Source organism: Colobus angolensis, unplaced genomic scaffold (genome assembly GCF_000951035.1).
Source record: "Colobus angolensis palliatus isolate OR3802 unplaced genomic scaffold, Cang.pa_1.0 Scaffold342, whole genome shotgun sequence".
Classification (NCBI taxonomy): domain Eukaryota; kingdom Metazoa; phylum Chordata; class Mammalia; order Primates; family Cercopithecidae; genus Colobus; species Colobus angolensis.
The window spans coordinates 3,483,392-3,555,480 of NW_012116733.1; positions in this window are offsets into that span (position 1 = coordinate 3,483,392).

Genomic DNA, 72,089 nt, shown 5'->3' on the forward strand with positions numbered 1-72,089 from the left:
GAGAACTACTCATTTAATCCTTCATTGTTCAAAAACAAAGTAGATAGCATCTGGTGATTAGGCTGAACACATTAATTATACAGTCTTAGCAGATATTGGCCTATTTCTACCTGGTCCCCAACCTCCCCATTCATTGCATTCCAATTCTGTGATAGAATGACAATAATAATAAGGTATGCTAAAGGTGTTCAGAGAAGGAAGTGGTAATAAAAAAAATGGAAGTTTTAGAAAAAGATATATTTTAGCTCATTCTTAAGAAATTCAGAGAGACACACAGTCGGAAGGAGGCCATTCAATGAGAAGGTAATAGAACAATGATTTTCAAGTGGGTACAATGTGGTGTTATTTCATGATAGTGACATAAGACTGATGCTTCAGTTTAGAATATCTGAAGATTTAAAGTGAGACCAGATGATAGAGAGGTTGCCAAGGCAGGCATGTTTTTGGTTTGATCTCAGGTAGATAAGGTAGAAAATCACTCTATTCTTGTAAGCAATGGAATGAAAATAAAAGTTGTGTTTAAACAAGAGTAGCTGTTCTCTATGCCTCCCTTGGAGGCTGAAGATTTATTTATTTTTTAATTATTTATGTATCTCTTTTTTCATAACTGATTTTCTAATTGTTTCAGATACCTACTTTGTTCCGCTGTGTTAATGTCCATAAAAATCTCCAGTATGGATCAGTGGCGTTTCCCTGATGGAACTACTGGAGGTAACATTTATAGATGCCTCCCAGTAGCTTTAGTGATTGTTGCCAAGAAAAAGGCCAGCCATTCCCCCACATCAGCCACAGGCAAGCCAGAAAGGTAAGCTCTGCTGGTCTAAGGAAGATCTAGTTTCTTCAGTCTGCATTACTAGTAAAGCAAAAACTTCTGTGCCAATTCTGAACTGAATTAATTAGTTGAAGACCCATCTTAGGTGAACTTTTCTTTCCTTCCATCTGTGTCATTTTTTTCTCACAATGGTGCATGTGGTGAGACCCTCGGGGAGCAATAAGACACTTGGATAAGCCAGTTGTAGATTAAATATAGACTCCCTGTGGCAACTCTTATCTCCTGCCTTCCCTCCTGCTTGCAAAGATGCAGAGACAGGATTATTGCCACAGCTGCGCTTCCTAGAAGACTAATCAATGCAGCTATAAGAAGGACTGAAATGCAGCAGGATTTTCAATTCTAAGGATAAAATTTGTAAAAAGTGAGGAAGAAAACTGTTCTGAAAGTCATAGTGCTGTTAAATCCTAACACCCGTTAAAGATAGCAAGCATGTCTATAAAAATTGGGCCATTGTCCTATTTTAGGTGCTTATCAACCTGGGATTGGTAAGTCCTGTCTATAGGAAAGAGAAAAACGAAGTCAAGCTCCCAGAGATAAATTATTTACCAGAACCTGGTTTGTTTATGCAAAATTGCATTTGAGGGATGATCATATTTAGAAACCATGGATGTACCACCTCAGATATCAAATTCACCTTTGCTTCTTCATTAACTTCTGGTTAGGTCTTGCTGTCATGGAACCATATAGGACAAATCTTGAATTAGATGAGGAATAAAATCATAAAAGCAACTATCAAAAATGAAAAGGGAAGAGTGAGAAGGACACAGCATAAATCTCTTATCTAGTAGTAACTGGTATTCTGCCCTGTAGAAGGTGGTTGCCACTGTCCGTCTTTAGGGTTTGGAATTCTGATCCTATTTTCTGAAAGCATTCCCACTCCTTGGCAACATGAAATTAGGCCATCTTGGAGTGAGGGGAGTGCCAGAAATTTGGTGATATTATGCACATAGGCAACAAGCTACCCAGTTTGCTCTTCTCGTCCATGCCAGTCAATCAACAGATATTGGGTACCTCCATGTACCAGACACAATGCTGAACAAGCCAGATTTGGCCCTGTCTTCTGGGATGTTACTCTATAATGTACATATCATACACATAATTATAATTACAATCCTTCCAGTCCAAGAGAAGCAGAGGGTGCCACAATCTAAAGCTAGCAGAAATCCTGAACAATTAAGGTTGCTGTTAAGATCCCTATCTGCCAGCTTTTGAAAGGGTTGAGCAGGCAAGTACCAGGTGAATTGGGCCAAAAAGAGATGAACACGGTGTGAACTCTGACAAATGCAAGATGGGTCAGTGTACCTCCCGTGTGGAAATACAAGGAATAAAGCAGACTGGAGTACTTAACTTGGTGAAGGAGTAATTTAAAAACTCCCTATCATCAGTAGTGTTTTTGAAACAGGCCTTTGCTTACTAGAAGATGTACAGGAGGGGATTTGGGGGTCCTCATAGCCCATTCCCCAAACTGCTTTCCCCCCTTTGCACAATTTGTCTTGATGTTCTAAAAGGAAACTATTTCTGCCTTGCTATGATTAGGGTGTGCTGATACAAATGTGCAGCATGCATCTTAGCAAAAGTTTCTGTGAATTTAGGATCCTGTTGGTTTTAATAGAAATATATGCATTTGGGGTTTTTTAATTTAATGAAAGACATTAATGAGAAGTATAATGTTTTATACATTTAGTAAAAGACATTAATGAGGAGGAAGTGATTCATTATGACACTGTTCTGTACCCAGAGAATGCCACGTGAAGGTTGTTCTCTGGGTGACAAAACAAGGTACACAGTTATTTTAATGGCAATATTAAAATAGCACAAGGCAAGAATATTGAACTATTAGAAGATAAGTTGTTTGTTTAAATTTTCACTTGGTGTTTAGAAAATACCAGTTTTTTTTAATTTCCCTCTCTCTTGAGGCAGTGAGTTTTTATCCTTCCCCATGGCCTAGCTATTATTTCTTCCTAAGTCTTAAATCTGGCAATGAATCTACATATCAGTATGAACTAAAGTGATCCTGCTAAGATATTTTAAATCAAATCTGAGAGCCCTAGTAAGAAATCTGGATTTGCATTCTTCATATTTCTGAATCCTTTCTTTGCTGGTTGCTTTGTTTGTATCATACAAGTGTCAAAATTGGAAGAGTCAGAGACTCATTACTGAATCTGAGACCTCTTCTGAATTCCAGTTTACAGATTAAGTAAATAAAACTAACATATATAAAATAGAACAAAATTTACTCCTGGAGACCAATGATCCTTTGTTTATTGTTTTAAAATACTGTTTCTTGGGTCAAATTCATCTTATGCATGCATTAGTATAAAATTTATACTGTAGACTATGCTAAAGACATGAGCAGGATTTGAAACACAGATAATTCTAGCTTATTGACGTAAGAAACATGAACAAAGAATTATTCAGGGCTTACCTTGAAGCTCAACTGAATCAGGTCCTCCATATCTCAAGAAGATTGTCTACATACTTGTATTATTCTTTGTGATACAACATTCTAAAGAGTGTGAATACTAGAAAAGGCAGCCTCCAATGACTTAATTCTGACTTACTGAGACTTATCATGGAGAGAAAGTATTATTTTTTTCTTTAATGCGCGTATAGTGACAAGAATTCCTACAAATTCTTGGAATTTTTATCATTGCAAGTTCTTCAGAGAAACTGAAGGATATCAAGTAGGTGGCCTCTCAACATATATTCTCTTTTAAATACACACATATATATTATATTAAGAAATAATTCACAATACTATAATATTTACCATTTTAAAATATATCATGCAGTTATTTTAATACATTCACAGAGTTATACTACCATCAACACTATATAATTTTCAGAATTTTTTCACTATCTCAGAAAAGAAAACTTGTACACATTATCAGTCACTCCTCATTCTCTTTTCCCCCCAGCCTCTGGCAACCATTAGTCTACCTTCTGTCTCTGTGAATTTACTATCTGGACATTTTATATACATTGAAATACATATATATATGTAACATATGGTCTTTTGTGTCTAGTTTCTTTCATTTAAAATAAGATTTTCAGATTTGTCCATATCGTGGCATGAATCAGTACTTAATTATTTTTATGGCTGTATGATAATTTATTGCATGGGAATGACACGTTTTTCATTATCTTTTTTTTTTCATCATGTTTTTGTCACTTGAGTGACATTATGGTTTTGACATTTGAGTTGTTTTTATTCTTGGCTATTATGAATAATGTGGGTATGAAAATATTCGTACACGTTATTATCTAGCATATATTTTTATTTTCTTGGATATATTCCTAGGAGTGGAACTGCTGGGTCATATGGAAACTCTATATTTAATTTTTTGAGAAACTGCCAAAATGTTTTTTTGAGTAGCTACACAATTTTTCTTCCCCATTAATAGTGTATGAATGTTTTTATTTTTCTATAGCTTATTAAACACTTTACATCCGAGTTTCAAAAAATTTGCCATCGTTTTCCAAAAAATATATTTCTCAATCTGTACCTGATATTTCATCTTTCATCACCCTGCTTTCCAATATAGCAATATACCAACTCTTGCTTTAATCCAGTCTCTCCTGCATTTACCCTTCCTTCCTGTTACCCTACAAATGTGCTAAGGAGGTAAAAAGAGGAGAAAACAGAGGAAATTCTGACCCTTTTCCCAAATTCTCTGGCCTGAAGGATAAAGAAGTGCTTATACGATTTAGTTAATGGAATCACATCCATGTTATCTTATAATATACAAATTTCCAAATAATTATCAAAATCTTTATCTTTCCCATAGCCACTGCTTTAGAAATTGAATTCTAAAAGTCTACCTGAGAAATGTCTCCATCTCTTTCATTCTAGCTTCATTCTTCTTTCTTAGTTGAAACTGTAATCTTTTTCTCCCTTGACTATTGCTACATACTTGTAATTTTCTCTACCATCAGACTTCGATTCTCTCCAATTGTTTTTCTAAGTTTCTTATAGAGTTAACTTCCTGAAGCACTTTCAATAGTTTGTTGTGATTAGCAGGAAAATATCATAGCTCCTTATTTTAGCATACAAGATCTTATATAATCCATCACAAAGTGACTTTTCTACAACCCCAGCGCCCTAGAAATCAGCTTCATGAAACTTATGGATCACAAACGATGTCTCTTCTGTCAGTCTTTCATTGTGTTTCCATAGGAATTAAGAGCATCATTTTCTGGGTTTCCATGTCATTGTGGTCATTTCTCCTCACAGCTACAAAACAACTTATATTGCAATTCATTTCAACTTACCATCTTGTGTTGGATTTTTTTTTTTTTCAATTTGTATAATTGTATTTCCCTCTGACCTATTCGTCAAGGGGAGAAACCACGTTTCATCAATGTTGTATTTCCCAGCCCATAACTCCATGCCAACTCTATGCTAGCACATACTCTATTAGTTGGGGTTCCGCCATACAAAGTATCAGAGGAAGCCTAAAAGTAACCAGCCTTCTCAAAGTGTCAGAGGAAGCCTGTGGGTAACCAGTCTTCACAAGGCTGTTCTAATGTCTAATGCTGGATTCTGAAGATTATGAGCAGCCTGGAACCCTATGAAGATAGCTAGAACCCACCAAAAGGCCTGAAAATTGTGACTACTCTTGCTTCCTACAACCTTCGTGATGAGGGTATCCTGCCGAAACTTTTAGTTACATAGGTAACTTTTAGTTACATAGCTGAACACAAATATACCCGGCCCAGGAGTCAGAGAAAATAAAGGAAAATCCAGAAACAGTGTAGGTCAATTCTCTGTTGGTGTCTATTACTACAGAACTATATTTCCACAAACTAAGCAGCTTAATACACACATACTTAACCAAACATATAATTTGTGTGATTCAGGAGTCTTGACAGTTTACCTAGTTTCTCTGCTTCAGGATTTCACATGCTGCACACTAGGTGTTGTCTAGTTCTGCAGTTTCATCTTGGGCTTGACTGTGGAAGGATTTACATCCTCACTCATGAGATTGCTGGGAGAATTTGGTTTCTTATTGTAGGACAGAGGGCTTCACTTTCTTGCTCATTGCCAACAGACAATGGTTGGCAATGTTCTCTAACCCTAGACAGTACCTTTCATACCTTGTCAATGGGCCACCAACATAGTTGCTTTCTTTATCAAGCCAGCAAGGGAGAGAGGGAGAGATACTCTAGCAAGATGGGCACTATAATTTTATGTAACATAATCTGGTAATCACATACATGTAATCACATCCGTTCTATCACTCTGCCAGAAGCAAATCACAGATCCTGTCCACTCTCAAGGAGGTTACACAAGCTCTTGAACCCCAGGAGGCAGGAATCACTTAAGAGTGTGTCTGGTACAGTGTATCTTCTGGCCCTTAGTGTTCCATGTCTCCCCATATTCAAAATGCATTGACACCCTCGCAGAGTCCCCAAGAGTCTTATCTCATGACAGCATCTGCTTAAATTTCATAATTTTGTGATTTAAATCAGGTCCAGGTCAGGAGGATGTAGTGCCTTGCATGTAGAAAGGCTTAATCCTGGCTTATTATTAGGTTGAACAGATTTTATGGATCAGATGAAGAATTTTCTAAATATCGCTGATGAGGCTTAAAGGTGATTATGAGTATTTCATCTACTTAACTTTGAGCTCCTGGAGGTGAGACCCTTTGTCCTACATGTTGGTATCTTCAGTAATTTACCCAATGACTTGCAGATAGTAGTGATTCATAGAGAACGTTGATCAACTGACCGTACTTAAATAGCTATTTGCTGATCGTAGTCAAAAGACACAGTTGACTTGGAAATTATAGCTGTACTTCATCAGTTCATTTTTTCTTTAATATTCTGATATATTTTCCTTGCTTAGTTGATGTCTGCTATTTACTGAATCTCTTCTCTGAAATTCAAATCCCAACCAAGGTTTAAATGATGAGAAAACATCATGTTCAGTTGATTTCTCAGAAGTGCTATTACATTCTATATTTTGAAATCTATTTTTCTGTAAAGGTTTTTGTGCCTCTTGCTAAAAGAAAGTTTCAAATTAGTGTGATTATATATAAGAAATATCATTTTCAAGGTATGAGTTGTCTTGTCCTGATTAGTTTGCAAGTTAGGACAGTTAAGCCAGGATCTACAGATGAAGTATGTCACATAGGCATGAGCTGCATTCCTCACTTCATTAATCCAAATTATATTTATTGAATGCCAGTTCTGTGCCAAGATTTTTACTGGGCACTAGGAATATGGCTGTAAATGATCAGACAAACCCCCTCCCTATGGAGCTTATGTTGTAATAGAGCAGAGAGACAATACACAAATAAACAAAAGAAGTCATTTCAAATTGTGATGAAGTCTATGAAGGAAAATGAAAATGGGCTAAAAGAGAGAGAGCATGAATAAGAATAAGGAATACTTTTAGAGATGATGATGATGGACGAAGGTCACCTGAGGAAGGAATGGCATTTTTTCTGAAATGGAGCCTCAAGGATGATAGTCACTTAGTAAGCGTGAATGTGCTGGGCATAGACTAGAAGCCCATCAAACAGAAAGAAAAGCATGTGCAAAGACCTTAGAAGAAGGAAAGGAGCTCAGTGTATTCATGGGACCAGGAGAAGACTATTGTAGAGTGGCAGGAGATGTGTGGGAAAGGTAGGCAGGTGCCAGATAAGGATGCCTTATAGGTCATTGGAAGGGTTTCTATTTTTATCTTAAGGTCAAAAGTAGTTAACTTAAGATATTTAGTATGGAACATACCAAACTGAATTGTCGATTTAAAATCAGCTTTGTTGCTCTATGGAGGAATGTCAGAAGAGTATGAGCAGAAGAATGGAGCCCATTGAGGAAGTTGCTCTAAGAGTCCTAGCGAGAGCTGTGGTGACCAAATGAAAATAGAAGGATGGAAATTTATTGTTCTCTATGGACAAAGCCTGCTGATAGGTTAGTGAGGGAAGGCATAAAAGAAAGGGAAGAATGAGACCTTGGTTCCATATTTCTGGCTTTAGCAAATGGCTGCTGGTGGTGATTTTTGCTCTTGCGAAAAAGACTAGTAGGCTAGGCAGTTGGTGGGGTGTCCAGTCCTGGGAAGAGAATCAAAAGTTCCAGTTTGAACATATCACATCCAGAAAGAATATGAGAAATATACAGGGAGATGTCAAAAAAAATTAAATAAGCAACTCTAGACTGGAAATCGTAGGAAAAATTGAGCTACATCTGGTCATTTAGAAGTCAGCAGCATGTAGATAGTACTAAAACATCATAGGAATGAATAAGATTTCTTTGGCTCTCCTTTGTTTAGAACAACATTTCTTGAGTGTCTTCTTGCCATAAAGTCCCCAGAGGATTGGTATTATCTAATAGCTGATGTGTGAAACACATGGCAACTGCTTTTGAAAGTGCTTTGTTATAGAGACAGCTTCTGACCTGAGCACTAACAGGTGCTGCCTAGACTCTGCACCTTAGTGTTTTTGTCCCCATCACCAAGCCTTAACAAGTGCCCCTACCACAGATGTGGAGAGCTCTCAGAACCCCACCATCCACTGACACTGCACCTAAGCTAACTGGGAACCTCCAGGGCTGCTCTACATCCTGAACCAGAGTCCATCACTCCAAGCACAGCTCCACTGGAGCCCGTTCTTAACACCTGATGTGGGCTTGGCTTGTGTCTACTTTTCTGAAATATATGCCCATAGGGATATTTGTTGGTATAAAAAATAGTTCCAGGGTTAAATATTTATTGGCATGATACATTAAATTATTTCAAATACATTTTAAAAGCATAGTACCTTAGTGTATCTTCTCAAATCCTACTTGGGATATAGAGATGCCACCTGACAGGTGGCAAAAAGAACCTCAGTGGAAATTCTTGGTGCCCGCTATGTGAAGAGCTCTGCCCAACCTGTGTGACTAGAAAGAAGAAGTGCCCCAGCCCTCTGAAGGTGAAGACCCAGAAGCTGACTCCTTAGACACTTACAAAGATTTTCTGGCATGTCACAAGTATGAAAGCTTGTGTGTGGGAACTAGTGTAAGCATATGATTCCTCATAATATAGACACCGTGACAGCATATAGCACTTTCCTCTTGGGGGCAAAAAGAGCTCTTTTGGTTTATAGAAATGAGATTTCACAGATATTGAGCCTCCCTTTTAAAAAATATTAAAGTATTATGTCAACCTTTAAAAAAAACTTTCCTGAATTTTTGTATAAAATGACAACCTATAGAAAAATGATAAAATCTGAAGGGGATACTATGGTAAGTTTGAGTGAATTTGGGCTGCATGGGGCTTAGGAAAACTAAATTCACTCTTGTAGTTAGAGTCAAGTTCCCTGGAAAACAGATTTTGAGGCAAAGATTTGTATGTGGGAGATTTACTGGGGCATGCTCTCAGGATTACTACCTGTTAGGAAGTTAGAAATGTAGAATGAGGCAGAGGTGAACTGGGATGTGTGGTGTGACACAGGCCTTGGCAACTGGGATGGCTGTTCAAAGTTTTTCTGAATTGTGGCATGAGGGCCAAGCCTTTGTAACTCCCACATCAACTCGTCATTGCCTATAAAGTGCTCTCTGGGAAATGGATATAAGCTTGGCCAAGGCAGCTCCCTTTGGAAGAAGACGGTTTTTAAGGACAGACTCAGCTGTGACCCATCAGCAGGCAACATGTCAGATAGGAAGGGACTAGAGGCCTCAGCAGTAGGGCAGTGGGCGGGAGGGCGGGTGGGTGGGGGGTCTCTAAGAAGAGAAAGAGCACAGCCACTAAAATTTAAAACAGTAAATACAAAGAAGAAAGATATTAAATATGTAATTTGTGTAAAACTTGCATGTAAAATGTTTTTACCTTTTTACTGAAAAGTTTGAGCTTCTGGGAATGTAACTTTTTATATGAGGTTGTAATTGTTCCATGTAATTGCTTTTCAGTGATGATGTCTTCAAATTATTTATAGTCACCTTTGATGAGGAACTTCATTCAATTGGAGATAAAAATGTCAAATCATTTTTTACAACTATGGAAACAATTTTAAGATTTGAAATTATATTTAAACATTGTGAACTATTTTTCTCATTGGCAAATTGTAGCGTTGATATTTTTAACAAAAATACGAATGAATTTTAAATACAATTGAACTTGTACCATAAAAAGAATTTCAAAAGAATGGTGAAGCTCCAATCTGCAGAATTAGTAGTCACCTGGCACCCGGTTTGGTCACCTCTGAAAGAGCAGGAGTGAAATCTGTAGCTGCCGCTGAAGCAGGGCTCCACGAGATAGAAGACATCTTTAGTGGTGCTCAATGCACTGTGAATCACAAAAACCAGGGCCTGAGAGATGGCTAGACACACATTCTGAGCTCTACTCCATTGAAATCACCTTCCTAGGAGCCAAAAAAAAAGAGTTATTCATTGCAAGAAAGGACCAAGCAAAAGGCCATGCCGGGCCATACACTGCATAGCACTTATAGGCAAAGGGAATTAATGGCATGGTTTAAAAGTAACTGAAAACTGGAAGCAGCGGCTTTTATTGTCCCTGTGTTAAATACTGGGATAAGACACTAAGAAAACTTGGCAAAAAATAAATTAATGATTATTTGTAGTGGTTATGTTACATAAAGTCACTGTAAACACTGAGTAGGTGAATACTGAACACATCGCTCCTAGAAGAAAGGCAGGGTTAGGTTCCTGCAAGCCTGTACACAAACACACACACACACACGTTGGTGATTCGTTAACAGTGAGTTCAGTGCTCGCTTCGGCAGCCCATATACTAAAATTGGAACGATACAGAGAAGATTAGCATGGCCCCTGTGCAAGGATGACACGCAAATTCATGAAGCATTCCATATTTTTATGCAAATCAAAATCACAATGAGATACCATCTCACACCAGTTAGAATGGCAGTCATTAAAAATCAGGAAACAACAGGTGCTGGAGAGGATGTGGAGAAATAGGAACACTTTTACACTGTTGGTGGGACTGTAAACTAGTTCAACCATTGTGGAAAACAGTATGGCGATTCCTCAAGGATCTAGAACTAGAAATGTCATATGACCCAGCCATCCCATTACTGGGTATATACCCAAAGGATTATAAATCATGCTGCTATGAAGACACATGCACACGTATGTTTATTGCAGCACTTTTCACAATAGCAAAGACTTGGAATCAACTCAAATGTCCATCAGTGACAGACTGGATTAAGAAAATGTGGCACATATACACCATGGAATACTATGCAGCCATAAAAAAGTATGAGTTTGTGTCCTTTGTAGGGACATGGATGCAGCTGGAAACCATCATTCTCAGCAAACTTTCGCAAGAACAGAAAACCAAACACTTCATGTTCTCACTCATAGGTGGGAACTGAACAATGAGATCACTTGGACATGGGAAGGGGAACATCACACACTGGGGCCTATTATGGGGAGGTGGGAGGGGGAGGGATGGCACTGGGAGTTATAACTGATGTAAATGACGAGTTGATGGGTGCTGACGAGTTGATGGGTGCAGCACACCAACATGGCACATGTATACATATGTAACAAACTTGCACATTGTGCACATGTACCCTAGAACTTAAAGTATAATAATAATAATAGTAATAATAACAGTGAGTTCATAGCCAACAGCGCTATAACTCATGCTTAAAGGAAGTTTATGTAACACATATTTTTCCCCCTAAGGCACATCACAGCCTTTTGGGGCTTGGGAACACTAGAAAGCATTTTAGCACTATGCCTTGAGCCCATTTTAAACAGAGAAATCACTAACAAAAAAACCCCACAAAAATGCAAAATAACATGGCATTAAATAGACCACAGAGGACAGGTACTTATGGTATAAAAACTGAAACAAGAGGCAGAGTGTTGCTTTGTTCAATCTTATTTGGGAACATGTGCATTAAGCAAATCAACTTTTTCCCACTCTGATACGTCTAGAATGTGATCCCCAATGTCCACGAAAGTGCCACAAATATTGATTTGGGACTTACAAATAAATTTCAGTGACTAGGCAAATCCACCCATGATCAATCTGTGAATAATGAGGATTGACTGTACTTACTCCTGGAAAATAACGTCATGAACCAACTGAAACAGCTTCTTGTGCAGGCTCACTGGAAGATCCTCACCTCACTAGACCCACCAATCTAAAACTATTATGTCATCATCTCTGCCCAGTTCTAGCCAGTCCATCTTGCAAGATCACTCCCCAAATCACTCAGTCAAGGTGCTATTATGACCACTTCCTAAGTTTTTCCGTTTTCAGATACTACTAAGATAGTGTTTTCTCTTAGACTGCAGTAAGTCTAATAAACTTAGCTATCTATGATAAACTGTTTCTTTCTATTGATCTTTTGGTAAGTTTATAGTTAGTACCATTTTCAGGACAATTGTATTCTAGGAATGTGTGTTTGGAGAGAGAAAGAACACAGAGAAGACAACTGAGAAACAGCATTGCCAGTGAGCTAGGAGACGAGTTAAGAGATCACTGTTACAGAAGCTGATAGAAACAAGCGTGTTAAGAGGGGACACACTTCCTATAACAATTTCCACATGAAAAAAATTATTTTAGGGTTCTCTTGCTAAGAAGTTATCACCTGGTGTTAGTCTGTTTTGCATTTCTGTAATATATCAGTTAAGGCTGGGTAATTTATAAAGAAAAGAGACTTATTTCAGCTTGTGGTTCTGCAGGCTGTACATGAAGCATATTTCTGGCACCTGCTTTTGGTGGGGGGCCCGGGAAGCTTACAATAATGGCAGAAGGTGAAGGGGAGCCAGTGTGTCACATGGTGAGAGAGGGAGTTGGAGAGGGAAGTGGGAGGTCCCAGACTCTTTTCAACAACCAGATCTTGCAGTAATGCATTGTCACTAGGAGGGTACCAAGCCACTCATGAGGAATCTGTCCCCATAACCCGAACACCCCCCACCAGGCCCACCTCCAACATGGAGGATCACATTTCAACTCAAGATTTGAGGGGACGCACATACAAACCATGTCACACCCCAAGTAATTTGTTGCTTTGTCCTTTCTGAAAAATGTGAGCAAGATAATCAAATGTTTCTTACTGCTTTTGCTGCCAAAAATCTGAGTCAGACTGCATACCCAGGTGAAGCCTGATAATAACATTAACTTGAGCGGTGGACATGTTGACTCTATGGTCTTTTTCCCTTAGTCATACTTTTGTATATATTTCGAGTTTATTTGCCTGTTTTTGTTTAGTGTAGTTTCAAGGAGCCCTAGGACCACCCACATGTTTGGTGACTCACAAGACTCCAAGGAAATTGCAGTCATCATTGTGTTTTATTACAACAAAAGGGTACACAGAAGGATCAGCAGAGGAAAAGACGCATCAGGCAGAATTGAGGCACAGGCTTCCAAAGTTCTCTCTCACAGAGTTGGGGAGAAGGGATAAGGGTGGTTACACAATGTACTCTCCCTCTAGCAATGAAATACAGCAGCACATGTGCAGTGCTTTTTCCCAGTGTTCTTTAGAGTACAGAGGTTTTATTAGGAGTTGATCCCATCGATCCTCTTTGCCTGTGTCACAAGTCATGATTACCAAAATTTACACTCCCAGAAGGAAAGCAGGTGTTCACCATAAATCACATTGTTTGCAAAAAGAGTTTAGACGAGGTGATATGGTAGCACTTGGTACCTCATGCATACAAGACAGACATCAGTTAGTAATGTAAAAAAAATTCTAAAAGTTAAGTTTCAGATCCCAGACAGGTGCTAGCCACATAAGTAGGTCTTTTTAAAGAGCAAGACAAGCCTATAAAGACTATTTACTGCACAGTTTATGTCTACATTCTTTATGTAAACCGTGGAAAACTGATTTTGAAAAAAGAACATTTAAAAACTCATTAATTGGAACTCTTATCTATATGCTGCCTAATCATTGGTTGGAATTTAATCTCCAGCCTGTTTCTGCTGCACTTACCCGAGGTAACACTTCAATGATCCTTCCTTATAAAGCCTGTGTATGGCTTAAACTTGTATACTTCTGATTCCTGCTACATGAAGTCCCTTCTTAGAATACTCTGCAATTCAATACACACTGTCATTCTATCCAAATGTTCTTGTTTATGAAATTTCTTTTGTCAGGCAGGTCCATGAAGACAGGGAAGAATTCTGCTTAGTTATCTGCTGTATAGCCAAACCCAAGGCATTGGTACATAGTAGGCACTCAATAAACATTTGATGAATGTTTATTAATAAATGAACAGATGTGAGATTTCTTCTGTGTCTTTGAAAATACTATGCGGCTTAAGAGAAAATACTTTCCAGCTTTGAAACATTTTTTTAAATGTTGAAAATCAGAGGTAAAAAGCTTTTTTAATTTGTTTCCTCGTTTGTTCAGCAATTCATAACCTTATGAGATTATCAGATTATTTTGTGGAATCACATACTTAGAAGAAAGAGATATTCACTGGAAAAGATTTTTCTGTTTTTTAGAGCAAACGTAGAAAAGCAAGTTTTACCTATTATTGTTTCATGTTGAATAATTTATTTGATGAGTATTTTTACATGTTAGTTGTGACCAACAGATTAGTCAATGCTCTTTCTTTAATTTTTTTTTTTTTTTGAGAGAGAGAGTCTTGCTGTGTCACCAGGCTGCAGTGCAGTGGCTTGATCACTGCTCACTTCAACCTTGACCTTCCAAGCTCAATTGATCCTCCCACCTCAGCCTCCTCAGTAACTGGGACTACAGGTACATACCACCACACCTGGATAATTTTTGTGTTTTTGTTTTTGTTGTTGTTGTTGTTTTCTGGTAGAGATGAGGTTTTGCCATGTTGCCCAGGCTTGTCTCCAGCTCCTGGCCTTAAGCAATCCTCCTACCTCACCACGCCCAGTCCGTTACTCTGTATTTGAAGGAAGCCTCCAGTAGCCTAGAGGCAAGAAATGTAAAAAAAAAAAAATCCTGAATATGTAGTTTACCATTACTTTAATATAGGTTAAAGCGTAACACAGATAAACCCTAAGGTAGCATTAATAAATGTGCATACAATGACTAAATCCTGAGAAATAACAATTCTGCTTTGTGCAGGGAACAGGCCAATCTGGAATCAAGTCAGTTCCCTTCTTAGGGATTTGTGATACCCCCAGATTAACCACGTACATAGAGCCCAGAATGCATTTGTACAGGAAATAATGTAATACCTTTCATTGTTAGTAATGATTCAGTCCCTAGATCAACCAACAAAAGCCAATTTAGCCAATGATGTACCTTAATTATAAGAACATAATAGCATCAAAAGATGAAGCCAGCATTTATAGCAAGGTTTCCATGGGAGCATACATACAGTGCTACAAGGTCCTAGGTAATCTGGACTGTCATATGTGTTTTGGATATAGAAATAGAAATTACCTTTCTCCATGTCCTTCCATGTGAAATGATAAAAGAAAAATTAATTTAATTTTAAAGTGTTCAGAGGGTTCCCCAAGGCCCAGGCTCCAACTCAGCCTCTCTAGAAGGTAGAACTAGGAAGCTACACTTGAAACATGAAAGTGACTTAAAATCAGACAATTTTTATCTACAGGAGTTGCTAAAAATGAGGGGGAAAATACCTTCCTAATGAAAGAATGAGATTCATACATTAGATATACCCAAACCAAGTCTAAAATACCATTTGGAGAAAGGTCATGGGAAGGTTTTTGTACTAGATGGGACTGGGAAACTCTCACAAGAGTTTTAAAATTATTTAAATCTGCCTGTCACAGTGGCTCACGTTTGCTGTCCCAGCAGTTTGGGAGGGTGAGGCAGACAGATTGCTGCAGCCCAGGAGTTCAAGACCAGCCTGGGCAACATGGCAAAACCCCATTTCTACAAAAAATATATAACTTAGCTGGCTGTCGTGGCATGCACCTGTAGTCCCAGCTGCTCGGGAGGCTGAGGTGTGAGGATTGCTTCAGCCCACGCTGTTGAAGCTGCTGTGAGCCAATTGCACCAATACACTCCAGCCTGGAAAACAGAATGAGATCCTGTCCAAAAAAGAATGAGAGAAAATAGAAAAATACATACATACATACATAAAATTCTCTAAATCTAATCTGAATTGAAAAGTATGGCATATAGGTGTCATTTTTCCTCTCTCTTTTTCTCTCTGAACAGTCATTCACTGGAACAAGCTCTTAGCTCTTTTATTTTCATTTTTCTCCTTTGGTTTAAGACTCAAGACAATTAAAAATACCTGTGGTGGAAAATTGAAATAGTGTTGAGCAATGGAGGCAATGTGCTTAATTACTGTGAGATGGGGGATAGGCAGTAAATGATTCTTATGTCAATTTGAAGACATCAGCACTCACATTGCCCACATGATATGGACTGTGACCTGATCTTGCATTTATTCAATTAAGCCAAGGAGTAAAATTCCACTTTTTTTCCTTCTCACATCTGCCAAATCAGCAACACTTTTTGATTTAGTGCAATAGTTATTACTATCACTAGCCCAAATACTGAGGACTGAGTAAAAGTGGGTGATGCAAAAATCTTACATAAAGAAATTTTTATGAGACAATGGAATAAAACTAGACAGCAAAGGCTCTAATAGCACTAACACTAGGCAAGTCAATTGCATTCTTGAGAGCTTGGTTACCATCCACCAAATAAGTCTGATGTTGTTAAAGTTTTCTTCCCCACCCCCCAGACTTTCTATTCATATCAATAGATTCTACATCTCCTATCATATTGTTGGAGCTTAATTTTTATGAATATTTATCTTCCCCCAAAACTGTTGGATTTTCTACAGCCTTATTTCTTCATATTTTAGTAAATGGGAACTAGGAATTCTGTCAAAAATAGTTGTTGGTAACCTATCATTATCAGTGGGGACCATGGACATATTATAGAACTAACTTGATAATTTTAAGTCTCATGAATTTTAGAATACAAAAGTATTCCCATATCATGAAGCTCAGTAGAATCGCAGAGAATATGTGGTTTCCCCTGACCTCTGCTGTAGTGTGAAAATGGGGAAACCAAGGCCAAGGAAAACCAACCTAGGACTATTTGTCATTGTTAATATTACTCCACAAAGGATTGTAGACAGGGAAAAGAAATTTTAGGAACTAAATAATACAATAATCATCTAGTTGGTCTAATTGTCAATTTGAGGAGAAAGATGACAAGATTTCCTTTTGGAGATAACACATACACTTTATTTTAGAGTAGAATTTTGGACCAAGTGAGAGTAACAGGGCAATCTTTGTGGATGAGGGCATGTGTGTCTTCAAATCTTTCCTGCTTGAGAAGGCTGTAAATGAAGAACTATCCATCAGCCATAAAGACGAAGACCATAAACAAGCCTTACATACTACGTCTGAAAGCAGTGTTCATGCCTACCTCTTCTCTCGAGAGACCTGACATGTGACCTCTGAGGCACCTTCACATTCAAATACACAAGATCTCTGTGATAAACTTAGGAGGGCAGATATCTCTTTAACACACTGATTTCGTTTTCTTTGGATAGATACTCAGTGATGAGATTATTGAATCATATGCTAGTTCTCTTTCTAATTTTTGGGGGAGCTTTCATACTGTTTCTATAAAGACTGTACTAAATTACATTTCTACCAATCGAATATAAGAGTTTTCCTTTCTTCAGCTTCTCCTCAGGATTTGTTATTTTTTGTCATCTTAATGATAGTCATTCTAATTGGGGTCAAGTGATACCTCAAGTTTTGATTTGCAATTCTCTGATGATTAGTCATGTTGAACATTTTTTTAATATATCTATTGGCTATTTGTATGTCTCCTTTTGAAAAATGTCCATTCAGATCTTTGACCCATTTTGATTGTGTTATATGGGGGCTTTTTGCTATTGAATTGTTTGAGTTTCTCATGTATTCTGGATATTAATCCATAGGCAGATGCATAGTTTCTGAATATTTTCTGTCATGTTTATTGTAGCACTGTTCACAATAGCCAAGGTATGTGCTATGATTTGGGTCTGCGTCCTCACCCAAATCTCATGTTCAGTTATAATCTGCAATGGTGGACGTGAGGCCTAGTGGGAGGTGATTGGGTCATGGGGGGCGGATCATGGGGGCAATCATCATTGGATCATTTCTCATGAATGATTTAGCACCATCCTCCTGGTACATCCTCATAATAGTGAATGAGTTCTTCAGAGATCTGGTCATTTAAAAGTATGTAGCACCTCCCACCTCCCTCTCTTGCTTCTGCTTTTGCCATGTGATGTGCCTGCTCCCTGTTTGCATTCAGCCATGATTGTGAGCTTCCTGAGGCCTCCCTGGAAGCTGAGCAGATGTTAGCACCACACTTCCTATAAAGTCTGTGGAACTGTGAGCTAGTTAAACCTCTTTGCTTTATAAATTACCCAGTCTCAATATTTCTTTATAGCAATGCAAGAATGGCCTAATATAATATGGAATGAACATAAGTGTCCATCAATGAATAAATAGATTTGAAAAATGTGCTATGTATACACAGTCAAATACAATTCAGCCATGAAAAGAACAAAATTCTATCATTTGTGACAACATGGACAAATCTAGTGAGTATTATATTAAGTGAAATAGATCAGGTCCAGAAGGACAAATACTGCATGATCTCATGTACTTGTGGAACCTCAAAAGGTTGATCTCATAGAAGTAGACAGTAGAATAGTGATTACCAGAGACTGGAGAGTAAGGGGAGGGGAGTACGGGGAAACGTTTGTCAATGAGTAGAAAGCTACAGTTAAGTAGGAGGAATAAGTTCCCGTGTTCTATTGCACTGTAGGGTGTCTATAGTCAACAATAATATATTGTATACTTCAAAATAGCTAGAAGAAAAGATTTTGAAAATTCTCCCCACAAAAAATGACAAGTGTTTGTGAAAATAGACATACTGATTGCCTGATTTGGTCATTACACAATGTACTGAAACATTACACTGTACCCCATGAATACATACAATTATTATGTATCAATTAAAAACAAAATAAAACTTCAAAAATTAAAAAAAAAAATGGCCAAGTGTGGTGGCTCATGTCTGTAATCCCAACATTTTGGCAGGCTGAGGCAGCAGGATCACTTGAAGCCAGGAGCTCAAGATGAGCCTGGGCAACATAGCAAAATCTCATCTCTACAACATTAAAAATATATATATATTAGCCAGGCTTGGTGGCATGCATCTGTAGTTTTAGCTCCTCAGGAGGCTGAGGCAGGAGGATCACTTGACCCCAGGAGTTTGAGGTTGCAGTCAGCTATGATCCTGCCACTGCACTCCAGCCTGGGCAGCAGAGAGAGACCCTGTCTCAAAAAAAAAAAAAAAAGAAATGTATTCTGGGTGACACGATTAATTTTTAGCAAAACAGGAATTTCTCTGCTCTAAAAGAAACTCTTTCTTTGGGAGTAAAGTTCTCAATAAATATTCTATTAACTTGTACTTGTGCCCAATTTGTGAGTGTTTAGTGCCAGTTTAAACAAACAATTAGAAAAAAATCAAAGGAAAACACCACCCCTAAAAGGAATTTCTGAGCTTATAGTGCCAATAGGACATCTAAAACAGATATGAATGGCTAAATGACAGATATTAATTGCAAATATTCGGCAGCATTTTTAAAAGGCCCCTTGAGTTCAAGTATATCAGCCCTCAGGAAAAGGCAATCATTGCCAATGAACAGGTCTGTGTATCACCAAAGCTTAATGCTTACTTGTGAAGTTAGATGTGGAAGAAGAATCTTTACTCCTCAGCACTTACCTGCAAAATTTGACTACTTTACATTCAGTGTTGCGCCTATTTTAATCAGTTTTCCAGTATGTTTTCCCTCTTTTTGTCTTGTATCTATGTTCTGGATTCTGAGACAGACATAAGTTTATTTAGCCAAATTACTCTGGGTTCTTAATCCCTATCTGGGTGTTTATGTTTGTTTCGTTTTGGTATGGTTCAGTTTGGTTTGGCTTTTCTTCTTTCTGTTTATTTTGCACAGTCATTTGCATCCCACTTCCCAGTTAGACAATCACAGGGAAGCTGGAGAGATCCCATCTGTGCTTTTTCAGGGGGCAAAATCAACCATCTCAGGGACAGGTGGAGCAGGCAGCAGGAAGGTGACCCCAGGCACGCAGCAGGTGGATGGAGCAGTGCAGGAAACCAGCAGGCAGCAGGCAGCATGAAGGGCAGAAAGGCCCAGCCTGCCTATGTCCAGGCAGCAAATCAAGCAGAGGTTAGCAGGTAAGAAGGGTGACAGGAGGGCAGAGCCAGGCATGTGACCAGGGGGAGGGAGAATCAGAAGGCAATTAGCCAGGGGGAGAGGGCAGATGGAGGGCACCCACCAACAATTACCAGGGGAAAGGGTAGCAGGAGGGTAATAATAGGAGGCAGTTCAGAGGGGCGAGAGGACATCAGGCAAGTGACATGCAACAGCAGCAAGAAAACCCGGCTGATTTACCTGGAAAAAAAGCATTGAGCAAAGAACCTCACCACCTCTGGAGCAGCACTAAGCAGTCCGTGGGCCCAGAGGCAACCAAGAGGGGTGACCTCAAGAATGTGTAACCTCTGGGATCTGAGTGTCTGCTACACGTCCCCATCTCTTGAGGTCTTGCAGCAGGAAATATTTGCACTCTGGACATTGTTTTCTTCCCTGAGGGATTTCAGAAAAGTGCTGTAGGGTGATTGTAACAGAGAAAGTGTACACCAACCTTGCTGGTTTAGGCTGCTATAACCAAGCACCCGAGATTGAGTGGTTTAGGAAGAACAGAAATTTGTTTCTCACAGTTATGGAGGCTAGAAATCTCAGATAAGGGGGCCAGCATGGTCAGGCTCTGGTGAGGGACCACATCTGGATTGTAGACTGACATCTTGTATCCTCATAGAAAGGTGAGAAATCTCTCTGGAGTCTCTTTGATGAGGGTATTAATCCCCTTCTTGTGGACTTCACACTAACGACCTAATTACCTACTAAAGGCCTCACCTCCTACTACAACCATTGGGGATTAGGATTGCAACATATGAATTGGGGGAACACAAGTGACTTACCTGGAAAAGAGTATTGAGCAAAGAACCTCACCATCCCTGCAGCAGCACCAAGCAGTCAGCGGGCCCAGAGACAACCAAGAGGGGTGACCCAAAAAATGTGTGGCCTCTGGGGTCTGGGAGCCTGTTACAAGTCAGTTTGGTTTGGCTTTTCTTCTTTCTGTTTATTTTGCACAGTCATTTGCATCCCACTGCGGTGTACACCGCTAATGACCAGGTCTGATTTTTTAAAACGGAGAAAAATGTAACTTAGGTGTTTTTCATGGGCCAAGCTCTGTCAGAAACTTTACCTGCAATATCTTATTAAATCCTACAGCTCTGCTTGAAGGTCACTATCATTTTTTGTTTCTAAGTTGAGAATTGAGGTGAAGAGACATGATGGGAGTGGCCCAAGATCACACAGCTGATAAGTGAAAGCTGTGATTTCAACAAAAGCTTCTCTGACCCTCAGACTCTAACAACAACTTTTATATCTCAGGGGCGTCTCCAATTTGGAAAGCCTTTTTTTTCTTTCCTTTTTCCCGAGACAGGCGCTCATTCTGTCAACCAGGCTGGAGTGCAGTGTCGCGAACTTCACTCACTGCAACCTTCACCTCCTGGGCTCAAGTCATCTCCATAGTAGCTGGGATCATAGACACACCAGCACGCCCGGCTAATTTTGTATTTTTGTATTTTTTGTAGAGATGGGGTTTCACCATGTTGCCCAGGCTGGTCTTGAACTCCTGGGCTCAAGTGATCCGTCCACCTTGCCCTCCCAAATTGCTGAGATTACAGGTGTGAGCCACCGCGCCCTTCCAGAAAGCCTTCTTTTCACAAAAAGAAAGTCTTCTTTAGGAGACAATGCACAAATATAAAGGCTTTGGTGTATGGTGTGTGCTAAACACAAGTTCTTTCAAGAGGACACCTATTACAAAACAGTGTTTCTTCAGTTTAAACAAGTTGCAGGTCCCATAGAAGATGAAAGTCAAAACAAAACAAAAGCTCCCACATTTCCTAAAGCTCCAGCGACTTCAGATTGAGTGGAAGCACTGGACACTGCAGTAAGGGTCTTGGTCTTCAGCAGCCCTGTACGAAAAGAATACTCTTTGAAACATAGTGTTAGTGATCTCTGCATCTCCAGTCTCTCTATTGTGTGCACTCGGTGAGTCTTTGTATCCGTTAGAATATTTGTCCCTTACGATTTATGAAATGCCTGGATCCACACTGGCAGGAGCCCTTAGGATATTTATTTTGCATTATGAGAAGCTCAGAGGTGATCAGGCCACAGCGCCCCTCCCACAGTCCCCGCGGTCTGCTCTCTTCCACAGTGACTTCCGCTTTGGCTCCGCAGCAGGAGGACCACAGAAGCTCCAGGTGTCACATTCAGTCCTGGTCTGTGCTGCAGAGAGAGCAAGGACTGTTGTGTCTGGTGTCCCTGTTTTTAGATTGAAGAGATTCAGAAACCCTTTAACCCAAGCAGATTTCCTCATAAAACCCATTGCTCAAAAATAATGACATACCTTTCCTAGTTAGTTACCTGGAAGGGGAATGGGATTATCAGTATCCACCTTTCCTCTGGCATTGCCGTGAAATGGGTACATACCTGAACATAATGAGGATAGGATTCCTTTACAAATGAGGCAAAAGAGGGATGTTGAATTGACAGCTAAGAGTTTCTGCTCCTGTCCTCAATTAATAATTGTTGAAAACAAATAAATGACTGAATGTGCATGATCGCTGAGCAGGTTTGATTGGGAATAAGAGTAAAAGCACTGGATTTGGAATTGTTTTCTGGCTCATTACTCATCCCACAGTAGCAGTGTGACCTTGAACAAATCACTTCATTTCCTGAGCCTTGGTTTCCTCATTTGTAAAGTGGAGACCTGCCCCATTTAACTCACAGGGTTATTATGAGAATTAAATATATGTGTGTAAATGCTTTGTGTATAACAAAAGGCTATGTAAATGTGAAGCATTACTATTATTAATATTCAGAATTTAATCAACCTGGTTATTGTGTCAGTGAGCAAATATTTATTATTTTCTATGAGCCAAGTGCAATTTAATTGTGAGCTATGGAGACCACAGAGAAATGTAACATGCAGAAAATACATAAACTTACTGGAGAATAAAATGTCACAAGTCTAAGATTATATAATACATCATTAAAAGAACAGCACAAAACAACTTAAATGGTGTCAAGAAAATTGGGTGTACATTTAAAAAACAAATAAAGTCTCTACAGCATATTTAAAACAATAATTCTCAATGGAATAATGACCCAAATAAAGAAATCTCTAAAGGTATTAGACAAAATAGTGGAAAACTTTGAGTCTTAGGGTAGGAAAAGTTTTCCCAATCAAGTTTCAAAATCCTGAGCCATAAAAGAAAAAAAGATTGATGTATTTTAATGCATAAAATTTAAATGCCTTACAGCAAAATATATCATAAGCAAAAATAAAAGACAAGTGACAATCTATGATAAAGTATTGTAAGATTTATAACATAAAGTATTAATATTCATAAAATACGGTTGAAATAAGTTTAAAAGCAATCTAATATAAAGCTGTACAATTCTTTAATAAGAGTCTTAATTTCTAACAGAATTATAAAAATATTGTTTGTCCTTTGACATAGTAAAAAAATTAAAAAATTTTAATGTGATGTCATTTTTGGCCACTAGATTGGCAAAACTATGTAAAGACTGATAACCTGTAGTGCAGTGCATTGTGTAAGGAGATGGACACATAATTCTATGTGAGTGAAGTGTAAACATTTTTAACTATTTAGAAAGGCAATTTGTCAGTGACTAACACAAACTTAAATGCTCACAATCTTTGAATAAGCAAATCACATTTTAAGGTTTTACTCAGCATGGAAGATTCCCAATGTGAACAAGAATGTGTATAGTTCCAATTCATTTAGTTGTGGAAACCTCAAAATAATATAAATACTTATTGAGAGAGTATTGGTCTGAATTGGGAGAAAAGATATATTATTTAATGCTATAATTAGTAAGATTGTCAGGCGCGGTGGCTCACACCTGTAATTCCAACACTTTGGGAGGTCAAAGTGGGTGAATCACCTGAGGTCAGGAGTTCGAGACCAGCCTGACCAACATGGTGAAACCCTGTCTTTTTACTAAAATACAAAAATTAGCCTGGTGTGGTGTTGGGCACATGTAATCTCAGCTACTGACGGAGGCTGAGGCAAGAGAACTGCTTGAACTCCAGGAGGAGGAGTTTTCAGTAAGCCAAGAGCGTGCCATTGTACTCCAGCCTGGGCAACAAGAACGAAACTCTGTCTCAAAAATACATACATACATACATAAATAAGGTAGATTTCTATGTAATAATATGAAAAGACGTTCAAGATTTATGAGGAGGTGATAGAAGAAAAATGAAGATCTGTAAGTGATCTATGATTCTTTTATTTCTCTTTCTTTCTCCTTCCTTCCTTCCTTTTTTTTTTTTTTTCTTTTGACAGACTTTTGCTCTAGTTGCCCAGGCTGGAGTGCGATGGCGTGATCTTGACTCACTGCAACCTCTGCCTCTCGGGTTCAAGCGATTCTCCTGCCTCTCAGCCTCCTGAGTAGCCAGGATTACAGGCACGTGCCACCATGCCTGGCTAATTTTGTATTTCTAGTGGAGACAGAGTTTCTCCATGTTGGTCAGGCTGGTCTCCAACTCCCATCCTCAGGTGATCCACCCACCTCGACTTCTCAGTGTGAACATTTATTTACCTTTACACACACAGTTGAAGAAAGGATTCTAGAGTCCAGACTGAGAAGTATGTTTGTAATATTCCAAGAAAAATTGAGGGTGTCTCTAAAGAGAAGAAATATACATTCTACATTTCGGTTTAAGTATCTTTCAGATCTTACCTGCTTTTTGGACATGGACATGAGCCGATTCCATGTCTTCTGAAGTAGAATTTGTTACTCCAAAATTACTCATTATTTTCACGTTTTCTGATGTTCAGTTTCCAGACTTTGCTCTCCTAGACCCCTTCTTTTAGACTACAACATTTCAAGAAGGTGAGAAACTGTAAGTCTGCACTCTTCCATATAGTAGCCAGATGTGGCTAGTGGGCTTCTAAAATGTGACTAGTGGAAACTCAGATATTCTGTAAGTATAAAATACATACCAAATTTCAAAGGCCTGGTCTGAAGGAAATAATTTAAAATATCTCATTAATAATTATATACTGGCTAAATGTGGAAATGATATTTTTTGATATATTGGGCTAAATAAAATACATAATGAAATTAATTTTATCCATTTATTTTTCTATTTGGTTTTTAATGTGGCTACTAGTAAATTTAAAATAACATGACTCACACATATAGTCCCAACACTTTGGGATGCCAAGGTGGGAGGATCACTTGAGCCCAGAAGTTTGAGGCTGCAGTGAGCTATGATTGCACTACTGCAATTCAGCTTGGGAGATAGAGTCAGAAATTGCCTCTGAAAAAAACAATAAAAATAAAAAATATAATTACACATGTGGCTACAAGTGGCTTATATTGTATTTCTTTTAGACAGTGCTGCTTTAGGCTCTGAAAAATTTGTTTTATTTTCAAGATCTGAGAATGTACCAGTGTCTGAAGACTTGCTCCATACTCTTCTTCAGACCACAGTTTCCCCCTCTACAGTATCTACCATTTAAAGACAAAGATCCAAGCAATAAAGAGAATAATCTTAGGATCTATGAGTTCAGACATTGAGAATAAGCATAAGCCCATAATAAATCAGAGGTTTAGATGCTGAGTGATTGAGTTATATCATCGCCATTAGCAAATGACAAAGTAGGAGCAGACAAGAAATTGAGAATGAAGACAAGCTGTTAGCTTTTAAACAAGATGAATTTGGAAAAGTGGATATGCCCAGCAAGCATTTGGATTAAGAAAATCAAAATGCAGATAAAAGTTTCCAATGGTGATTTAGGATGGAGAATCATTCACAGTTAGTATATGTTGGAAAACCATCTAATGGAATTACCAGGTGTGGTGGCTCACGCCTGCAATCCCAGCACTTTGGGAGGCCGAAGCAGGCAGATCACGAGGTCAAGTGATTGAGACCATCCTGGCCAACGTGGTGAAAACCTGTCTCTAGTAAAAATACAAAAATTAGCCAGGTGTAGTGGCGCACTCCTGCAGTCCCAGATACTTAGGAGGCTGAGGGAGGGGAATTGCTTGAACCTGAGAGGCGGAGGTTGCAGTTAGCAGAGATTGCGCCACTACACTCAAGCCTAGTGACAGAGTGAGACACTGTCTCAAAGAAAAAAAAAATATATATATATATATACATATAAAATAAAACTAAGATGAAATACAGACATCCTCAGGTGAAGAAAGACTCGAGTAATTCATGGCTAGCAGGCATGACTTAAAGAAAAAACTAACGGAAACCCTGTAGGCTGAAGGAATGCAACACTAGACAGTAACTCTAACTCTAATTCAGGAGGAAATGTGCAGGAAGCCATAGACAGTAAACAGAATAATCTACATTATGTAATTTAATAAAAATACATTACTTTAAAAATTCCTTTTATTAAAAAAATTATTGTGTAAACATAATTATAATATTATAGTATTGGGCTTATAACATGTTTGGTGAAATAATAGCACAAAGTAAAGAGAAGAAGAAAAGGGTATGTAAGTAAATAAAGATATCATATTTTACTGGAATTAAGTTGGTACTATTCTTAAATGGATTATGATTAGATGAGATGTGTATTGTAATTATTGGAGCAATCACTAAGAAATAATATTAACACAAACAACAGAGGAATTAAAATGATAGATTAGAAAAAACATTTATATATCACAAAATATAATAGTAAAGGAGAAACAGAGGAATATTTTTAAAACGAGGCTGGTTGAAGTGGCTCACACCTGTAATCTCAGCACTTTGGGAGGTCAAAGTAGGAGGAACGCATGAGCCCAGGAGTTCAAAACCAGCCTGAGCAACACAGTGAGACCCCCATCTCTACAAAAAAATAGAAATTTAGCAAGCCATCATGATAAACACCTGTAGCCCTAGCTACTCATGAAGTTAAGGCAAGAGGATTTCTTGAGCCTCTGAGGTCAAGGCTACAGTGAGCTATGATCACACCACTGCACTCCAGCCTTAAAGACAGAGCGAGACTCTATAGCAATCACTCAATCAATCAATCAATCAAAGAAAGAAAATAGAAAAACGACAGGCATAAATCCAACTGTGGCAATACTTAATAGATGAAAAGCAAATAAACCAAGTACAACACGTAAAAGGAAAGGATTGTCAGATTTGATAGAAACAAGACTCAAATATACACTGTCTGTAATAGACACACATTATATTCAAATACATAAATAAAAAGCAAAATGATGTAAAAAAGGTAAAGCATGAAATCAGTAACTCTATGACAGCTGAAGTAGCTATATTAACATTATATAAAATAGACTTTAATGCAAGAAACACCGTCAGAGAAGAAAAGCCATATTTCATAATGATAAAACATGTCAATTAATCAGAAAGATGTAACCGTTAACAATATGCATACATTTAATTATAATGCCGCAAAATACCTGAAGCAAAAATGGACAGAATTGAAAAAAGAAATAGACAATTCAAAAATAATACTTTGAAATTCAAACAATTGACTATCCATAATGACTAGACAGAAGATTAGTAGGTATATAGAAGACTTGAGTAACACTCTACACCAGCAATACTCAGCAAACATCTGGAGAACAGTCCACCTGACAGCAAAATACTACGTATTCTTCACAAGTGCGTAAGGAACAGTCTTCAGAATAGGCTATTTTATGTCATAAAACAACCTCAATAAATATAAAATGATTAAAAGCATACAAAGTGTATTTATCAACCACAATGGAATCAAATTAGAAATCAACAATGGAGAAATTTTGGGATATTAAAAAAATGTGGAAATTAATCAACACCCTCTATATAGCCAATGAGTCAAAGAAGAAATTACAAGGAAAATTAGAGTGAAAATAAAAATCAATAGATCCCAACATTTTGGAAGGCCAAGGTGGGAGGATCACTTGAGTCCCAGAGTTTGAGACCAGCCTGGGTAACATAGTGAGAGCCAATAAAAAAATTAGCCCAGCATGGTGATGAGTGTCGGTAGTTCCAGCTACTTGGGAGGCTAAGGTGGGAGGACCACTTGAACCCAGAAGGTCAACGTTGCGGTGAGCCTTGTTTGTACCACTGCACTCCAGCCTGGGTGAAAGTGAGACCCTGTTTCCAAATTAAATAAATAAATAAGTAAATAGTGAAAATAAAAGTAAATGAAACCAAAATTCACTCTCAAAAAAAAGTCAACAGAGTTGATAAATATGTAGCTAAATTAAACAAGAAAGTAAGAGAGGAAATCAAAATCAGAAAAGGAAAGAGGTAACATCACTTCCAAAATCTCCAAAATTTAAAAATGTTTTGAAGGAATATGATGAACAACTTTATGAAAAAATCAGGATAATGTACACAAAATTTTATATTTTAATGCCAAAAACAGCCACTAGAAAAAATAACTCGAAGCAATAATTTAAAAATCAACAGAAGATGGCTGGGAACGGTGGCTCACGCCTGTAATCCCAGCACTTTGGGAGACCGAGGTGGGCAGACCACGAGGTCAGGAGATCGAGACCATCCTGGCTAACACGGTGAAACCCTCTCTCTACTAAAAATACAAAAAAAAAAAAAATAGCCAGGCATGGTGTGGGGTGCCTGTAGTCCCAGCTACTCGGGAGGCTGAGGCAGGAGAATGGCGGAGCCTGCAGTGAGCTGAGATCATGCCACTGCACTCCAGCCTGGGCAAAGAGCAAGACTCCGCCTCAAAAAAAAGACAAAAAAAATCAACAGAACATTTAACATAATATATTAAAGAATATTTAACAAAAAGAAGGCAATGAAAGGGAAATAGAACATTTCTTAAATGAAATAAGTAAAAAACAAATCGCAAAACTGGCTCAAGAAGAATTAGAAATTCTAAACAGAACTAAAACCAAAATAATGAAATAGTAATTAAGATTTTCCCACCACAAAATGCTCAGGCTTATATGGCTTCATGAGAAAATTTAACAAACTCAGAAAATCTGTGAAGAAGAAATAAGTCCTATCTCACTCTATGAAGCTAGCATTACCCTGAAATGTAAGCCAAAGACATCAAAAATAAATAAATACATAAAACGATAGGCCAATTTAGAGATGAAACACTCTCAATAAAAATTAGCAAACCAAATTCAACAATACACAAAAAGGATTTACACCATGAACTAGTTGTATTATTCCTGGAATGAACAGTTAGTTTAACATCCAAAAATCAATTAATATAATACACTATATTAATAAAATAAAGAAAAAATGTGTGTCATCTTTAATAGACACACATAAACGAAAGCTGACAAAATCAAATACCCATTCATGACTTAAACTTGCAACAGACTAGGAAAATAATGGAAATTCCAGCTGATATAAGAGACCTTTGGAAAACCTTTAGTTGACATTCTATTTATTGGAGGAAGACTGAATTCTTTCCTACTGAGATCAGGAACAAAACCAGGATATCTATTCTTCCTATGTTTATTCAAAATTTTTGCGGAGTTTCTCATAAGTCTAACAAAGCCAGAAAAAAGGAACATACAATATCCAAACAGAAAATGAAAAAAATAAAATTGTCTTTATTTGCTGTTGACATAATTGCCTGTTTAGAAAATCACACAGAATCTAATTTTTAAAAAGTACTATCACTAATATGTAATTCTGTCAACTTTTTAGAATAAAAGAATAGTAATAAAAAATCAACTATATTTCTATATGACAGCAATGAGCAATTCGAAATAGAAAAATTTACAAAACTTGTGTTTACAATAGCATACACAATGTGTAAACATAGAAGAAAATCTATGTGCTAAGCTTTGTGCAGTGGCAGTATTATAGCCAATCAGGTTTACCTGAGGCGCGATTATTGCTAACTGAAAACTTTTCCCACTGTGACAACTTGCAATATAGTCAGCATTGGCGACATTTGACTGTCTCCATGAAGACTAAGAAAATAAAATGTTCAAATCTATAAACTAATAACTGTAATATAGCACTAGAATAAATTAAAGAATGCCTAAATAAATGGAGAAATATATACAATTTTCACAAATTGAAACATTCAATATTAGCTCCTTGTCCTTTAATTATATATTGTAGATTCAATCCAATCTCAAACAAAATCCTAGCGGGCTTCATTTTTAGATATTAAGAAGTTTAATCTAAAATTGATACATAAATGCAAAAAATCTAGAATAATCAACACAACATAGAATAACAAAATTGGAAGATTTATACATCTGACTTCAAGATTCAATATGAAGCTACAGTGTTTAAGACCACGAATTGTTGCCAAGAAATAAAAAGTAAATCATTAGAAAATGATAGACTGGGAGCAATATCTGACCCCTGTGAACACTTTGGAGGCTGAGATGGGAGGATCACTTAAGGCCAGGATTTCGAGATCAGCCTGGGAAACAAAGTGAGACTCTGTCTCTACAAAAAAATTAAAAATTATCCAGGCATGATGGTGCATACCTGTTGTCCCGGCTCCACAAGACGCTGATGCAGAATTGCTTGAGCCCAAGATGTCCAGGCTATAGTAAGCCATGTTCATGACACAGCACTTCAGCCTGGGTGACAGAGTGGGATCCTGCCACAAAATAAAAAGAAAGAGAAAATGATACAGACTGTAAAAATACAATCATATATGGCTACAATTGATTTGTTAAAAAGATGCAAAGGCAATTCAGTGGAGAAATTACAGTGTTTTTAAAAAGTTGTTAGATCAATTTAATATCTATACATAAAAATATAAACTTTTACCCATACCTGTTGCCACATTTTTTCTTAAATTAGCCAATAGGTCTAAACATAAGCTAAAACTATAAAAGTTTTAGTTGAACACATAGGAGAAAAATTTTTGTGACTGTGGTTTAATCTAAGAGTTCTTAGATAACAAAACCGAAGTCTGACCCACTTAAAATAATTATAAATTAGACTTCACTAATATTAAGGTCTTCTGTTCCTTGGGAAAGACAATGTTAAAAGAATAAAAAGACAAGATGTTAGGGAGTATTTGCACATCACATTTTTGATAAATAACTTGTATCCTGAATATATAATTTTCTAAATTCAATAATAAGAAAAAAAAAGACCCTCTGGAAAATTTAGCAACAGATTTTAACAGAAACTTATCCCAAATAAATACAGGGATGACAAATAAGCACACAACACGTGTTCAATATCATCATTCATGAGGGAAATGTAAATGAAAGCACAATTAGACACTGCCTCACACATTAAAAGGTCTTAAATTGACACTACTGATGACATCAAGTGCTGCAAGGATTTAAATCAACTGGAACCTTCATAAACTTCTGGGGGTATGTAAACTGTTGTAACTACTTTGAAAAACAGTTCTGCAGTTTTGTAAAAAGGTAAACATACACTTAGCGCATAACTCAACTATCCCACTCCTAAGTGTTTACTACACAGAAATGAAAACCTATGTTTATAGAAAGACCTGAACATGAAATTTCATAATAGCTTTATTTGTAATAGCCTCAAAGAAATCAACTCAAATGTCATACACAGGTCAATGGACAAGAAAATTGTAATATATCGATATGCTAAAATGCTATTCAAAAACAAAAGGTATGAAGTCTTAAGACATCTATAGACACTGGTGAATCTCAAATAGTGAGGCTAAGTGACAGAAACCCAAGAATAACAAAAAATACAGATTGCAAGATTCCATTTTTTAAAAATGTTATAAAATGAAAACTAATTTATGTAAAGCAGCCCAGTTGTCGTCTAGGGTTGGGGAGTTAGGGAGGGGTGGGAGGGAGGGACTATGAAGTGTCATAAGGAAACTTTTGGGTGTGGCCGGGTGTAGTGGCTGACACCTGTAATCCCAGCACTTTGGAAGGCCGAGGAGGGAGGATCACTTGAGGCCAAGAATTTGAGACCAGCCTGGCCAACAGGATGAAAGGCCATCTCTACTAAAATTTCAAAAATTAGGCAGGCGTGCTAGCGGGCACCTGTAGTCCTAGCTACAGGAGAGGTTGAGGCAGGAGAATTGCTTACACATGGGAGGGAGAGTTGCAGTAAGCCAAAATTGTGCCACTGAACTCCAGCCTGGGCAACAGAGTGAAGCTCCTTCTCCAAAACTAAAACTAAAATAAAACAAAATAAAAAAGAAATGTTCAGGAGTGATTGATATATTTGCTATCTTAATTGTGTTGATAGTCTCACAGGTGTATACATACGTTAGAACTTAAGTTGTACATTTTAAATATGTGCAGTCCATTGTATGTCAATTATTACACCATATAGGTGTTTAAACACACACACACACACACACACATACACAACAAGACAGAAGTAAATGTTTCATTCACAGAATCTTGATGGACAAATCTGTGCTTCAAAGGTAGGAAAATCATGAGGTCAAAGAAAAAACATTGCATTTCTGAGATAGTAATAGAGAAAGAAATATGTGTATTCAATGTTCAATGTACAAATTATTGAAGTCTCTTTGTCCTTTTTTCATCTCTCCCAACTGTAATTGGAATAGATCAAGTTTATAATAAAAGAAATTCAGGCCGGGCGCGGTGGCTCAAGCCTGTAATCCCAGCACTTTGGGATTCCCAGCCGAGACGGGCGGATCACGAGGTCAGGAGATCGAGACCATCCTGGCTAACATGGTGAAACCCCATCTCTAATAAAAAAATACAAAAAAAAAAAACTAGCCGGGCGAAATGGCAGGCGCCTATAGTCCCAGCTACTCGGGAGGCTGAGGCAGGAGAATGGTGTAAACCCGGGAGGGGGAGCTTGCAGTGAGCTGAGATCTGGCCACTGCACTCCAGCCTGGGTGACAGAGCGAGACTCCGTCTCAAAAAAAAAAAAAAAAAAAAGAAATTCAGTGAAGTTTTCCAAACAATAATGAGAATGAGCATTGTGGCTCATCCGGAGCTCCAAACAGCAACTGCTCTGTACCTAAGGAAACCTTGTTTTTCCTTAAAATTTTACTTGTTCTTGGGATTTTAATGACTTTTAAGACTGTTTTTCCTTATACCTTTGAGTTTCAGTTTCTTCGTATGCAAAATCAAGTCACGAAGATATTTCCACACAGCTAAGATGTTATAGGATAATGAATTGCTTGATAACTCATTGTAATCTTTGGCAAAAGAACAAAGCATTATTATTGTTATTAAATATTATTAGCTGGCGTATGGTGCTGAACTGATAATTACTTCAAGTAACACTTCATAAAATGCTAACTGTAAAGTGTACATAAATTTATGTATTCATTAATATCATACCTGCTATGAACAAATATTTTGGAAGATTGCCATCATTATTTCTTTCACAGTGTTAGTAAATTTTAATTTATATTCAAACCCATTGCCTCAGTTCCTCACATTCAACTCTCTTCAAACTAATTTAAGTTCTTTGGGTTGAATAAAACTAATTTATTTGCCTCTTTCATTGTAAGAATAACAGCTTGCAGTACAGCTTTATGAGAAGGTCCCCCACTTTCCTTGAAACACAAGTTTCATTGTGTTACTTTTACGTTATAATGTTTCATAAGTAAAAAACTAGCTATAGAAATTAAGGAAGTTGGGAATTAGAATTTGGGAAATTAAAACAATGCTAGTGCATATTTAAATATGGTTATGTTAGCAGAACTGATCACACACACATTGTTGAATTTCCCAAAAATGCTTTTTATCAGAAATCAATTTTATTGTCATTTCAAGATACATATCATGAACTCTGCAATCAAAACTGTAAGAGATCAACAAGAGGCAGGAGGTCTGATCCCTGCTATCAATCCGTATAAATATTATTATACACATATCCCTGTATATGATCCAGAGGTGAAGTGCATCATTTATCAGCTACTTAAGGAAAGCCCCGGTGCCTATTGACCAGAGTAGGCTGTTCTGAGCTCAAGGAGACTGCCCCCACTTCTTTTATTTTGAAGAATTTCAATACTGCAGAAAAGTTAAAAGATTAATATAATGAATACTTACATACTCTTCATCTAACCACACTAATGGTTTACGTCTCACCGCATTTGCATGAACTCTCCCGCTCTGTTTCCATATTTACAAATCCATTTTTAATAATTTGTATGCATTTCTAAGGCTAATTATGTGTTCTGAACAAAAGGAGTTACTTTCAGCTATCGAGACCAAATTTTGTCACTGAAGGAAATAAGTGAAGTCCAGGCTGATGATGTATGGACATACCTAAAGAAACCAGGTAAAGAGCTTGCCATTTGGGCATGAAAAGTTTCCTTTGCTATCCAGATAAGCACCTAGTGTAGGGATGACTCCATAATTTATTTCCTGAACCAGAGCACTTCTGAGAGTGAAAGAAGGCACTTTAAAGATGTGCACCAGGACTGAAATCCCAGGTATGCTGGGCCTGTGGGCCATCCCATTGTGAGTGCACAGTGTAGGAGCAGCTGCTGAGAAGTAATCTGGGCACTAACTTGGGTGTTTAATTTTCCTCTAACAGACACATTCCCAGAGGACAACAGGTTTCTCTTCCAGCTCATGAATCTGAGGCACAACTTCCAGTGTAGACTAACTTACTGGTCTTGAAAAAAAGAGAGAATTTATTTCTTCAACTGAAAAGAATCCCATGCAATTAAAAGACAATTTCTATCAGCTGTAATCAAGTTGATGTTCTGGGTCAGCTAGTCAATGAGTTGCACTCCCTGGACACTCAAACTCCACCACTTCTACCGAGTCTCCAACTAATTTGTCATGAGTCCTTTAGACAGTCAAGTGAGAAATGATCAAAGGGCAGGTATCTGATCACTGGACAACACAGGAGTCTTTATTCCTAAAGCAGGCATCTCCAAGGGTCCAGTTTTATTTTTCCATCTGAATGCAACTCTGCAAATCAAAATGACCACTTTCAACCACTGTCTGATCTGTGTACACCCGGTAAGTCACCCCTCCTATAAGTAGCAAGAAATTGTGGGCATGTAGTCTATTACCAGGAAAAACAAAATGCAACAACAATCAGAAAAGTTGGCAAACTCAAGTGGACTTTCACCAACATCAAGGTATTTGTAGAAAAAAACGGAGTGAAAAAGCATAAAAGATGTGGGTGTTTTAAAATAATCTAAATCTCTGGAGACTCTGTCTCAAGTCAGTATGGACTCCTCTGGCTGTGCAAAGAAGTTACTGGAAACCATGACTGCATGTAATCAGCAGGAAAACCATATGCTAATGACTGAATGTCTCCTCTTGGACCTCACAGAAAATCTCCTTTCCAGTTCAGGGCATTCCTTTAGCTACTACCGAGACCACATGGTCACTAGATCAAGCAGCCAGTGAACTTCATGCCCAGGTGCATGTAAGGAGAGAAACAGCAACTTTCCTAAGAAGGGGGGTAAAGCATTATTTAAAACAACAACAACAAAACAAACAAACAAACAGAAAATCATCTGGCATTAACTGATAAGATAACATGGTCTCTTATAAGAATCCATCTGTAATAATATGACTGGGCTCTGAGCTGCTTAGGGAGACATCAAGGAAGAGGTGTACACTGAGCTGTGATTTGGCATGTGGATAAGAGGGGAATCGGTACTGGAAATACCCATTCTTTCAAGGAAGGAATTAAACAGTTGAAGATATGGAGGTTCAAAACTGATGTAAGTCAATGTGCTAAGCAGATGCATACATTTGTATATGTTGTGGGTTTCAGAGCACTTTCATTTGCATTATTTTATTTAGTCATCTTAACCAGTATTGGAGACAAACTGGAAAATATTATCACTTCAAAATTATAGATGAGGAAATTTAAACAAAGAGAAAATTAACCTGCTTAAATGTCTTTGGGTTTTAAATGACAGAGCTGAATCTGGTTGACACATATTTGAATGTATTATTCTTGTATGTTTTAAGAATACATATGTTTAAGTTTACAGATAAAGAAACTGAAATTCAGAGAATTCAGCGCGTGAGTCATAGTCAACACTCAAACCAGGGGTCTCAGGTTCCATGTTCCAGATCTCTCACTATCTCATATTGACTGAAGAAAAATAAAATGAGAGTGAGTGTCCAAAACCAATCCAAAAGGACAAAGTAGGGGGGGAAAGTTGTGATCCAAATAAAATTATTGGTTCCTATAAGAAATAGGTGTAATATCAGGGAAGAGATGAATCAGATTAAGTGTCATGGGCAGCAAGCAGGATTCCAAAATTTCCCAGTGAGCTTCTTCGGCTTTTAGTCAATCCTGGAAACAAATCTTGTATTTGTTTCTATCTTAGCTTTCTCACAAGTTCTCCTGTGCTTATGGAGTTCTTCTCCCTGTCCTTTCACCTGCACCATCCCTTGGGGTCTAATTCCATTATTGCTGCTCAGAATTCATCCATCTTGCCCTGAGCTGAGCTTCTGCAGCACTCACCTCTGAAACCCATGTAAAAAAGGCATAGTTCTGTGTGCATTGATGAGGACCCATGAACTTCTGTTGATGCCTGGGCCAAGGCAACATAGAACATTGCTTTTTAGTTTTGCTGAGAGCAGGCTGCTTTCTCAGCAAATCATGCAGCTTCATTCCTACTGCCTTTACACAGATCAAGGAGTCATTTTCCTCTCTAAATTCTGTTTCCTGACTTTTGTTATTGTAATTTTCTATTTTGAATAATTTTGAGGGTGGACCGATGCATTTTGGACATATCTGTTCCATATTTCAGTACTCTTTTCAAAAGTGAAGGAAAACCAACAGTTTACCATGCGTGGAAGCCTGAAATCTTGGCTGAGTCCACTTTTCCCTCGAACCTAGTGTACAATGGGATTTTCATCCAGTACCAGTTTTGACAGCAAGCTGGGAAAGCACAGGTGTTTGGAGGCTAAGACTCCCATTTTTTCATGTGCAGTAAATGAACAATGTCTCCTGTTTCCTGGCACCCGTCACCATTCCCCTCCTAGTACTGAAGGAACCGATGGGCATGATCACATTGCATTTTGGCTCCTATCTCTCATCCTTCTTGCTTGGGCCAGTCACCCACCAAGTCCCTCACCATTTGGCTTTGCTCTTTGAAACTGGTGGAAACTTAAATATAAGATATTCAAGCTTTGTTTCCTCATCACTATAAAGGGTAATGCTGTTGTCTTGGTACCACTTGGAGCTCTAGCTATGACCTGTGTGCTCCAGAAATCTGTACTTCAAATGGGGCTTCTTAGTGTGGTGGCAGATATTTTAGAAATGCTGCGAATCCATTGTAATTCATAAAGGAATCTGAAAAGGCCCTTCTGAAGTTGTTAGCTGGAGGCATCATGTAAGGGACAGGGGTGTGCAACCCAGTATGGATGCAGTCGTGACAATGGCGTATGGCCTGTGTGACTTAGAACAAGTTTTTATTTACTCACAGAGGTGAAATATTTTTTCCATCACATATTTTCCTTAGCACTTTAAAGGCATTTTTAATATTTAGCATGGGTTCGATAGCGTTTTTATTCTCAGTATAGAGCTTATGAGGCTCAGACCTTTGAGTTACCTCTAGAAGGATTACATAGTCCTGGTAATTGTCAGCTGTAATTTGAACTCAAGTCTAAATGATCTGAGAGTCAAAGCTCTTACTCACCACTCTGTGTTACTTTTACCCAGTTCTCTTTGTCCAGCAGGCATAACTGTCCTCTTTTCTCTGTATAAGTGTCCTGCTAAATATTCATTGTTCATCGTTCTTTATGTAGCCACACATTAAAGAAATTTCTTCTTCATCCAAAGGCTTTCATTTACTTGATCACTCTTTATTGAGTAGCTTCCAGTCTGAAGCACCGTTCTGGGGATAGAATGAGACACAAATTGCCATTTCTGTTTTCAAAAATATTATCGTTTATTCAGGAAGACATAAAAATAAACATCAGGGAATAGTAAGTATTTTAGTGGAGGTCTTTCTGTTGTGCTGTAAGAGAACATAGGAGTAGTGCCTAGCATAAATGGGAAGAGAGATGGAAAGAAGGAAAGCTTCTTGGAGGAAGATCAAACTGACAGTATAAAAAGAAAATGTAATCTAGGCCAAGGAATGGCAGAGAGTCAAAAAAGAGCATAAAATATTATCGTTTATTCAGGAAGACATAAAAATAAACATCAGGGAATAGTAAGTATTTTAGTGGAGGTCTTTCTATTGTGCTGTAAGAGAACATAGGAGTAGTGCCTAGCATAAATGGGAAGAGAGATGGAAAGAAGGAAAGCTTCTTGGAGGAAGATCAAACTGACAGTATAAAAAGAAAATGTAATCTAGGCCAAGGAATGGCAGAGAGTCAAAAAAGAGCATAAAATTATTCCAACAGTTACAGCATTCAGTCAGGCATTTGCCTTTTGACATATGTAATACACATTTGACCTAGCTTGGGCACCTTGTTTTGTAATAGATATTTTACATGTAAGTTCCGTCTCACACCAGGGCTGAATAGTTCTTAAGGGGAGGAAGAAACCAAGTCTTAAGACATCTTTTATCCCTAGGTTCCTGACCATAATCCTCCTCTATAATGGTGGTGGTGGTGATAGCACAAAGGAGACAAAACAGGGGAAGAAGAGAAGGTAATACAGGTATACAGTTGTCCCTCAGTATCATTGCTGGATTGGGTCCAGGAGGCCCGTGGATGCCAAAATCCACAGATACACAAGTTCCTCATAACAAATGACAAAATATTTGCATACAACCTACGCACATTCTCCCGTATACGCTAAATTATCTCTGGATAACTGATATGGTTGTCTCTGTCAAAATCTCATGTCGAATTATAATCTCTGATGTTGAAGGTGGGGCCTGGTGGGAGGTGAATGGATCATGGGGGCAGTTTCTCATGGTTGGAGCTATCATTGCCATAGTGAGTTCTCTCTCGGGAGATGTGGTTGTTTAAGGATATGGCACCTCCCCGCTCTCTCTCGGTCCGGCTCCTACCATGTAAGATGCCTATTCCCACTCTGCCTTCCACCACGAGGAAACGCTCCCTGAGGCCTCCTCGGAAGCAGATACTGCCATGCTTCCAGTACAACCTGCAGAAATGTGGGCCAATTAAACTTCTTTTCTTTATAAATTACCCGAATTCAGGTATTTCTTTATAGCAATGTGAGAACAAACTGATAACATAATACTTAATACATTGTAAATGCTTTATAAATCATTGTTATACTGTGCGGGTTTTTATTTGTATTATTTTTATTGTTACATTGTTATTTTTTTTGTTTTTATTCCCTAATATTTTTGATTCACAGTTGATTGAATCCATGGATATGAAACCTATAAATATGGAGGGATGACTGTATACTGAGAAGAGTAATGTTTTGAGACAAACACAGAACTATGAAAAAAGTACACAGCCCTTCTATTTTTATGTCTAAGATGAAACTTAAAGGTCCACAATGAAGAATTTTATGTTCCTTACTGCCCTCCCATCACAGATACAGAAGCATAGTTCTGATTATATGTACTAATGCAGGCTCTGAATACTAGGAACAAGAGAAAGACCTTATCTTCTTCAAGTTCTAACAAAGCACCAGGAATCAAGGGCAGTAAACCAAAAGGAAAAATGTTCCATCATTATTTCCCTGTATCTCTAGTCCAGGCTTCTTCTGTTAGGCAGTAAGCTGCTTTTTCTGCTGGAGAAAGTAAGAAGGGGAGCAAAAAATCAACAAAAACCTACGGGGATTATGAATTGGTGATAATATAAAGCATAAATGTAAGCAGATAAATTGAAAGAATGTGATTTTTGTGGTCAGGTGTTTGGATGGTACACTAACAATAAATTCATTAAGTCACTAATAATGAGGTTTACATGCTAAATCAAATAAAATTACACTGATTTCTTCTCAGGATCTTATGCTAAACAGGATATTATAAATTGTATAAACTTGTTGTCTGGTGTGAGCCATGACCACAAATAAACAGCAGACCTTTTGGGAACCAGAAATGAGAATAAAATGCATGGGTTTATGTTCTATAGCAGTAGCAACTATCCTGTGGTACACTCAATTCTAGGTGCACTGGATGGCACTCTTCCATAATTATTACATTCATGGTATTAATACTATAACAAAAAAAAAAACACAATTTTGTTCACTAACTTTGTGCAGGACACTATTTCAAGATTTATACACAGCTGTACCCAGAGTCCTTCTAGAATGCCTGCTGTATATTTTCTTCCAGTCCAGGTGTTATTTATCCTTCATGGACCAGCTCAAAGCTATGGTTCTCATTTCAGTGTCCCTTGGTCTATTCACTATAGCTGCCCTCTCCCTGCCTTGGGTATTTATAAACCTTGTTATCTGCATTATCATTTGACCTTTTACTGTTCTTTAATTGAGTTGTATCTTTTCATCCCAATTAAATAATAAATTAATGAAAGGCAAAAATAAAAAAAATTGGAAATATGATAACAAGATATGAGATTTTATATAATATCTCAAATATCACAGTCAATATCTATTCACTCCATAAACATTTCTGTATTTATGACATTAGATTGGAGGTCAGAATATATGGAAACTATGTGAGAGAACTTTTTATTTTCCATTGCAGTTAACAGTGCGCAAAGCAATAGTCTAATATCAGGTTCTGCAAACTATATATAACTATTTGGCCCATAGGCCAAATCTGGTTATGAACATTTGCTTGCTATTGTCTATAACTGCTTTCCCTCTACAATGACTGGTTGAGTAGTTATGACAGAGACCATATGACCTGCAAAGATCAAATTTACTATCTGGCCTTTTATAGAAAAAGTTTGCTGAGCTAAAACCCACCTAATAAAATGAATCTAATTTAATGGCTGATTTTGTGGTCTGATAAACCTAGTATGAAGAACTGGAAAACTTAATTTGTGTCTATAACTCTGTTTATTTTCTTGACCAAATCAACTTCTGATAATTTGACTTTGATCCATCACTATTATTACCAATTAGATTGGTCATTCAAGCAAATGGATTTAGCTGATCAACTAGGAAGAAAGCAATCAATTTAATATTTTGGTTACATTCAAACAACATCATATCAGATATTCCAGAATACCCAGCTCTAAAATTAACACACTTTTCTAAAATATGGGATGGAAAATTATAGAATTTGAAACTTTAGAGATAATAGCTACTCTAGGGTCACACCAAAACACGGTAGGCAAGTAATTCTTTCTTACCTTCCAGTATTTTTTGTATGCTTAATGGTTTTGGACTTAAAGCACTGTCCTAAGTAAAAGTTATGTGGAGGAATGATGGTAATTTAAAAAGACACATGTTTCTAAACAAACTGCAGTAATTCATACCCTGGAATACTACTCAGCAATGAAAAGGAGCAAATTAAAAATCTATGCAACAACTTGAATGAGCCTCAAGGAAGTTAGGTTGACTAGGGGAAAAGAAGCCAGTTTCAAAGGGTTTGAATGTTTGATTCTATTCATATAACATTCATGAAATAATTATAGATATAGAGAATAAATTAGGGGCTGTCAAGGGCTAGGGGGAGAAGGAAAGTAGTTGCTACGTGGGTGCCACATACACACACACACACACAATAACATACAAATGATTGCATGTGTAACTGGTAAAATATAAAGAAGCACTGTGAATTATACCAATGCTAATTTCATGATTTAGGTAGTTTGCTATAAGATGTTAATACTGAAGGAGGCTGAGGGAAAGGATCCACAGGACCTGCCTACACATTTCTTTGCAAATTCCCTTCAATGTATAACTATTTTTTTACAGGTTAAAAAGCAGTGTTTCAAAGTAAATAGAGAATGTTTCAAAATAGTCTCATTAAATAAACTGTACTCTGGAAGAGGAACATGTGTGGCCTTAAGGAAATAGGAATTACATTAAATCTGTAAATTGCTTGGGGTAGTATGGACATTTTAACAATATTGATTCTTTCTATGAATGAGCACAGAATGTTTTCTCACTTGTTTGTGTCATCTCTGAATTTTTTGAGTAGAGTTTTCTAATTCTTATTGTAGAGATCTTTCACCTCTCTGGTTAGCTGTACGGCTAAGTATTTTATTCTTTTTGTGGCTATTATGAATGAGATTATGTTTGTGATTTGGCTCTCAGCTTGGATGTTATTGGTTTATAGAAATGCTACTAATTATTGAACATTAATTTTGTATTTTAAAATATTGCTGAAGTTATTTATCAGATCAGGAGGCTTTGGAGCAGAGACTATGGGGTTTCCTTGGTATAGAATCACACCATCTGCAAACGGAGATGGTTTGACTTCCTCTCTTCATATTTGGATGCCTTTCATTTCTTTCTCTTGTCTGGTTGCTCTGGCTAGGACTTCCATTACTATGTCAAATGGAAGTGGTAAGAGTGGGCTTCCTGCCTTGTTTCAGTTCTCAAGATATGCTTCCAACTTTTCCCCATGCAGTATGATGTTGGTGTGGGTTTGTCATAGATGACTCTGATTATTTTGAAGTACACTTTTTCAATGCCTAGTTTGTTGAGAGTTTTTTAACATGAAAGATGTTTAATTTTATTGAAAGCCTTTTCTTTATCTATTGATATGATCTTGTGATTTTTGTTTTTAGTTATGTTTATATGGTTAATAACATTTATTGACTTGTACATATTGAGCCAAACTTACATTCCAGGAATGAAACCTGCTTGATCGTGGTAGATTAGCTTTTTGATGTGCTGCTGAATTCAGTTTGCTAGAATTTTGTTGAGGATTTTTGTATATCTGTTCATCAAGGATATTGACCTGAGATTTTCTTTTGTTGTTGGGTCTCTGCCAGGTTTGATAGCAGGATGATGCTAACCTCATAGAAGGAGTTGGAAGACTTCCTCCACCTGCATTTTTTTTTTTTCTGGAATAGTTTCAGTAAAAATGGTACCAGCTCTTCTTTATGCATCTGGCAGAATTCCACTGTGAATCTATCTGTTCCTGGGCTTTTTCTGGTTGGTAGACATTTTATTACTGATTCAGTTTTGGAGCTTGTTATTGGTCTTCTCAAGGATTCAATGTCTTCCTGGTTCAATCTTGAAAGGTTATATGTTTCCAGGAATTTATCCATTTCTTCTAAATTTCCTAGTTTATATAAATAAACGTGTTCATAGTAGTCTGTGAAGGTTTTTTTGTATTTCTGTGAGATCTGTAGTAATGTTCCTTTTATCATTTCAGATTGTGCTTATTTGATTCTTCTCTCTTTTTTATTAGTATAGATAGTGGTCTATCAATCTTATTTCTTGTTTCACAAAACCAACTCCTGAACTCATTGATATTTTGCATGTTATTTTGTGTCTCAATTTCCTTCAGTTCAGCCCTGATTTGGGTTATTTCTTGTCTTTCACTAGCTTTGGGGTTGGTATATTCTTGTTTCTCTAGTTTCTCTAGGTGTGATATTAGGTTGTTAATTTGAGATACTTCTAACTTTTTGATGTGGGTAATTAGTGCTATACATTTTCCTCATAATACTGCTTTAACTCTGTCCCAGATAGTCTCATATGTTCTATCTTTATTCTTTTTTTTTTTTTTTTTGAGAAGTCCAGTGGCCAGATATCAGCTCACTGCAAGCTCCGCCTCCTGGGTTCACACCATTCTCCTGCCTCAGCCTCCCAAGTAGCTGGGACTACAGGCGCCTGCCACCTCGCCCAGCTAGTTTTTTGTATCTTTTTTTTAGTAGAGACGGGGTTTCACAGGGTTAGCCAGGATGGTCTCGTTCTCCTGACCTCGTGATCCGCCCGTCTCGGCCTCCCAAAGTGCTGGGATTACAGGCTTGAGCCACCGCGCCCGGCCTCTATCTTTATTCTTATTAGTTTAAAAGAATTTCTTGATTTCTACCTTAATTACATTGTTTACCCAGAAGTCATTCAGGAGGAGGTTGTTTAATTTATATGTAATTATATAGTTGTGAGTTATTTTCCTAGTACTGATATCAATTTTATTGTGCTGTGGTTCAAGAGTATGTTTGGTACAAATTTAATTTTTTGAATTTGCTGAAGATTATTTTATGGTTAAGTATGTGGTTGATTTTAGAGTATATGCCATGTGCAGATGAGAAAAAGGTATATTGTTGTTTTGGAGTGGAGAGTTCTGTAAATGTCTATTTGGTCCATTTGGTCCAATCTCATTTCCAAGATTCCAATGTAATTATTTTTATACATCTGTTGACATTTTTATGGATGTCTTTCCTACTTTATTTCTTTGAATGTTTTAAATAAAAGTATATAATTGTCCCTTTCAGATTGATCTATTGTCTCTAGTACCACAGGAATATATCTGTTTAATAACTGTTAATGGTATTACATTATTCATAGACTTTTACTGTCTGTCAAATTTTATGTTTCTTTCTATAGTTGTAGTCCTATTAGAGATTATCATTGGCCACAGACCCAAGTTTGTTCTGGATTGAGGAGGCATTTCTATATTCCTATAGGACTACTACCTCATAGTTACATCTGCCTGAACACTATAAGTTTACCTATTTCAGCATGGATTATTTTTATTAATGTATTAAGGTTTACAGCTTATGTTTCAGCCCTACCAGCCATCCCACCTCTAAGACAAATATAATTATGACTTGGAATTCTAATCTTTAATTATTGATTTGGTTTTCATCTATGGTATAGTGTGTACATTTTTATTCAAACGATGTCTCTGCACTGATAAGCAGGAATCACAAGTTTCTAATTTACAGAGAGGAAGTACATTTTCAACTCCTTTATTAATTTGCAAAGAGTTTTCCATGTAGTACTTCTGTGTCACTGACTATCATCCCCACAAAAACATACAATCCCTAGTCCTGAAGGCTGACATTTATTTTCAGTTTCTCTGTAGGCAGTTTAACTTCAATTTATACTAAACACTATGGGATTCTTCTTTGTCCTTGGGACACTGCTGTTTATATTTTTACTTTCAAGACTTACTATGCATATTTTATAACTATTTAAAATATTTTATCAATATCTCTATGTATTAAAAATGGATAAGGGAATATCATGTATGTTTTTATATCAGCTATATCATTGTCCAAAGATTCTGGTTTTTTGTATATTTGAAAACCAGAACAAATTATAAAATATTATTTTAAGAATAAAAATATTTCTGCCATTAACCTTTTCTTTCCAGTTTTAGAATAGATCTTTTCCTTTTCTTATGCCATGTGATTACTTAAAGGACTACTTTGTTTTTCTATTTACTATATTTGTTGATTTATTATGTTTCTAATTTTTTCTCTTTTAATTCCTGAGTTTAATAGAGCTATCTGATATTTCATGTTTTCCAACTGACAATATGTTTGATTGCCCCTGTTAGAAACAATTAGCTTAAACTTGGAAATAAAGCAAAAGTTGTTGTGTTATTTTTTTATGCAGATGCAAAGGCACCCCGAAAGGAGTGTCAGGGGAACAGTATAGTTTATCATATTATTTAGTCTTTACTGAATGTTCTAGACTTAGTAGAGTGACTTGTTAAATTGCAGAATTTTGTATGAAAGAGATGCATTAATTTCATTTTTGTAGAAGAGATGATCCAAATGACTAATGGCTTATTGGAAACTAACCAGGTTACATCTAACTCAGCAACATTATTCTAACATTTATTTGCTAATTTGCCTCTAAATATCATGAATTAACAGGTGTTATTCTAGCAGGATATAAAGTCTTCCTTGTTCCCATATTAGTTAGTGATTAAAATAAGACCTTGGATACTCTGCTCATTCTGTTTCGCCTGAAAAAAACATAATTTTACCTTTTCAAAAATCATAATACTCCTGAGTGCCCATCAAGTGCTATTGGATTATTTCTCACATTTTATACTTACAGGAAAGTTGGAGAACACAAATCATAACAGAACTTAATAACTCTTGCTATAATTTTCTAAAACTAGATACATTATTCTGAGAGTGTATCATCTCCAGCTACCATTGCTTTATTATCTAACTGTGGAATAGTATACTATTTTCCTGTTACTGCTATTAAAACTGCCTTTGCAAAAATTATAACAGTGAGGGCCAAGCATGATGGCTCACATCTATAATCCCAGCACTTTGAGAGGCTGAGGCAGCAGATCACTTGAGGCCAGGAGTTTGAGACCAGCCAGTGTGGCCAACATGGTGAAACCCCGTCTGTATCAAAAAATACAAAAATTAGCCGAGCAAGATGGCATATGCCTGTAATTCCAGCTACTCAGCAGACTGAGGCACAAGAATCACTTGAACCTAGGTAGCAGATGCTTCAGTGAGCTGAGATTGCACCACTGCACTCCAGCCTGGGAGACAGAGAGAGAATCTATCTCAAAAAAGAAAAAAAAAAATTATAACAGTGAGAGAAATTTTACCTAACTGGCTCCTTCTTGTTTCTAACCTCTAATCTCATAAGCTAATTTCCTTTGTTAACTTTTAAACTAAGATAATAACAGTCCCTTCTCCAAACTAACGTATTCTTTGCTCTGGGACCAAAATTGCCTTTGTGAAACTAATGAAAGACCACAAGTTTAGGATTATGGCAAGGATCTGAATTTGGCTAAAGTGTAGGCACAGTTAAATAATAACCAGCCATTGTTTCCTAACTTGCCTTTCTATAATCCCTTACTTACTGAGAGTCTTATAGAGAGAAGTCAATATTTGTAAATTCCCCAATTGCTCCCATAGATGTCATCATTTTTGTCAAAATCTAAGATTGGTCTTTAAGATATTTTTCAGACGTTTGCATTTGGGTGGACTAGCTGATATCAGCAGGACCTGTGGCTCATAACAAGAAGCTGACTACTGATCCTGAGACTTTCACCCAGAAATTAGCTCAGTGAATGAAGACAGTTTGGAAACTTTTTTTTTTTTTTTTTTTTTGAGATGGAGTCTTGCTCTGTCGCCCGGGCTGGAGTGCAGTGGCCGAATCTCAGCTCACTGCAAGCTCCGCCTCCCGGGTTTACGCCATTCTCCTGCCTCAGCCTCCCAAGTAGCTGGGACTACAGGCGCCCGCCACCTCGCCCGGCTAGTTTTCTGTATTTTTTAGTAGAGATGGGGTTTCACCGTGTTAGCCAGGATGGTCTCGATCTCCTGACCTCGTGATCCGCCCGTCTCGGCCTCCCAAAGTCCTGGGATTACAGGCTTGAGCCACTGCGCCCGGCCAACAGTTTGGAAACTTCTATGATTTCATTCCCAACCAATCAGTAGCACCCATTCTCTGGCACCCTACCCACCAAATTATCCTTAAAATAAACCTTAGGCAGACCAAGCGTGGTGGCTCACGCCTGTAATCCCAGCACTTTGAGACGCCAAGGTGGGTGGATCACCTGAGGTCAGGAGTTCAAGACCAGTCTGACCAACATGGCAAAACCCTGACTCTACTAAAAATAGAAAAATTGGCCAGGTGTGGTGGTGGGCACCTGTAATCCCAACTACTCAGAAGGCTGAGGCAGGAGAATTGCTTGAACCCAGGAGGCAGATGTTGCAGTGAGCCAAGATTTCACCATTGCACTCCACCCTGGCTGACAGAGCAAGACTCCATCTCAAATGAAAAAAAAAAAAAAAAAAACCCTCAGGCTCTGAGCTTTTATGTAGGTGGCTTTGAGAAATGTTTCCCATCCTTTCATTTAGCTGCCTTGCAATAATTAATATCTTTCTCTACTGCAACACTGCTGTCTCAGTGTATTGGCTTTTTTCATGCAGTGCACACAAAAAAAAAAACACCAAAAAACAACAACAACAAAAAATTGGGTTATAGCAATATAATAAATTTCCAAAATATTAGCAGCTTAAAAATTCAAATATGTTATCTTAGTTTTGATATCCTATGTGGATCACATGGGAAAAAATTAAGTTGTCATCAAGGCTGCATTTTATTCTAAAGTTTTAGGGAATAATGTCTTCTCTTGCCTTTTCTAGAAGCAGTCCATATTCCTTTGGACATGGCTTCTCCCTCCATCTTTAAATTTAGTAACATTGAATCTCTTTGGCCATTGTCTTATAGTCACGTCTCAAACTGACTCACTTTTTCTGCTTCTGTCTTCCACTTTTAAGAAGTCTTGTGATTGCATTGGATTCACCTGGATAGTCCAGGATAAGCTTAGTGTTTTAAAGTCAGCTGATTAGCAACCTTAATTCCATCTGTGATCATAAATCTCATTTAGCCAACCTATTTCCAGTTTGGGGGGATTAAGAATGGACATCTTAGGAGCTATTATCCCCCCTGCCACAGATAGTAATTATTTTTTATTAATAATTTTGATTTTTTCTTTTATTTCTTTGGTAAGTAGTAATGTCTTAAAAATGTAAGAATCCTGAGAGTATTCTGAGTAAAACATGCCTTAAAAGAATAACGACATGTGCTAATGCCTTCCCACAAGGTGAATAATTTACTTGATTCCACTTTGTTTTAATGTAAAGTGTTACAATCTCTCAGATGAATTTTAAAAGTAACAAATAGGGTGAAAAAGAGAAGCATAACTGTTGAAAGGAATAGCTACCATATGGTAGTGAGGAGGAGAGATGACTACCAAGCCTTTGCTATGGCAGATATTACAATATCTGATATAAAGGTAAAATGGGAAATAATTTGAATACACATAACAATTCCTGGATATCCTTTCAATGAAATGAGAGGAATAGTCTAGCAAACCTTTCAAGGTTGTCAGTATTTATAGGGGTCTGCCACTTTCATCATCTTTGACTAATCTTATAATTCTGCAAATTGTACAGAACTGATAACAATGCAAATAATGTTTTTCCAAGGGAAACACAACTGATTTTCAATTCTGTCAAAGAAAACTTGGTCTGGATAATAAAACGGTCAAAACATTTTATTCAGAAACAATTGCAATAGAGGAAAGAGACTTCAGCATAGAACTGGCCTCAATTGCTAATACATCATGGACAAACAAAGATTTTTAGCCAAGAAGTAGGGTAGAGGTCAATGGATAACAATCTTACTAAGAGGAAATGCTAAAGGTAAGGTGGGATTCTGGCTAACCAGATTTGACAGAATTCTTGTTGAAGACTGGCTAGAAGGACCAGATATCAAGGGTCTGAGGTTCTCTCTAAACTTACTTTGAATTCTTGTTAAAACTGGGTGATACAGGCCCAACAATAAAAGCCTAGTTGAGAAGAGAAATTAGAAGGCCCCAACTAAAAGTTAATCAAGGAGTCTTTGTTACTTCCAACAAAAAAGACAATAAGCAGTCTTACATTTATATTAAAATTTGTTTAATGTGCCTGATTATCTATATATAATTATCCTTCAGATGTTCTTTAACTTAGTTTTAACACTTTGGGACAAAAAGAATTTCTCTTTGAAAGTTTTAGTATGCTGAAATCAACTGATATTAGACAGAATAACAGGAGAAAAGGCATACAAATGGATTAATGTGCATAGGCATAGGAGCCATACAAAATATGAAACTCAAAGAAGGATCAGATAGCTGAAGCTTAAATAGGCCCCTTTTCATAGAGGCGGGGAAGATGGGGGTATGTAGGCCAATTTTAGGGTGAGTATATAATTTTTAGGACAGTTTGATGGGTCCAAGGGGCATACAATAGTTTGTAAATGATTATCTTTAGAAACTGAATGAGGCTAAAAATTTATGGGAAGATGAAGGATAAAACTGCATTGCAAACAAAAGTTGTCTTATAATTCAGATAAGTTATCTTAGGTAATTTTTCTGAGCTGCCATCAGAAGAATGTATAAAAAGTCTGTCTGGTTGTGGTGACAACTTTAATCTCCTCTTTTCTGGTAGTTAATCTTTCCTGGCAATTTATTTATTTAATTTATTTATTTTAATTTTTTGAGATGGAGTCTTGCTCTGCCGCCAGGCTGGAGTACAGTGGCGAGATCACGGCTCACTGCAACCTCCAACTCCCAGGTTCAAGCAATTCTTCTGCATCGGCCTCTCGAGCAGCTGGGATTACAGGCATGCACCACCACACCCAGCTAATTTTTTTGTATTTTCAGTAGAGACAGGGTTTCACCATGTTGGCCAGGATGGTCTCGATCTCCTCACCTCATGATCTGCCCACCTCAGCCTCCCAAAGTGTTGGGATTATAGGCGTGAGCTACTGGGGCCAGCCTCTTTCCTAGTAGTTTAATAAGATTCCTGGGAAGGGGGTTTAAGACAATTCCATTTCCTTTGAAAGAAGTCTCCTCAGTTAGATAAAATTCTAGAGACAGCCCCCTTTTTCCCTTGGAGGCAGGGAGAAACATGAGAAGTTTAGAAAATTCTTGGCTCTGAGGCAGCTTCTAATGACTTCCAATTTATATTAATTAAAAGTGCCCAGCTTGCTAAGTAATATACTCCAGTGTACACTTTTTTTCACGCCATTAGAAAATCTTTTAAATCTGTCTTAAAAATTATAACACCTTACATTGATACAAGGTTGAATGAAGTGATTTACTCACTTTTTGTTAAGACAGTACACATTTTTTTTAACTTTTAAGGTACAATTTTCCCAGAATATTCTCAAGAGTCTTATATTTTTCTGAACCCCAACAACACCATGACTGGTACTTTCATCAATTAATTTACTGAAACATTTTATGGACATTTTATGTTTATATGAGAGCCGTGTTGCACTCAGGACACACCACACTGAAATATGACTGGAGGAGACCAGAATATGTCACCCTAAAATATACTTGTTTGGCATATTTTAAGCTGGTTATTCTAAGAATCTGCAGACATAGGAGTAGTTCTGAAAAGCTATTTGTAAAAGAAATTTACTTCTCTAAAGAAAATCTACATTGGTAAAGTATCTGTCCTAAAAAGAAGGCTGCTCCAAAACATTTATTACCTGAGAGACTTTATCTGCAAAACAAGTTAACCGTTATTCACCATACAGTTTCTCCCTTCAGCTTCCCATAACTTGCATGATCACCAACCCTCAGAAGCTCCGAGCCCTTCTGTTTGCTGTAGCTCAGGATGCTACATAAGCTTCAATCATCTGACCCCTCCTCAACTCTAATATTTTGTGAGAATTTTATGTGTGAGTAGCTACATAATTAAATATAATTTTTTTCCTGTGAATATGTCTCATGACAATTGAATTCATAGCGCAGCCAAGGAACAAAGGAGGGTGGAAGGAAGCCATTTTTTGCACCACTACAGTTGTGATTTTACTTTTTTGAAAATCGATTTTTAACATAGATAAAGGATTGCAAGTAAGGTTTGCATTTGGCCTGTTTTCCCTACTGTATAATAGAGAAATATACTTACTGCATAATAAATATGGATTTTGCTATCCATCATTTTTCAAGACTGACTAATTACTGATAAACATTTTTAGTTTTCATTGCAACTAGCTACAGAGTTTCCTGCGTGATTTTCAATAGACAATTTGGTGATGATGTAACTAGTAAGTTTGTTACCCAATACACACAGCAAGTTAATACATAGAGATGGGGGTTGCAGCAAAGAAAGAGGTTTAATCATAGAGTCACTGAAGGAAGAGATGGGAGAAAATCTCAAATCCATCTCCCAGAGGAATTTAGGGTTAGGATTTTAATGGTTTTGGAGTTGGCCTAAGTGTGGAGGTCATTGGTTGAAGAGTGCAGGATGAAGTCATGGGACAGGGAAATGAAAAAACTGTATTTTCATGCTGATCCTCTTCCTCTGTGGGGATATTCAAACTGGTTGCTGAATTTGGGGTCTGAAGAAAATCATAAGTGATCTGTGAATAAAAGTCTTATAATTCCAGTGTCAGAGATTATTTCTATGGGAGCATTGGGAGTATAAAACAATTCTTAAACAGTTTTATAATCCTAGTGTCAGAAATCCTATCTATAGAAGCAATGGAAATACAAATGATCAGCATCTACTGCTATGTGACCATTAGCAACAAGGAAGGGGACTGCTTAATACTTAATTATAACTATATTTCTGTCCAGGAGCCAGCATGCATTTCTTGTCAACCATGTGGTTTTGCGTGTGAACTTCAAAGTGACATGATTATTTTTAGAGAGATGGACAATAAACGTAAACCAAGAACTTTTTTTCAAAAAAAAAATATCTAGAATGGAAGATCCTAGATATTTAGACATTAGAGGAATGCCCACAGAAAGAGGAAAGTCAGTCTAGAAAGAAATAGAGAATAAAAATAGAACACTAAAAAATTTTCAAAAAATTTGATATACAACTCTGCATAAGTCCAGAAGTTTCATCTCTTACATGGGGTATGGAAGAAAGAAAGGGAGGAAGAGAATCAAAGTTGATGATAACAGTGAATATATTTGAGAAGCTGACTGGTTTTGTTACAGGAAAGGATTCCTGATTCAGATCCCAAGAGAGGGTTCTTGGATCTCGCAGAAGGAAGAATTTAGGGTGAGTTTGTAAAGTGAAAGCAAGTTTATTAGGAAAGTGAAAGAATGGCTACTCTATAGACAGAACAGTCCTGAGGGCTGCTGGTTCCCCATTTTTCACATAGGGTAACTTCCTGATGTTGCCATGGCATTTGTAAACTGTCATGGTGCTGGTGGGAGTTTAGCAGTGAGGATGACCAGAGGTCACTCTTGTGGCCTTCTTCGTTTTGGTGGGTTTTAGCTGGCTTCACTACTGCAACCTGTTTTATCAGCAAGGTCTTATGACCTGTATCTTGTGCCAACCTCCTATCTCATCCTGTGACTTAGAATGTCTTAACCCTCTGGGAAAGCAGCCCAGTAGATCTCAGCCTCATTTTACCAAGCTCCTGTTTAAGATGGAGTTGCATTGATTCAAATGCCTCTGACAGTTTTTCTCTTTTCTTAAAACTGTATTTTAAGAGGATTGTGGAGATTTTGCTTAGTATTGTGTGTGTGTGTGTGTGTGTGTTTTCAACTCAGATAACAGTAACATTAATATTTTCATTAGGTTGTTCTGCCCTGAGCATGGTTCAATGGAAGGCAATTGGAAGTCACACAGAGTGAGGATCCCTTAGGTTGCCTGCAAGCAACTTAACCAAGTGGGAGCCAATGCTACTGTTCCCCTTATTCTTTTTAGTTTTTCTTTTTCAAGCCTGTTTCGGATTGTAGAACCTTGAATTGAAAAGTCAGCATTAGCAATTCAAATTCTAAACTGAGCTTTTTAATGCTAAATACTTGTGGATATCATTTGAGAAGACTGGCAAGTTAAACAATGTAGATTTTTTATATATACAGCAAAGTGACTTTGCAGATATTACTCAGTTAAGATCCAAGCCATGATATTCATCTTGTGCATATGCATACAATCCAGAACCAGCAAAGTATTTTGTAAATTCAGCATTTAGTTATCTCTTACCCATTAAGAGAAAGAAAAGAAAACATTTCCCCCCAACACTTTTATTCTTGCCTGAAGCTAAGCAAGGAGAAAGAGAAAAGGTTTTTAGAATTACAAATAGAACCTTTAAATTGTAGAAATTTGCTAATTTCATTTATGAAAGCTGCTACCTAACTTCTGCTTTCTCTCTCAGCTGTTATTCAAATCTCTGTCTCTAGCCAAAGAGAGACAGTAATCCTATCAGGAATTTAGTGAGTTTTCTTTTGGAGATCAGACATAAATGCTGCATATTTGAATATGCAAATTTAATAGAACAGATTGCCAAGAAATGAAAAATGGTTATATGTTTAGCCTTAGGAAGTTAGCCTGGCTTAATAGAGCTGACAACGAGTTAAGGAGTGCCCACTTGCAAAACTCATATAGGGAAGAAAGTGCATATAATTTGCTTACCTAACAGGAAGGCACTGAAAAGTGAGTTAGATTGTGGAGACCTAGATTCTCCCCAAATTTGCAGTGGCATTCTTTTAAAAGGCCTTAATTTCCTCCTGTGTAAAATAAAGAGGTTTTCTTACTAATCTAGATTATTTACAACTTGAAAATTCAAAGACATATTTCTAGCATATCTAATTATTCCACATCTATAGGGAAGGTATCTCATGCCATGGCTGAGCATGTATGAGTCTCATTGTTTTGCAGTTTGTGTAAAAATGTAAAAAGCATTCACCCCCATTCCCTATGGTTATCATTTGTATGTTCTATTTCAATCTCATATAGTTTCCCTTTTAAAGAAGACCCAATAAGTTTAACTAACAAAGGGAAGCTCTCATCAAGTAATACAAAATTTTAGTCTCCCAAGCGTTTGCTATTTGGTTGTTAACTAATCAAGGCTTTTTCTATGTTTTTCCTTCTTCCTTCTTTTTCTTGTTTCTTTTTTTTATTTGATAAGCCTCAGCCAGCTAGTATTTGAGGTTTGAGAAATTGAAAATTAGTTGCTCCTTTGAATTTACAGTAATCATTTGGGCAGATTGTCAATATCAATTTCCAGCCTACATGACTCTTCTACACCACTCTGGGAATTAGATCAAAATTGTCCTTGGATAAAAGATTGGACAAAATAACCCAAAGTGGGGGAAAAAATCAGTTCAAGGTGAAGTGGGGGAAAAAACTAAATTATCAGTGCCCAGTTTGAAGATCTAGAAATATCCTTATATCTTGATAACATGTTATATATCCTGACTCCCAGGGTATAATTCCAGCCCTGTTTAACTAAAGAGCAGATTTTTGGGTTATATGCCATTTCTCCAGTTTTGTCATTTCATATTAAATATTGTTAGAGGTCACATGCAGACTTGCCATTCAGAAATGATTTTTAATTTTTATTCTTTTTGTTTGTTTTGAGAGAGGGTCTTGCTCTGTCACCTAGGTCATTATTAAATGGCATGATCATAGCTCACTGTAGCCTCGAATCCTGGGCACAAGTGGTCCTCCTGCTTCAGCCTCCGAAAGTGCTGGGATCACAAGTGCAAGCCATTGCACCCAGTTACCAATTGCTTTAAAATATATATATCAATAGACTGAGCACAGTGGCTCATGCCTATAATCCCAGTACATTGAGAGACCAAGGTGGGAGGATTGCTATTTTGAGCATAGGAAATGAGGCTGCAGTGAGCTGTGATCATGCCACTGCACTCTAGTCTGGGCAACAAAGCAAGGCTCTATCTTAAAAAATGAATAAACATAAACATAAAACAATAGTTGTTGTAGTCAACATTTATTGAATGCTTATAAGCCAGGCACTGTTCTAACCACTTTATGTATATGAAGGTGTTCAAACTATGTCACCCCAAAATATGCTACTCTAGCATACAGATTATTTTGAGCTGAAGGCAATTAAGAAAAAGCAGAAACAGGATGAGCTTTCTGCCCACCTTTGTCGACCTGAAAACAGAACATAAATTTCATTCCCCTTATGGAGGTGATTTTCCCCCTCAATTTCCCATACGCCTTCAGGAAGGTGATAAACAATCTTATCACCAGACATGAGATGGCCCTGTGACGGACCTGAACAAAAAAAACCCTACTAAGATAATGTTGTGCCAAGTCCGTCTAGTCCCCAGAAAAGCTCACCAGAGTCAGGCGTCAATGCAAGGGCAAAGGATCTTTATTACAGGTTCGAACCTGGAACTCTCACACCTCCAAGAGCGGAGTAAAGCGGGAGAGCTCCAGTAGTGGGCTCAAGACAGCATTATATAGTCTAGGGTAAACAGGTACAGAGTTATTATACAAATCTAATGTATGATTGGCTGACATTTGAACAAGGCGAGTTGGCTGATTATGATTGGTTCCCGCCATTTTTAGTATTTCAGTTAATTTAGAAATCCTGATGACGTCTGTCAGGGGCTTGCAGGGCAAGGGTAGGGCTTGCTTTCGCAAACCCTGAGGCCGGAAAGCAGTCTTACAGAAGCAGAACAAAGGGCAGTTAATCTTTTCGCAACAGGTTTCATAACCGGTTTTGTGACATCTTGTGACTCCCCTGGATGCTACCAGCAGGAGAACAAGAACTTACAAAATCTTCAAGAATGTAAGGCACAGGTTTTAGCAGTAAGGCTTCAGTGTACACACTTTCACACACATTTTATATCCTTTCAATAACTCTTATATTCCATTAATTTCCCCTATATATTTACCTTTCCACAGTTTTCCACCTCTAAAAGTGTAATTTTTTCCTTTGTCTTTTCACTTTTCAACAAATTTACTGTCCCTTTTTTAAGATGCTACACAAGCCCAAGCTCTAACCATCTCTCTGAGTTACTCATCCCTGAGTTTCTCCCATGTGCATGTGTGCTGCTAATGTTAATAAACTTCTGTTGGTTTTTCTGCTGTTAATCTGTCTTTTATCAGCTTAATTTGCAGGGCCTCAGAGAAACTAGGAAAATAGAGGGCAAAGATTTTTCTTCCAATATGGATGAACATACTTAATTAAAATAGTAATCGTAGGTGAAATATTCTTTGTCCAAAATGCTTGGATACAGAAAAGTTTCAGAATGTGGATATTTTTCAGATTTTGGAATATTTGCATGTACATAATACTATCTTGGGGATGGGAACAACATCTAAAACAAAATTCATTTATGTTTTATATATACCTTGTACACATAGTCTGAAGTTAATTTATAGAATATTTACAATAATTTTGTACATCAAATTTTGACTGTGTGTAGATTGTAATTGATCACATGTGGTCAGGTGCAAAATTTTCCACTTGTAGAATTATGTGAGTACTCAAAAAGTTTCAGGTTTGAGGCATTTCATATTTTGGATTTTTGTATTAGGAATTCTTGACATGTGCTGTTATCCCAATTTTACATATAGAACTGTAGCCCAGAAACATCAAGTAAGTTGCCCAAGGTCACATAAATGGAAAGTTATGAACCTGTGATTTGAATCCAGACACTCTGAAACCACCTTTACAGAAATTATGACAGTGAGAGAAATCCGACATAGTTGACTCCATCTTGTTTCTTACCTCACAAGCTAATTGCCTTTGTTAACTTTAAAACAAAGATGATAAGAGTCCTTCCGCAAATTAACTTCTTCTTTGCTTGGGGATTGAAATAGCCTTATTAGTAAGACTAATAAAAGACCACAAGGTTGAGATTATGGGAGGGACCTGAATTTTGCTAAAATGTAAGTTAAATGACCCGCAGTCATTGTTCCCTAGCTTGCTTTTCTATAGTCCCTTACTATTCAAAAGTCATGTAGTCAGAAGTCATAGCATGTATAGCTTCCCCAGTTGCTCCTATAGATGTCGGTATTGTCAAAACCTAAGATTTGACTTTGACATATTTTTCAGACTTCTGCATTCTGGCAACCAATTGATATCACTAGAAACCATGGCTCTTACCAAGGAGCTGACTCAACTGGTGACCCCCCAACCTAGAACCTGAATCAGTGCAGGAAGATAGTTTGAACACTCCAGTGATTTTATCCCCAACCAATCAGTAGTATCCATTGCTTAGACCTCTGCCTTCCAAAATATCCTAAAAACCCTGGGCCCTGAATGCTCAGAGAGGTAGATTTGAGAAATGTCTCCCATCCTTCTACTTGGCTGGCCCTGAAATTTTAAAACTCTTTCTTTCCAACAAAACCTCATATTCTCAGTGTATTGGCTTTTCTCTGCAGCAAGGCAAACGAGCCCATCAGGCTGCTACAACTCTGACCACAGAGCTAAGTTTTTAAACTTCATTTTGCTGCCTCTCATGATATTAAAAGCTGGAGGTCACTCTATGTAAAATATAAACATCTATTAAAAATAATGCCTTAAGAAAACTTAAATAGGGGGCAAAAGCATATAAATTTTATCTATGTGAAGGAAAATATTTAGTAAGTTGGTTAATTTCTCCAAACAACACATTTTCTCTGAGTGAAAATTTGCTGCAAGAAATGGTTATATTGAGAATAACAAGTAAATTGATTATTAATATTTCCAATATGTAAGTATAAAATTTGGGGGACAAAGTAGAATGTTTTATAAAGCAAAATAATTTATTTTTATACAAATTTATCTTCTCCATATATGACAAATTCTTATTTTTTCTTTCCAAATACATATGTATTTTGAATGTCACTTTTATTTTGACTTGAAAATGTTATCTTTATTGCTGTCAATAATGTTAATTTGCTGTGAGTTTAATGTTATGATTGGTAACACACTAGTGATCTTCAAGAACACAAAAGGTGCTGGGAACAGTAGTTCATGCCTGAATCCCAGCAATTTTGGAGACTGAGACAGGAGGTTTGCTTGACCCAGGAGTTAAAGACCAGCCTGAGCAACATAGGACCACTCTCTACCTCCCCAACCACCTCTACAAATAATTTTAAAAATTAGCCAGGCATGGTAGGGCATAACTGTTGTCCCAGCTACTCAGGAAACTGAGGTGGGAGAATTTCTTGAGCCCAGGAGGTAAAGACAATGAGACATGTTCACACTACTGTACTCTGGCCTGATTGATAGAGCATGACAAAACAAACAAACAAAAAAAGGAACACAAAAGGTGCTTTTGCAGAATAGCCAGACCAGGTACTTTCTAACTCTACTGAACAGAAGCTATCAGGAGCAACTAGAAGTTATGAGAAACTTACAGTGGGCTATGAGATAGTCTGAGAGAGCATTGTATCTCGTATCAAAGCAATATGAGTTTTAAAACATGGAAATTGGCTGGGCACAGTGACTCACACCTGTAATTGATAGTGACAAGAAGCAGCCAAATGCTTAGGCAGATAGGGGAAGGTCCCTCGTGAAACCCCACTTTCAAGTCAAAAAAGACAGCCTGAAGGCTGAAAGACCTGACTGCTGGTCCCAGATGAAACCCATGACCCAGAGTGAGAATTTCTGTTCCTATTTGCTCACACTTTCCTGATTAATTTTTTCTGAATGTTCCCTTTTAACCAATTGAATATTGCCTTTTCCAATACTATCTATGGCCCGCCCCTCCCCTATTCTGAGCCCATAAAAGCCCTGCACCCAGCCACATTGAGGAGACGTTTCTGCCTTCGCATCCCCTCTCCATTGAAAGCTATATTCATCACTCAGTAAAACTCCCAACCTTGCTCACTCTTCATTTGTCAGTGTATTCTCATTCTTCTTGGGCACAGGACAAGACTTCAGGAACCAGTGTGCAGGCAAGACTTGGCCTGGGTGGGCTGAGTGGGCAGGCCAAATCCTGCAGCAGATAGCATGGCTGAGTCAGGCCCAGGCAGGGCTTTCCCAGTCAGAGGTCTCCAGCTTTCAAAGTGACTGAGAAACAAACCTGTCATAATCTCACACTTTGGGAATCTGAGGCAGGAGAACTGCTTAAGCACAGGAGTTTGAGATCAACTTAGGCAACATGGCAAGACCTCATCTATACAAAACAAAAAAAGTTAGCTGGGCATGGCAGCATTGCCTGTAGTCCCAGCAACTTGGGAGGTTGAGGTGGGAGGATCATTCGATTCTGGGTAGTTGAGACTGCAGTGATTCATGTTCATGCCACTGCACTCCAGCCCGGGTGACAGAGCAAAACCCTGTCTCAAAAAATAAAAAAATAATAAAAATTGTGTATATATGGAAATGGTATTACAGGGAAGGCTTTATATTCAGATAGTTGCCTCTCTCAGAAACCAGACAGGTTTGAATAGAAGGGGAAACATTGTGGAGAACATTTGTCTCCTCTAGTTTTTTGGTCTCTTTGAGCAAAACGATGTTTGCAACCTGCTCTCCCATCCTTGAAATGGATTACAGTTCATCTCAGTCAGTGAAACTGATCAGAGTAGAGTAAGTACATACATTTACTGAGGTAACAAAATAAAGGCTAGTCTTCTCTTTCTATCCCTCCACCTGGCATTTAGACAGTGCTTTCTTTTGCTGGAACTTGTAGGAGACCAGAATATGCCATCCCAACTATGCCTTTTTGGGATATAGATTATTTTGAACTCATTATTTTCAGAAACAGCAGACACAGGAGAAGCTCTGAAAACAGCATGAATAACACTTTGTAAAATAAATTTACATTTATAAAATAAATCATTTGTAATACTGTCTTTCTCTCTATCAGAAAGATAAGAATGACTGTAATTCGAAAGAGGCTTATCAATGGAAAAAGCAGCACTTAAGTGTGCCTAACAAAACTTATTCTTGTGTGCCATACTTTTCCTGGTCACTTGCCCTTACCTGGCCTCCCCACACCCTTTCTCTTTGTTTTTAGGTGAAGATTATATATATATATATCTATATGTGTGTGTATATATATGTGTGTGTGTATATCTATGTGTGTACACACACATGCACACACATATATACACACACACTATATATATACACACATATACATATGATATAAATGTAAACAAGCTTCTCTTTGTTTTTCTCATGTTAATATGTCTTTTTCTTATACATGCCCTAGCTGAGTACCTAGAAGGGAAGGAGAAGAGATTTTTTTCTTCTCTACAAACTTTAAATCACCCATAACCGAAAATAACAACAAAAAATCTTAATCAGCTATTATAAAAATGAATTCCCTAAAATGAAATACTTACCCAAATATTGAAACTGGATTTCTCGTATAAAAGTCTATGAATATTTAACAGAAATCCGCAGTTCTTATGTATTCACGTCTATTTCCATATACAATTTGGTCGACTAAGTTCTGTGGCACTGAGAAGAAAAATACCTAATAGCAGTCGTCTAAATTGAAGAAAAAAATGTAAAAAGAAATGTAAATAATTCTATGATTGTATTGCCTTTGAAGAACAAATTGAAAGAGCTTTTAAAATAGTAAAGTAAGTTATAAATATGCTGCTCTAAAATACTTCCTTGTGGCTTAACTTAGCACTGCAGGAAGGCAAAGTATATTTACCTGCATTATGAGTGTTGTATTTTATAGTGTGTTTGCTTTTTCTCATTTTGGGCAATTTTTTGGTGCTCCTGTGAAATCTTGAATATCCAAGGCACTGGGACTATATCAAATTAACACTCAAACACAAGGATACAAAAGAAGCACAATCAATAAAACCCTCTAATACCAGACCTATCAAAGTACTGAGATCTATTCAATGAATAATATGAATGTAAAAACCAGTGTTCCTTCTTCTTGACTGATTTCATATTTGTGTTTCCTCCATAGCCCTTCTATGGACTTGTCCTTAGATTTTTCTTGATGCTGCGAAATACCTTTGTGATTAGACCTCAGCTTAATTATCTCTCTCTCAACCTTCTGTTCTCCCCTAGGGCTACATTCTTCTCTAACCCTCCCTCCACCCTAAGTCACTTCATCTATTTTAAGACATTTTAAAATGGTACAAAAAACTAAACAGATTGGAACACATTGACAACCAGTCAAAAAACTTGGAGCCCAAACTAAGAAGAATTATTGAATGATCTGGCAGAATGGGTAAAGAAAAAAAAGTGTCTGACTAAAGCACCCATGCTGCAGGGTAATCACTCTCCAGTTCAGGAGAGAGGTAAAATATTTCTGCCAGACAGTTCTTAACATACTTGAAGATCAATTTTAAGTACTTTCACTTTTAGCCATTGAACACAGACAGAATTCCTCTTTTGAAAGTGAGACAGATGACATTTGAGCACAACAGAGTGAATGATAATGTTGGTAGTGCTGGCGGGTTCTTCTGCCACACCTTCTCCATTACCTGGTATGCTTTCTGGACTTTCTATAATATTGAGAATAATTTATGGTGGAAAGTCTTAAACTCCACAATAGTTATCAATAAGAAGTGGAAAGTTAATAAACATTGTACTTGAGTAGAATCAAGGAAAGCAGGCCATCAGGGACAGTGCCCCACAGCTCAGACAAGGACGGCCAGGACTCCTGGGAATGGATGGTTGGGAAAGTGGGTCCAGTTCTTTCCACAGTCACTGCCACTAGGAAGTGCCAACTCCAAGTGACTCAGCCTTTTCCAGTAACTCACATCACTAAAACAATATCCATTCATTAAGATTTATTTAAAATGGATCGTGAGCTAACATAAAACTTATTGAACCTATACTTTGTTGTAGTGGTTTTTTTTTCTTTTTTCTTTTTTTTCAACCTTTTGAACCCAAAATACCCGAGATGAGTCTCAATCAATTTAGAATGTTTATTTTGTCAATGTTAAGGACATGCCCGTGACAAGCCTCAGGAGGTTCTGATGACATGTGCCCAAGTTTGGCGGGGTACAGTTTGCTTGTATACATTTTAGAGAGACGTAATACATCAATCAATACATGTAAGATTTACATATTTACATTGGGTTGATCTAGAAGGGTAGGACAACTCAAAGCATGGGGAAGCCTTCCAAGAGTAACAGGCTTCATAGAGAATAGATTGTACATATTTCTCATTAGACTTCAGGTCTATATTGATGTTAACGCTGGAGGAGTATAATGAGGCATGTTCAACCCTGTCTTCTATCATAGCCCAAACCAGGTTTACTCTGGAATACCCTTGGCTGAGAGAAGGGGTTTATTCAGATGGTAGGGGGGCCCTTAGAATTTTATCTTTGGTTTACAACCTCTTTAAAATTTTACTGAGGGTGTGTATAGTATTGGGACTCAGAAGCCGGTACCCCAGAATATGGTAATTTGTCTTATTGATACAAAGTCTCAATTGATACAGAGTCTCAAAGTCTCTGCCTTTCCCATTCGTACTCACAGTCTCTCCCAATGCACAGGATAAAGTTGAAGCTCCTTTATCTGCCTATTCAGACCCACCAAAAGAAACAATTGTTTTTTCTTTCCCTACCTGTAATACCAAGAATATAACCACACCTGAATAGATTCTTTCACAAGATAATGTACTAGTTACTCTCTCCTGATCCATTTATTCTCCCTAGTAATCCCCTTAACAGAATTCCCTGCTTTCCCCTCCCATAACCAGTTTTGTCAAAATGGAATATAAGCCTCTAAACCCCTTTGGGGGCAGGGACGGTCAGTCTGTGGTTCTCCCTGTGTACACATTAATAAATTTTTATGCTTTTTCTTGAATTAATCAACCTTTTGTGAGTATTCGTAAACAAACCTTCAGAAGGCAAAAGGGAAGTTTTCCCTTTGCCCCTGTAATGGTTACATTTTGATATTTTCACATTGTCCCCTCATCAATCATGGGTGTTAACTTCCAGACTTTCAGTCTTTTATGACCACCTATAATCCAAATCATAGGATTATATTTTTAAAAAAGGACCAATTGTGTTTTTCACAATGAGACAATAGGCTTTAAGAGCTCAATTTTAAAAGTCAAAAACACCAAGTGTAAGGTGGTATTATTGTGCAGGCATTTGTAAACACCAGAGTAGTCTTCCAATGCCAAAACTTTCTGTTATTGAACTTTCTGAATGTTGAGATTATTCAACTAGGGAAGTATTTGTCATATGGAATGAAACCCTTATATACCAACCCAAGTTAATACAAAGTTTTAAGGGCATAGGGGAAGCTTATGCACGTGCAAAAGCAGCAAATGAAAGATAGCTAGACCACATAAGTAATGACACTAGAAAAATCAAATGTACGAGTATTTATTTAAGCAGGAAAAAATATCCTTTATTTTGATCTTTGCTGAACAACTTCCTCCCACCCCAAACCATAAAAGATTTTCCTTAAATAACCAGTTTTGTTGCTATTATTTCATTATAATTTGTTCTTTGTACACTAGAGGAAACTATCTGTAGAAATTATAGGAACTATTTGTCAGTATTGGATACCAAAATGCTAGCATGGCAGGAAAGAAGCCTTCATGAGCACTAAGATGATAGAAGTGTTGTCTGACTATTAATGCTCCAGGACCAAACTAGACCCCCGAAAGATGATTAAGGCAGTGATCAGGCAAACTCAAGAAAGTCAGATCTACTTGGGAATTTTACCATTCACCTCTAAGAGCCTTCCTGTGATTCAAACGCTTCATGCAGCTAGAGTGGTCTGCATCCCTTGTCAATCCGTGGGGTTATGCCCACATGTCTCTTCCTTTCTCTTTTTCCTTTCTGTTTCCTTGTCCTTTATTTTTTCAGGCTTCAGGGGAAGTGGTAGAAAATGTAGAAAAGACAAACATTATATGAGTATTATGACCTCTGATCCTTAGTTTTCAATTTATTCTGCTCTAGCATTTAGATTAAACTTTCTGCTACACTAAGCAATGATTTTAAATACATATTGAAAATGATAAAATTCTAAGATATCAGGAACCCAGGCTTCTCCCCAGCCTTTAATTGGGCTATTTGGAATTCTACTGCGTGGCTGTGCTATTGCCTGTGTACCTCTGAAATCCATCTTTTTCTATTTATTTATGGCTTCTCTGTCACCCTATAAGCTTCCCCTGGTTTTAGTCCAAATTGGTACCTTTTTTACTATCTGTAATTCTAGCAGTATGCAAACTTTCTGTTTGAACTTGGACTATCATATGATAAGAGTCTATTACTTCACTTTCTCAAGGTAAAATCTGAATGATACTTTCTGGGTATCTTTGTTCAGTTGGCTGTAACCTAAATGTGTCTTTGGGTGGTAAACATGGGGATGGAGACAGTTAAGTAGTTTTCACCTACTTGGTTGGAGTTATGGGAGAACGCAAATTATTTGAGACATTTTTAGTAATGAAAGTAACTCCACTATCTATCATAAGGGTCATCTAAATCCATATTCCCTTCACCCTACTACATATTTGCCAAATGGTCATCTAGCCTCTATTTGAACACTTCCATGATGGGAAGTTCATTATCTTTAAAGTAGCCTATTGCACTTGAGAATACTACAAATTATTCAAAACTTCAGTTAAGCTGAAATCTACTTACTTGTAAATTTGATCTATATATCCTACTTATGCCCTCTGGGGCAGTAAAATCTCATTATATCTTAAAATGACAGGATTTCACATATTTGAAAAAGCTATATTTCCCCTAAGCCTTTCCTCTCTAAACTAAATATTCTAATCATTTTTCTTTTAGACAAAAGAAAAAAATACAGGTGGATCTACATTTCATATACTAGGGATATTGAGGGAAAATCATGTATAATTCAATTTTTTAAATTTTTTTCATAAGTACAAAGAGGTACTGTGTGAAGCACAGAGTCTCAGTGCATTTGATGGCAGAGGACCTGAGAGCAAATCCTAGAATAGTCATGTGAAGGCATGCCATTTGAATGCTTTGGTCCATTTCAGAATTGAGGAAGTAGAGACACAGCATGGTTAAATAACTTGTTCAAGGACACTAACTACTAAGACAAAGTCCAGGCTCCTTAAAATGTCCAAAAGGGCTTTCTGTGTGTGTGTTTTTTGAGATGGGGGTCTCAGTTTGCCACCCAGGCTGTAATCTCAGCAACAATGTATTTCTCTGAGATCTTACAATAGACAAAGTTGTTTCCTGTTGCTGAGCCATCACACATGATGTTTCCTTTCTGTGGAATATTTCTCCTCCAAATCCTCACTTGAATAACTTCTACTCATACCTCAGGTCCCCGTATGATCTCTATCAGAGTGTCTTCTTTGAGTGTCTAACCAAGGTAGGTTCCTCTTGTATGTGCTTTCATTGCATCCCATAGTTTCCTTATTGAATCACATATCCATCTCTTACTTGTTTATGTTAGCATGGTACTGGATTAATTTTATTGGATATAATCTTTCTGTGGTCTCCACTATACTTTAAGCTTTCAGGGCTAGTCTTTATCTTCTTTGTACCCCAAGAACACAGTGTTTAACATACCCGAAAAACCATATATCATGTGCATATGTGTGTGCGCGTCTCTGTTAGACAGGACGTTGATTCCTAAAGAGAATTACATGTGTAATTAGTCCACATTGCAAGATAAATGTGACAGTTATAACATAATAAATAAGCTTAGCTATATTATGTCAACACGTGCTTTAGATAATTGGGAAGTGTACATTTGTGAAAAGCAAAAATAGTACTTCATTTGTTCAAGATTCCTTAATATTTAACCTTACTTCTCTTTGTGAAATTTAAGCATATTCTGACCAGTCATCCTTACAGTAATATTTCCAGAGCACAGGATGAATGGCTCATAGGTCCTACTTTAATTATGACTGCTACCTTTATGGCCCTGAGCTATCAGTCCTCCAGCTGAAATGTAAACGTAACTGAGTAGTTCTCTTTTCATGTGTGCCCCTGCTTTACTGTCCTCTAGTGAAGGTCTAGTCACACAGGAAGCACCTCTCTTTATTAAACTGCCAAAGGCAGTATTAAAGAGTTCATGAGGTATTTTAATTTCTCATTTCTGAACATTCTACCTAAGGGAGAAAGAATGAGTATAAGAGTTTCCCTCCAGGCACCTTCCCTAGAGGAATAAACTGCCAATACTTCTCCAAATTAAACATGACCCAATGTCTGAAGTGTTTCAATGCCGTTTCCTGGAAACCACCTGGGCTCCTACTTGAAGATGATCATTCTTAGAAAGTTTTGTCACATTAGTAAGAGGAACAGATGACAAAATTGTATGACTAATTTGGTTTTCTTGGAATGTAAAATTATATCATAGTCTGCTAATATTTTTTTCTGAATAATATGCAGACAAAAATTCATGAAATAATCTAGATAGAGCAAACAGTACTGCCAGGCTAACTCTAGGAAAGCAAATTTGCATATCTGGGAAAGAGTGTATATACAGATCATAGATAAGTCCATCTTAATAACTGACCCCTCAATGACTGAATCCACATTCCTAGCCAGAAAATGCTACAGTTCAATAGCTTTATACTTTCTTAGAGCTCCAAAGGCACAGGTAGGGCAGGCCGGGTAGGGTTGGCTATCTCACTGCCTTGATATTGTCTGTTCCAGCAGCTATTACTTCCTCCCTCAACTGCCATGCCTTTGAGGTAACTTTAGCACTGATTCTCTGACTGCATCTGACACTCCAACACAACCAGGCACACCCATTTTCCTCTGCTACCGTCATCCTTGCCTTCTCACTCCTGGATAAATCTTCTGTTTTGCCTTTTGGTCAGTTTCCCCTTGTTATTTGCTCCTCTGAGCTGTTAACATAGCAATACTGATCTTGCAATCACCTAATGGGTTCTTCCTGCCTGCAGCACAGACAAAATCAATTCACTGAGACCACAGCATTGCAGTATAGAAAGAGTTTAGTTGACGTGAGGCTGGCCCTTGTGAGAGAACTAGAGTTATCACTCAAATGAGCCTACCCAGAGGCTTGAAGGTTAGTATTTACGGACAATTTGCTGGGAAGGAAGTTAGGGAACGGGTGCAGCTGATTGTTTGGGGATGATAATAGGGGTGTGGAAACAGTCCTCTTGAGCCAGGTTTGCCTCTAGGTGGGGCCACAGAACCAGAGTAATGAGTCACAAATACCAGTGGGGTTAGTCTGAAAAACATTTCAAAAATCTGTCTTAGTTTCTACAGTAGTGATGTTATCTATAGGAGCAATTGTGGAAGTCACAAATCTTGTGACCTCTGGCCACATGACTCCTGAGCAGTAATGGATTATAGAACAATACCTAAATTTTAGTAGAGTTCAGGTCTCTGATAATCCTATTGTGACCTTTCATTTGTCTTAGAAAGGCACTTTTCAGTCCCTGAGCAAGGACAGGATTAGTTTTAGGGAGAGACTATTATCACCCTTGCTTTCAAATTAAACTATAAACTAAAGTCCTCCCAACGTTAGGTTGGCTCATACCCAGGAATGACCAAGGACAGGTTGGAGGGCAGAAACAAGATAAAGTCAACTATGTCATGTTTATTTTCCTATCATAATTTTGCAAACATTGTTTCAATCTCCTCTTAGCATCCATGGCATTTTGTGGCATCAACTCTCTATTACTTTCACCTAAAGAGCCAACACTACCTTTTTGCATATATGGCATTCACTTCTCATTTCCTCTTATGAGAGAACACCTCACCTTTCTCACACATTGCTTTGTTACCAGTTTCACCTTTGTTAAGTCACTTTGTCAATTTATCTCTGTTTTTTCTTTTTTATCTTTCCCAATGTATTTGGGTGACTGGCATTGGCAAATACAGCTCCAAATTCCACTGGGAATGACTGCCCTCCCATACCTAAAACCTTTGGATAAGTCTGGTCCACCAGGCTTTTATCACTTGTGACTTTGGGTTTTTCTCTTGATCTGTTGTGTTGTTGTTGTTATTGTTTGCATTTTGTTTTCCCTTTCAAGGACAACTTGGCTCCTAGTGATTCTCTCTTATCTCCCAAATATGTCCACATCATGTCTGAACAGTTACAGATGTTCATTCCTAGGGTCTCTTGGGCCCCAAGGAAATCAGCAGGTAAGAATTTTTCCCATGGAATTTTTAAAACACATTCATGTATACACAACAGTTTGGACTTTATCTTTCCAAATACCTAGGATAGCATATCTATCCTATCCTTGTATCCAGGAAAATTATCTTTGAAGAAAATCTCAGAGATAGAGAACAAAACCTTGTTCTTTTCCAAGTCCCTTTATACTTTGCTCTTCTTAACTATTTTCCTCCTAAGCCTTTCTGGGACACTCTTAGATGTGAGAATTCCTACAGCTAAGAGTTGACCTTGTAAATCCCCCTCCCCCTGCTTTGCTCTTTATCAAATAATCACCTGCATCACACATTTATACTGACCACTGGATAAGTGGTGAAGGTTTATTGTGCATGAGGGACTTCCAATTCTGCAGAAACCACACACTTGACTCATATTTCAGTGGTTTGAGAGACTGGCATCCCCTCCAATCAGCAACTTCTGAATTTCCCTTTTGTGCTGCATTCCAGAACCTGAATACTGGAATTCTTTGTGGTTTTCTGTAAATGAAAAGAAAATAATAGTACAAGTAGGAAAATAAGAATCTGAAGCCACCACAAGCTCATCCCATTTCTCCTGGCACATATCTGTTATAAAAATTATAATTCTAATTGAAAATAGTAAGTAATAAATATTTTAATAAGTGAAAGTGAATGATTGTTACTTTGTTTTTGAACAAAGTCATAACAACAATTTAAGCCCACATGATCTGGAGGTGGAAAATTTGATGGAAAATAAAGGTTTCAGATTTATATTTTAGGAGCTGGGCTTAATCCTGAGGAAGGAAAGTATCTTTTTTTTTTATTTATTTTTTCTGGGAAGCAGACGAACTTAAAACTAACGTATTAAACCAACTTATTAGCTTATTTGAGGTTTAGTTTGTTAAATTAAGTTTAGCCTAAAGTTGCCTCTTTACATATTTTAAGTTTGGCCTAAAAGTTTCTCCATACATAAAGAACTACAACCTAAATGGAAATATAATCAGACCGTAACTTTGTTGATATGGTTTGGCTATGGCCCCCGACAAATCTCATCTTGAATTCTCATCTTGAAATCTCATCTTGAAGGACCTGGTGGAAGGTAATTGAATCATAGGGGTGGGTCTTTCCCATGCTTTTCTCATGATAGTGAATAAGTCTCATGAGATCTGATGGTTTTAAACAGAGGAGTTGCCCTGCACAAGTTCTCTCTCTTTGCCTGCTGCCATCCATGTAAGACGTGACTTGCTTCCCCTTGCCTTCTACCACGATAGTGAGGCTTCCCCAGCCACGTGGAACTGTTAGTCCAATTAAACCTTTTTCTTTTGTAAATTGCCCAATCTCAAGTATGTCTTTATCAACAGCTTGAAAATGGACTAATACAGGAAATTGGTACTGGGAGTAGGGCACTCCTGAAAAGATACCCAAAAAGAGGGAAGCAAGTTTGGAACTGGGTAACAGGCAGAGGTTGAAACAGTTTGGAGGGCTCAGAAGAAGACAAGAAAATGTCAGAAAGCTTGGAACTTCCTAGAGACTTGTTGAATGGCTTTGATCAAAATGCTGATAATGATATGGACAATAAAATGCAGGCTGAGGTGGTCTCACTGGGAGATGAGGAACTTGTTGGGAACTGGAGCAAAGGTGACTCTTGTTATGTTTTACCAAAGATACTGGTGGCATTTTTGCCCCTGCCTTAAGGATTTGTGGAACTTTGAACCTGAGATAAATGATTTAGGGTGTCTGGTGGAAGAAATTTCTAAGCACCAAAGCATTCAAGATGTGACTTGGGTGCTGTTAAAGTCATTCTGTTTTACAAGGGAAGCAAAGCATAAAAGTTTGGAAAGTTTGCAGTGTGGCTATGCAATGGAAAAGAAAATCCCATTTTCTGAGGAGAAATTCAAGCCAGCTGCAGAAATTTACATAAGTAACAAAGAGCCAAATGTTAATTTCCAAGACAATGGGGAAAATGTCTCTGGGGAATGTTAGCACCCCTCCCATCAGAGGCCAGGAGGCTTAATAGGAAAAAGTGGTTTTGTGTGCCGTGCCCAGGGTCCTGATGCTGTGTGCAGCCTAGGAACTTGGTGCCTTGTGTCCCAGTCACTCCAGTTGTGGCTGAAAGGGGCAAACATAGAGCATGGGCCATGACTTCAAAGGGTGCAAGCCTGATGTCTAGGCAGCTTCCACTTGGTGTTGAACCTGCCAGTATACAGAAGTCAAGAATTTGAGTTTGGGAACCTCTGCCTAGATTTCAGAAAATGTATAGAAATGCCTGGATGTCCAGACAGAAGTTTGCGGCAGGGTGGGGCTCTCATGGAGAACCTCTGCTAGGGCAGTGCTGAAGGAAAATGTGGGGTTGGAGCCCCCACACAGAGTCCCTACTGGGGCACTGCCTAGTGGAGCTGTGAGAAGAGGACAACCATTCTCTAGACCCCAGAATGGTGGATTAACTGTCTGCACTGTGTGCCTGGAAAAGCCTGAGACACTCAGTGCCAGTCCATGAAAGTAGCCAGGAGGGAGGTGGTCCCATGCAAAACCATGGGAGCAGAGCTGTCAAAGACTGTGAGAAACCACCTCTTGCATCAGCATGACCTGGATGTGAGACATGGAGTCAAAGGAGATCATTTTGGAACTTTAAGATTTTACTGCCTTGCTGGATTTTGGACTTGGTTGGGGCCTGTAGTCCCTTTGTTCTGGTCAGTTTCTCTCATTTGAAGTGACTGTATTTACTCAATTCCTGTATCCCCCATTCTATCTAGGAAGTAACTAACCTGCTTTTGATTTTACATAGGCTCATAGTGGAAGGCACTTGCCTTGCTTTGGATGAGACTTTGGACTGTGAAGTTCTGAGTTAATGCTGAAATGAGTTAAGACTTTGGAGGATTGTTGGGAAGGCATGATTGCTTGTGAAATGTGAGGACGTGAGATTTGAGAGGTTGTCAGCGGCAGAATGATACAGTTTGACAGTATCTCCACTCAAATCTCATATTGAATTCTCATGTGTTTTGTGAGGGACCCAGTGGAAGATAATTGAATCATGAGGACAAGTCTTTCCCGTGCTGTTTTCCTAATAGTGAATACATCTCACGAGATCTGATGGTTTTAAAAAGAGGCATTCCTCTGTACAAGTTCTCTCTTTTTGCCTGCTGCCATTCATCTAAGATGTAACCTACTTTTCTGTGCTTTCCAACATCATTGTGAGGCTTCCCCAGCCACATGGAACTGTAAGTCCAATTAAGCCTCTTTCTTTTGTAAAGTGCTCAGTCTCAGGTATGTCTTTATCAACAGCATGAAAACAGACGAATGCACATGTCTTCTACCAATCACAGAGTTTCAGTCAATCACAGGTGGCCAACAATTTAAACCATGTTCAAGTGAGGTAAATACTGAATTGTAACAAATCCAACTGTTTCTGTACTTCACATTTGTTTTCTGTATGTCCCTTTTTTATTCCTGTCCACAAATGTTATCCGACCATGTGGCATCCCAAAGTCACTCTAAACCTACTCTGGGAACTGCCCAATTAATAAACTGTTCTTTGCTCGCTTCAATTGTTCTTTGCTCAAGTGTTCTTTGCCCAATGAACTAGTTGTTCTTTTGCTCAAATTTAATTTTTCTGAAGGTTTTTATTTTTTTAACAGGCTTTAACTCAGTTAAAAGATATATATTCCCCAATATGTGACATTTCAAATCAAGTTTTGGTATTCTTATTTCTTCCTTTTGTTATATGTATCAATGGCGTCTTATATTATAATTTTAATTCTTTAACATAATGATGGCTTAATTTTATTTGATATTGACTTTTTGATATGTCCAAATTCCCTCCAGGTCTACAAACATGATCAGAAGTTACTAATTTGAGGAATACTGAACTTCTGTTATAAGGAAAATATAACCTAGAACTCAAGATGTTAGGATCATCAATCTGGAATGCTCTGTTCTCACATAGTATTATTATTTCAAAATATTATGATTCAAAACAGTAAGCAATCTCTAACCTTGAAGTAAAAGGAATGTGACTATCATGTTACTGTGACATTAGCTGAGTATTTAAATAAAGAGCAGAATGGCATAGTTGGAAGAGCCCAGTCACAGGAGTGTAGGGTCCAGGAGAGGGGACTCTCCTCACCAAAATACTTCATGGCCCTCAGCAACCCATATAACTATTCTAGACCTCAGTTCCCATTTATAATAAACAAAGAACTTCATATATTGATTTCTAAGGTTTCTTCCGTGTCTAAAAGAATGTGATTCTATATTTTTTTGGTATTTGTCAAAGAGATTTCACATTAATTTTTTGTATGACAAATGAGCTCACAATTTTCAAACAGTTGGTGAG